Raw genomic sequence first — 72089 nt, forward strand, 5'->3', positions numbered from 1 at the left:
TACAGCAGCATTTGTCTGCGGTTTTGCTGCGTTCCCTCTGCTACACAGTGACAAACGGTATTGTAAAAAATAATTATAACTGGTGTGCGCATGCGCGTACGCGAAAATTATATTGCCGATATTTTGCATTAAAAAAAATAATGAATGGAGATCGCAAATTCGAATATTACATCTGGTTTGTCACTGTCCATGTTGTGGGACTATTTGTGCACTTCTAGTAATTATTTCTTGGCTCCAAAAATGAGCTGAAGGTTTTTCAGGTTCGCCTGCCAATAAAATGAATTGGACCGGCCGCAAACTTGTGGTTAGCAAACATTTGATCGCGTTTGCCCGATCACGTTGGCGAACTGTCCCGGCAGATGTTCGTCTATCACTAGTAACAGTGGTAATTACTGGTGCCTCTATTGGGTCCCCTTTTTTTAATTTTTACTAATCACCTTGTAAAAGTTTACAGAGTATAATGTCAATAATTGTAGATGATACCAAGCTCTGCAAAGTAATCAACACAGAGGAGGATAATATAATATTGCGAAGAGATTTGGTAATGCTGGAGACAAAATTCAATGTGGATAAATGCAAGGTCATACACTTGGTCCAAGGCAGTGCGCATTTGCCTGCATATGTAGTGGCCGGGGATACTTTGTGGTGTAAACATGACCATCGTAATCCTGCCTGTAATGATATCACCTCTGTGTATAGATAAGACAGGATCCAGCATTCACAATAGGTGATTTTAAAGCTTATCTATTCTTATTTTGTCCAATGACTTTCTCACAGGTCACAGAGCATGCCTAGAAAACTCTCCCATTTAAGTCAATAGGGTCCCCTCCTGACCATTGTGTCTATGGTCCATGTGACTGCAGTAAAGCAATTTTCTTAATGCTTTCTATATGCTGTTATGAACATCTCAGGTAAGATGGCTACCCTCATAATTGTGTTCGGGAAATAGAATTTAAAAAAAAACTGCAATCAGAAAATAAGAGGAGATTAGAAGAATTAGAACAGAATAATATGTGTTGCTATCTGGTTTTAAATGGCAGAAAAATATTTCCACACTTCCTTTAAGTTGTCAGTGTCCAGCCCTGCCTCCCTGGATGACTAACTGCTGCTACAATGTGCTTTCACTTTAAGTTAATAGCACTTACAGTTGAAAAGGGCAGATGTAATACAGTATTTGCAGAAAATGTTGCATTATACAATGTTAAACCCCTATCCCCTCTATACTGTATATCTGTCATGAGTGAAGGCTAGTGCTATGATGGATATCTATAGTAAATCCTACTAATTTCAAAGGCACTGCCTTGTATGTGAGATCAGTGGAAGAAGCCCAGCTAATATAAGTCCCTCCCCACTGTGATTACAGGGTGCTGATTGGATGTCATGGCAATTAACAATGGCTTTAAGGTCTGCCATCAGGTCTGGAAAACTATTAAGCCCTGCCAGAGGCATGGCCTACTAGGTTGTTTGTGTCTGTAAACCTGAACAGTATGATATCCTGTAAGACAGAAGTATGTATTACAAACATTTTAGTTATTTCATGGCCAGTCCACCCAGTCACTAGAAGAACATTGTGAAGAAAATTATGAGAAAAAAACTTAAAACTTAAAATGTTTAAAAAAAAAAAAAAAAAAATTCTACTCACAAGCTGTGTTATTTATAATTGTATTTATTATCAGGAAACCTGTATGATGAACACTGTTAAAAAATACCAGAGTCACAATTTTTTGTTTGTCTTGACTCAACTGATTCCAGAAAAATTGGCCCACAAACTGCTCCTTTGGCGGAAAAATAAAAAAGTTTTGGTTCTCAGAAAATGACAACATGAAAACAATTTTTTTTTTTTACTGTGTACCAAGGAAAACACAAAGGTAGTACCACAAAGGTAATGGTATGCAATTCTTTTTGCCTTATACTTTTTTGTACAATTCATAATTTTCTGGCCATTAGAATGTATTTGGTAAATCAAGCTGCCATGTTTGAAATCCTCTTTTGGCTATTTTAAAGGGATTGTTTCATCAATGGCAAAACCCTCTCCAGCACCACTTGAAAACAGTTAATTTTGCTTGGGGAAGCCACAGGCCTACATGCTGTATCCCCTGATCTGTGTTTTGGCTTATACAGGCAGGTCCCAAGTAGGATTCCACCTTTAAGATGCCCATACGTCCTAATTAGTGCTGAGCGAATCAAAGCCATATGAATTGACTGAATTTCAGGAATTTCCTTGCGCTTCACGTTAACAAATCTATTTTTCCTGAAATAGCAGCAAAAAAAGAAAAAAATACTCACCTCATTCATTTGCTCGCAGAGAGGCCATTACAGCTATCTTGATAGAAGAAACCACGCAAAATCTTGCGACGGATGACATGGGAGATCACCACATCACCATGCCTGGCCAGAGTCATCATGTTGCCATGTGAGATTTTGAGCGGTTTGTTCAATTAAGATGGCTGATATGGCCTCTCTGCGAACAAATGGATGTTGAGTATGTTTATTTTTTTAACCCTGATTAACCTCTGAAAGGCATCCATTTTAACTTCAGATGCCGCTTAACAAATAACATTTCTTTCTGAAATTCAGCAAAGCAGTCAAATCAAATTTTTCATAACTTCGCTAGTTTTAATAACACATATATACAGATAGTTGTCCTGTTGAGACAGTCCACTAAAGAAAATGCAAATTGTGAACCATTTTCAGAATCATCAAATTGCGAATCAAACTCAAAATTTGTTCATCTCTAGTTTACATCAAAGAAAGATGTGAAATGTTAGGAACTAAATTGTGCACCCAATATTAACTCCTTAGTGACCACCCATATGCCTTTTTAGTCACTAAGGGGCCTTAGGCTGGGCTGCTGCCTTTTAATGGCGGCTCAGCATGTGTATCCTATGCAGTGGAGAGCGGAGGCTTAGTCAGCTTTCATATGAGAGGTGCACTCCTGCTCTAACTGTAAAGGGTTAAACAGCCCGGATCAGCACTCTTGCCGATCATGGCTGTTTAATCCCTTACATGGCACAGGCAATGGAGCCCCCTGTATGTAAGCAGTTACAGAAGGAACGGTCTCCTTCTGTATCCCTTTGGCACCCCGCAAATGAGATCACTGGGTGCTGATACCAGTGAAGGCAGGCCAAGACCTGGTATAAGTCTCTGGCCTGCCTCTAGAGTTTTTACCAGCTTGCTGGTCAATGTCAGTATAGCACTGACATTAAAAATACAATGCACAATAGTGGGGGAGATTTATCAAACTGGTGTAAATTAGAAGTGGCTTAGTTACCTATAGCAACCAATCAGATTCCAACTTTCATTTTTCACAGCTCCTTTGGAAAATAAAAGGTTGAATCTGATTAGTTGTTACACAAGTTTGATACAGTGTATTGTACACTGCTCAAAAAAATAAAGGGAACACTTAAATAACACAATGTAACTCCAAGTCAATCACACTTCTGTGAAATCAAACTGTCCACTTAGGAAGCAACACTGAGTGACAATCAATTTCACATGCTGTTGTGCAAATGGGATAGACAACAGGTGGAAATTATAGGCAATTAGCAAGACACCCCCAATAAAGGAGTGGTTCTGCAGGTGGTGACCACAGACATTTCTCAGTTCCTATGCTTCCTGGCTGATGTTTTGGTCACTTTTGAATGCTGGCGGTGCTTTCACTCTAGTGGTAGCATGAGACGGAGTCTACAACCCACACAAGTGGCTCAGGTAGTGCAGCTTATCCAGGATGGCACATCAATGCGAGCTGTGGCAAGAAGGTTTGCTGTGTCTGTCAGCGTAGTGTCCAGAGCATGGAGGCGCTACCAGGAGACAGGCCAGTACATCAGGAGACATGGAGGAGGCCGTAGGAGGGCAACAACCCAGCAGCAGGACCGCTACCTCCACCTTTGTGCAAGGAGGAACAGGAGGAGCACTGCCAGAGCCCTGCAAAATGACCTCCAGCAGGCCACAAATGTGCATGTGTCTGCTCAAACGGTCAGAAACAGACTCCATGAGGGTGATATGAGGGCCCGACGTCCACAGGTGGGGGTTGTGCTTACAGCCCAACACCATGCAGGACGTTTGGCATTTGCCAGAGAACACCAAGATTGGCAAATTCGCCACTGGCGCCCTGTGATCTTCACAGATGAAAGCAGGTTCACACTGAGCACATGTGACAGACGTGACAGAGTCTGGAGACGCTCTGGAGAACGTTCTGCTGCCTGCAAGATCCTCCAGCATGACCGGTTTGGCATTGGGTCAGTAATGGTGTGGGGTGGTATTTCTTTGGAGGGCCACACAGCCCTCCATGTGCTCGCCAGTGGTAGCCTGACCGCCATTAGGTACCGAGATGAGATCCTCAGACCCCTTGTGAGACCATATGCTGGTGCGGTTGGCCCTGGGTTCCTCCTAATGCAAGACAATGCTAGACCTCATGTGGCTGGAGTGTGTCAGCAGTTCCTGCAAGACGAAGGCATTGATGCTATGGACTGGCCCGCCCGTTCCACAGACCTGAATCCAATTGAGCACATCTGGGACATCATGTCTCGCTCTATCCACCAACGTCACGTTGCACCACAGACTGTCCAGGAGTTGGCAGATGCTTTAGTCCAGGTCTGGGAGGAGATCCCTCAGGAGAGCGTCCGCCACCTCATCAGGATCATGCACATGCGTTGTAGGGAGGTCATACAGGCACATGGAGGCCACACACACTACTGAGCCTCATTTTGACTTGTTTTAAGGACATTACATCAAAGTTGGATCAGCCTGTAGTGTGTTTTTCCACTTTAATTTTGAGTGTGACTCCAAATCCAGACCTCCATGGGTTGAAAAATTTGATTTCCATTTTTAAATTTTTGTGTGATTTTGTTGTCAGCACATTCAACTATGTAAAGAACAAAGTATTTCTGAAGAATATTTAATTAACTCAGATCTAGGATGTGTTATTTTTGTGTTCCCTTTATTTTTTTGAGCAGTGTATTTTAGAAGCGATCAAAATCACCTGTTCTAATTCCCTTGTGGGAAAAATGTTTTGTACTCCAAAAGGATACAAATGAAAACTATGTTATTCCACAAAAATCAAACCTCACACCACTCCACAGAAAGAAAAAGAAAAATGTTATGGGTCTTGGGATGCACCAATGCAAAAAGATTTTTATATATATTTTTAAATGTCTTTTATTCAGCAAAAGTAGTAAAATGTAAAAGAAACAGTATGTATTTGGTATTGCTATAATGATACTGACCAAGAGAATACATGTATCCTGTTATTTATGCCCAAAAAATTTATGTAGCAAAATTTATAACATAAAAGCTCAGGTGCTCTATTGATGTTTTTTCCCATCTCCCTCTCAGAAAGAGTTAATAAATGTTAATAAGTAAGTCATGTGTACCCCAAAATGGCACCATTAAAACTACAGTTTTTCCAGCAAAAAAAACAAGCCCTCAAACTGCTACATAGATGGAAAAATAAAAAAAGTTATAGCTCTTGGAAAGGCAACAATAAATGAAAAAAAAAAAAAAAAAAAACACTTGGTCAGTAAGGCCCAAACCAGTTATGAAGGGGTTAAATATATACATATTTCAAGACTAATACTATACTATTTATATTGTTTGCATTTTAAATTTTCTTAAAAAGATAGCCGTTAACAGTGGAAGATTAATATTTCAGTAAATGAACCCATGAATGAAATGGGATCCCAATCTGTGTTGTCTATATGCCTGCTTTCAATTGTTTAGGAAGGGCTGGTGCAAGGATTTTTGCCACCCAAGGCTCACATGCTGAAAGGCGAGGGAGCCAAACACGAACCCTGACATCAGCGCTCTGATGCTCTCCCCTGCCATGGTGCCCGCCGCTCACCCTCTGCAACCTGTGGCATCCCCATCTCTATGGGGTACGGACTGCTGGCTGCGCTGCGGAAGTATCTCCGACTCCTCACAAACAGATGAGAGAGCGGGCTGCGGGCAGAAAGGCATGTATAGTGCGACACGAGAAGAAACAGTGACCTCTACTGGAAAAAGCCCATACTGCGCCTAGGAGACAAGGAAGTGTTATGTGTTATTATATTTGTGCTGAATAATGTGTTTTTTATTAATTGTATTAAGTGTGCATTAATTTCACATATGATTTGTCACATATGCACAATTTTTTCAATTTGTGGTATTTTTGTAATTTTTGTATTTGTATTTTTATATTCATAATGATTTTTATTATGTATTATTTACCATGCATTATTTTTTTATTATTTACTATTTATTATTTATTTTCCTACCCTGTAATTTATATATTTCTATATATTTTTTATTTTTTATTATTATCATTTAATTTTTAATTTTTCATCTTTTGTTATATCACATTTCACAATCATAACTAATCCTTTTATTTTATATGTATATATGTATTCACTAATCACTGTTTATTAATTATGTCTTTCTTTTGGGTGGCCGCCCTTCTTTCCCTCTTTCCTTTTTCTTTTCTTTTGTTCTTCATTATTAATAATTAATTTTCATTAGCATGTTTTTAATATTTAGCCCCCACTTTGTCCCATGATCCTAACTGCAGTTTCATGGAATGTGTAGCGCTTTCAACGACTATCAGGACTGACATGCGCAGTGGTTCAAAATGATGGTAGAAGCATAGGCCGTGCGGAGCCAAACGGATCCGTCCTGACTTACAATGCAAGTCAATGGGGACGGATCCGTTTGACGTTGACACAATATGGTGCAATTGCAAACGGATCCGTCCCCCATTGACTTTCAATGTAAAGTCAGGACGGATCCGTCTGACTAACAATTAGACTTAGACTTTTTTTTTTACATAGAATACAGACGGATCTGTTCTGAACGGATACCATTGTTGCATTTATAGGTGCGGATCCGTCTGTGCAGATACCAGACGGATCCGCACCTAACGCAAGTGTGAAAGTAGCCTCAGTCCCATTACTTTTAGTCCCTTAACAAGTGGGAGGCACATATGCCAACTGTTGTAATTCCTAAACCGTTCACCTGATTTGGATGTAAATACCCTCAAATTAAAGCTGACAGTCTGCAGTTAAAGCACATCTTGTTCGTTTCATTTCAAATCCACTGTGGTGGTGTATAGAGCAAAAAAAATATAGAATTGTGTCAATGTCCCAATATTTATGGACCTGGCTGTAAATAAAAATGTCCTGATCTTTCCCCATCATTCTGCACTCAATGCTCCATAATGACAAACTTTATTGAAAAGGAAAATCTAAAATATTGTACTGACCTAAATATTTTAAAGCACCTTTGGTAGCGATTTACAACTTCCAGTCTTCTTGGGTATGATGCCAAGGTTTCCACATCTGAATTTAGTGATTTTCTGCCATTATTCTCTGCAGATCCTCTCAGACTCTGCCAGGTTTCATGGGAACCATCTATGTACAGCCATTTTCAAGGGTCTCCAGAGATGTTCTATTGGGTTCAAGTGAGGGCACAGACTGGGCCAATCAAGGACATTCACATACTTATCTGAAAGCCACTCCTGTTGTCTTGGCTGTGTTCTTAGGGTCTGAGGTCCAGAGCACTCTGAATCAGGTTTTCATTTACATTCAGCTTTCCCTCCACTCTTACCAGTCTCCCTTCCCTAGCCACTGAAAAACAACCCTACAGCACCATGCTTCACCTTAGGGATGGCATTTGGCAGTGTCTGGTTTCCTCCAAATATAACACTTAGACTTGAGGCCAAACAATTATATTTTGGTTTCATCAGACTAAAGAATCTTCTGTCTTACAGTTCTCCTTTAGTTTTTTTTTTATTGAGGAGAGGCTTCTGAACACATGATTAGGTGGAGCTCACCCATTTAATTTGTGTTCATCTCTCTTACGAAGGCCCCTTTCCCCTGATTACTCAGTTTGGTGGGGTAGTCAGCTCTAGGAATACTCCTGGTTGTTCCAAACTTCTTCAATTTATGAATTATGCATGATGTGCTCTTTAGCACTTTCAGTGTAGCAGAAATATTTGTTTCCTTTTTACATGTATGATAGATAGATACAGAAACATGCAGAATTCCTAAAGTAACTGGAGAACTGTTGTAATATTTGTAGTAATATCTAATAAGGCCACATAAAGCCACAAATATAATATTGAATATAATGTATATTCTAATTTAAGGGCATTATCAATTAGTTTGGCACTTTTATTTGACCCACTATAATACTTTCTTACAACAATTCAGTTGTAAGCCAGCATTTTGGTAAAAGAAGGCATTCTAAAATGAGGTTTGTAAATGCTAAAAGAAACAGGTGGTATTTTTAAACTGGAAAGCAAGCACTGCTGAGCTCATTTATATTAGGTAATTACACTTCTCATTACCTCTTTCTGTCTGTGCCAGATTGGTTGTTACTCCACAGGGAGTGTATATAAGAATTGTCTTTTCAAAATTACTTAATATTTGTTTGTAAGGCATAGGCGGGCCATAATAGGCAATAATTAAAGCCTTTAAAGTTTCCATTCTCTTTTCACTAAAAAATCAAACATTATAGGCTTTTCATTTCTATTTTTCTTTCTGTTTTGATATAATAATTCTAGATGGGCAGTATTTCATGGCTTTGCATATACAAGACAAAATTCCCTCTGAAATCACTCCCTATCTATGATATGTAGGGAAAAAATTTAGATAATTAAAAGGCACACAATACCTGTGTAGCCAACACTTACATTGTTTTACTGACACAATTTAGTAGCAAAAAAGCAAACAAACCTTTAGATATCTTTAACAACACATAATAAAACAAAGAGGAATATTTATTAACCCCTTAATGACCAGTTTTGGGCTTCACTTACCAAGCGTTTTCTTACTTTTTCAATTGTCGCCTAAAGCCATTTGGGGCGTGTATTAGTGGCAAAAGAAAAAGATGTTTGCTGTTCAGCAGTGAAGTTATATGTTATAAAGCCTTTTGTGGCGTGTATTAGTGGCAAAAGAAAAATAGATTTGCCTTTCAGCAGTGCAGTTATGTGTTCTAAAGCCTTTTGTGGCATGTATAAGTGGCAAAAGAAAAATCTAATTGCCGTTTAGCGGTGCAGTTATATGTTCTAAAGCCTTTTGTGGCGTGTATAAGTGGCAAAAGAAAAATCTATTTGCCGTTCAGCGGTGCAGTTATATATTCTAAAGCCCTTTTTGTCATGCATTAGTGGCAAAAATAAAATATATTTGCCGTTCAGCCGTGCAGTTATATGTTCTAAAGCCCTTTTTGTCATGCATTAGTGGCAAAAATAAAATATATTTGCCGTTCAGCCGTGCAGTTATATGTTCTAAAGCCTTCTGTGGCATGTATAAGTGGAAAAAAATAAGGGCCGATTTGCCGTTCAGAGGTGCAGTTATATGTTCTAAAGCCCTTTTTTGTGTGTATTAGTGGGAAAAAAGGGCTTATTAGACATTGTGTGGTGAAGTGAGAAAATTACAGACTTTTTTGGGGAGTTTTAATTTCCTTTTTCTTTTTTTATTTGATCTAACAGTATGTCAGACAGAGAAGAGCCAGGCCCTGCACAGGGGAGTGGCAGAGGCCTAAATGTTTCTGGCGCAGGCACAGGTCGCAGCAGATTAAGGGGGCGTGACAGCAGAGGTCGCAGCGAGAGGCCTGAGCTCCCCGTGTTATCTAGCGGTTGTGTCTTGACCAGCAACCCAGCGGTTCTTGAATGGTTGACTCAGTCATCTCTGTTTTAAATACACTCCTGTTTTTCTTGGCATTAGCAATACTGATGGATTACTGACCAAATGCTCACCAAGTGAAGGTGGATGTTCAACAGACAAAATAAACTTTTTGAGGGGTTATTGTTCTGACGGATCATAGGAAGGGCAAAATAATCAGTGACGTCAACACAAACTTACTGCTGGCACTCTGTCGGGGGGCTATACTTGTATAAGCATTTAATAGAACAGGTTCGGTAGACATCTATGTGGAATCAGCTGACGACGGTGTAAAAGGAGTGTGCTTCTTCTTGGCACTAACATCGACCTGTAAGGCTGAGTTCATACTTCAGTTATTTGGTTAGTTTTGGCCCCGTGACTGCCCAAATAAGTGAAGTGTGCAGTTATTCTAAGAGCGACTCCTGTCATCTGCAGGTCATACTGACTTTTAATAAAACTTGTTGTAAGGCTGCAGGGCAACCAATCAACAAGCTTTTAAGCTGTGGGCACTTAGAAGCCTTCACAGCCATCCCTAGTAATGGCATGGATTTGATTGGTTGGTGCATCATGTGACCCAGCCTCTATACAATGTGGATCATGTGCATCACCGCCCATCAGCTCTGAGTAGTGCAGGGACAGAAAGCAGGCAGCTGAAGTAAGGGAGAATGTTAGGAATCTAATCTCACTATTTATTCTGTGGGTTACCTATAGAGATTTTTTTGTGGGTGCAGTATACCAGCTTGGCACCCCTGACACAGAAATATAATAATTAATCTGGCTGTTAATTCTGTGGGTGACCTATAGAATTTTTTTTGTGGGTGCAATGCGCCATCTTTGTTCCCCTGACACAAAACTATAATAGTTAATCTGTCTGTTAGTTTGGTGGGTGACATATACCCATTTTTTGTGTGAGGTACACCTGCACTGCATCTGTGACAGGTAAATTAATATAGTTAATCTGTATGTTAGTTTGGTGGGTGACATGCACACATTATTTGTGTAAGGTAGACCTCCACTGCATTCGTGACAGCAAAATTAATATAGTTAATCCGTCTGTTAGATCGGTGGGTGACATGGCCATGGTCATGGTGCTGCTTGTGTTGGTGGAGCTCCTGTTGCCAGGAGAGGATGCCCCAAATTAAACACCTTTTCAGGTGCACGTAGGCGACAGAACGTTCAGCGTTATTTTGTAGTCCCAAATACTGGTGTACGAATGGTGAGGCCAGAACAAGCAGAGGCGATAGTAGATTGGCTGGCTGACAGTGCCTTCAGTTCCTTCACATTGTCTCCCACCCTGTCCCCTGCTGAAAGTGCAGAGTTGGCATCGGCAGCCGATGAGCATCTGTATTTCACCTCACACCCTTGGGGCTCAGACTGCTTGCCTGATTTGCAAGTCATGTAGCAGTCTCTTATGCTTTTTGATGACTCTGCTGGCAGTGTTTCCGAGGGCTATCCACCTAGCCCTGCCCCAAAAGTGGAAGAGATTGAGTGCACTGATGCCCAACCACTTATGTTTCAGGATGTGAACATGGGAGGACCACCTCAGCACGTCTCTGATGACGAGACACAGGTGCCAACTGTTGCGGCTTTCTGCAGTGTGCAGACTGGCAAGGAGGGCAGGGGTGAGGAGTGGGTGGAAGATGATATGGAGGATGATGAAGTCCTAGCCAGTATGCCTGCTACTGCCCACCGCACCCAGGGACTGAGCACACCAAAGCCAGCTCCAAGGAGTTCCGTGGCATGGCAGTTCTTCAGACAATGTGCTGACGACAAGACCAAAGTGGTTTGCACGCTGTGCAATTGGAGCATGAAGCGAGGCATTGTTCTAAACCTGAGCACCACCTGCATGACCAGGCATCTAAATGCAAAGCACCAGCTGCAATGATGTACACACCTCAAAAGCCACAAAAGATCTCAGGCTCCTCCTGCTCCCTCTTCTGCTGCAGTCTCAGTCTCTTCATCCCCTTCTTCAGTGACAGTGGCACCTGCCACACCGCAAACAGAGGATGTGGCAGCAACACCACCTCCTCCACAACCGTCACCGTCACCAAGCATCTCCAAAATGTCCAATGGAAGCATTTAGCTGTCCATCCCCTAAACACTAAAGAGAAAAAGAGGAAAGTTCCTGGCCTTTAAAATTCTGTCATTCCCTCTGGTAGAGACGGAGACTTTTAAAAACCTTATGGCAGTGGCTGTCCCACAGTATGTGGTTCCCAGACGCCATTAAATTCCCATGCAATCCATCCCTGCCCTGCACAACCAATAGGCAATATTCGTATTCATGATATTTGTCGAATATTTCACGAGATAATCGTGATATATTTGCAAATTCGTTATATTCGTATATTCTCTGAATTTGCATAGTATCCGATTATTTTACAAAAGATTAAACGCGTGCGCATAGATAGTATTTGTTGTTCGTCATACTGCGATAACATATTCGTATGCACCTGTGCAATTTTGGGCGTGGCTTCTTCCGGAAGGCGGATAGAACAAGTTCTTATGTCTGTGGATGCAAATCCATCTTGAACAAAATGGTTGGAGGCAAGTTCAGCAAGGCGGAGGAAGAAGTCCTGATCAAAGTAAGTTATGTATCAACATTAAATCTAGTACATTGCACATGCTTGTAATATTCAAATATATGTTAACCTGTTAAGGACACAGGGCGTACCTGTACGCCCTGATGTCCTGGTCCTTAAGGTGAAAATGAGCCCGGTCCCTAAGGGGTTAACTTAATAACTCTTCTGAATAAATGTTTGCAATTGCAAAAATATTTAAAACATTATTTTGCAATACTTAAATTTTTTTTTCCACATAATTAGCTTAATGCTTGTGCCTACATATAAATTACTAATGGAAACAAACCTAGTTTACTTTAAAAAAAAACATTTTTTTTTTTCAGAAATCATTATTATCTATGAAACCTAAATAATATGTTATGTAATATGGATTTAAACAAAATATAGGTAAACTTTTTCCATATCAATAAATGGTTGGTCTGACATCAGAGCATTATGTCACTGTCATCTGATAGATATTTACATGCTATCCATACATACATGCGGCCTACATTAATGTCCTTATGTATGGATAGCAGACAAATCTATATTAGATGCACATTGCACATCTGATTTTCCGCCTTACACAATATACGCTCACTATATACCCACCGCTATATACCACCAGACCCCCACCTCAAACCCACACCTCCTAAGACCACCTCCCACCCCCAACAATACACACAGACACACACACACAGTCTATAGCAGGCATTTTGAAGCAGCGGACCTACAGCTGTTGTCAAACTACAACTCCCATGATGCACTATTATGGGCTTCGGATAATAGCTTTAGGCTATAATGGAATAAAGGGAGTGTTATGTTTGCAACCACTGGAGGGCCACAGTTTGCAGGGGGACCACACTTTGATGATGCCTAGTCCATAGATTCTGAAAAGTGTTCTGGTGGTCAGAAGTAATGTTGTACATTCAGTATTTGCTGGTTCACCGCGGGAAGGCAAACCAGTTTTACGCCCCATACCGTACCGTCACTTCACTAGACAGGTACACCTCTCCTCAGATGGCCAGTATCCAGTTGCTCATACTCCGCACACATACACTTTCAATACAATCCCTAATATTTGTAAAACATAGGATTACGCGACTTTAACATTAGTAGGCGGGGAGTACGTCTGACTATTCCAAGAAGGTGAACAGCATGTCGTATCCGTACTGCTGCTAGGTCACCTAAGCCCCCAGAATGACGCTTCTTCCCCATTGACAATAATGGTGGCGGTGGCAGAGTTCCGGCAGCAGCAAGGCAGCACCCGGCGAGAGACAGTCTAACTAAAAGCTATGCATATCGTTTTTTAAGTCCGGGGAACCTCTCGCCATGCGCTGCCTTTTTTCTGCCATAAGTTTGCTATAGCCACAAACATTTCTACATCATGTTAATCACCCCAATTTTTTTTTATTATTGTTTGAAAGGTAAATATTAGATTTAATGTTACCGTTATGAGATCAAATTATATGCTTGTTTTTTTTATACTGCAGTGCATGTTGTAGCGGAATATTAGCTGTAAAGTAACCGTTATAACATCTGATCATATGCTTTATTTATTTTTTACATTGCAGAGAATGCTTGAGCGGGATATGACCAGACCCGCTCACATGTGGAAAAAAGAAGAATTGTGCGCAGGATTGTGTATGAATTGTGGCGTGAGCACGATGGCCAGCATAAGCGGCTGGCCATACTCAAAAAATGTTCAGATTTAAAGAGGAGGCATGCGGCCAGAATCAGGGAAATCCGGGACCAAAATTGTCCAGGTATAATGATTACAGATGTTGGTGAAAGATACAAAAGTAATGTCAAGCATATGTACATTTATGTTCACATTTTTATTTTAAAACTTATTCAAATTTGCTGTTATAGGTGTTCCTCTGCCCTCAGTCCAGCGCCGGACTGACACAACGGAGGTGTGGCAGGTGTCTGAGGAAGAGGAGGAGGAGGCGCAGCCCGGGCCCTCAGGTCAACCACCTGCCCCTAGACCCCCGGAGGAGGCCGAGTCCATGGAGGGACCTGAGGGTGGACCCTCAGTCCAATCTGCTTCCCCCACCCAATTCTTTGAGGATGAGGACGAAGATGCGGAGGTAGCGACCATCCCCCATCAGGAGGGTAAATATGTACTAGGGCTGTTTTAAATCATTCACTGTTCACACACACAAACACGTCAGTTTAGTCTTCACAACAGGCATACTTTTTTTGACCAAGCAATAATAATAATTTTAACACTTTAAAATGAATCTTTGTTCACGACACACATATTGGATAACCTAAATTCCCACACTTACATTTATATATAAGTGCATTAACAAAAAAGTACTATCTCCACACTCTTTACAGTCTATGTGAGGTCTGGTTCCCTTCTTGGATTGTTTTGCATTGTGATCATCAATCAACACTGTATTTGAACCGCTTTTTTAACCACACCGTAATAAATTCCACAAGCTGTAGTACGGGTGTGACCTGTCCCACCCAATGTCTCTGTTCACTCTTAAAACACATACCCCATATCCTTTTTAAATGAAAGATTCTATAAACCTATTGTTACAGCAGTAAAGATTCACAGAAATTATCTCAATGAGGCATACAGTCACATTGAGACGTACAGAGCATCCATGATTCTTCTCTTAGTGCAACTACAAAGCAGACAGTAATAAAAATCCAAATTTAACACAAAAAATAAAAAATAAAAATGTATAACAATTATGTAAACTACAAAGGTATCACAAGAACAACATTAATTTAAAACAACAACACAAATGTGACAACCACCAACCAAACCCGTCATACTATGCCACCTTTACGATACATGGCTCGTGCACTACAGAGTATTGAATTCTGGAGATTAATCCACAGTGATCATCGTTGACCATTAAGATTGGGTGGTGTTCCTGAATATAATTGAATTAATTTTAGATCTCAAGGAATCCTTTACAGCTAGTAGTTTATTTTGGAACAATTCATTAGAGTTTATAGTTCTTATGTGTAAAGTGAATGGTTAAGTTGTAGTTTAATTAATGAGTATATAGTGTTGACTTATCAATTTAAAAGTACAAAAATCCCAAGATCCCTCTCATTAATACCAACTGTTCAAAATTTATGTCACAGCAGACATATGATAGGTAAATTAATAAGTATTCCAGCCATAATGGATAGATTATACATTAAACAAACAGAATTTATGTAGACATAACCACTCAAACAGTGCTTTTTACCATTCTGTGTTACTGCTAAAGTCACCATCATTGTAGTGGTTTATACAATATTCTTTGAAAATGTAAATATTTACACAAAATATATATTTTTTTTACAGTATTGAAAGAAATGAAAAAAAAAAAAATATTGGAGCTGCAGCAGGATCACCAACGGGATGTCAAAGAGCTGCGGGAGCACCATGCCCGGAAAAAAATAGTAAGGCCGTGGAGGTGCTTTTAAACCTCTACGACAAACTCAAAGCCTTGCCCTAGGGGGAATTGTTATATTACATAGTTTTTATTATTTTTCTAATCATTCTATTTATAAAGTATTTATCTTAAACTTTAATTGTTTTTCGTGTTTTTATAAAAAAAAAAATTAACTCCCTGATCAACGACCCCTCTCTAGTAGCTATAGCCTGTAATATTATTACGCTCCAGAAATACATCCAGGCCCCTCTTGAATTCCTTTATTGTACTCACCACCACCACCTCCTCAGGCAGAGAGTTCCGTAGTCTCACTACTCTTACCGTAAAGGATCCTCTTCTATGTTTGTGTACAAACCTTCTTTCCTCCAGACGCAGAGGATGTCCCCTCGTCACAGTCACAGTCCCGGGGATAAATAGATGATGGGATAGATCTCTGTACTGACCCCTGATATATTTATACATAGTAATTAGATCTCCCCTCAGTCGTCTTTTTTCTAAAGTGAATAACCCTAATTTTGATAATCTTTCAGGGTACTGTAGTTGCCCCATTCCAGTTATTACTTTAGTTGCCCTCCTCTGGACCCTCTCCAGCTCTGCTATGTCTGCCTTGTTTACAGGAGCCCAGAACTGTACACAGTACTCCATGTGTGGTCTGACTAGCGATTTGTAAAGTGGTAGGACTATGTTCTTATCACGGGCATCTATGCCCCTTTTGATGCAACCCATTATCTTATTGGCCTTGGCAGCAGCTGACTGACACTGGTTTTTGCAGCTTAATTTGCTATTTATTAAAATTCCTAGGTCCTTTTCCATGTCAGTGTTACCGAGTGTTTTACCATTTAGTATGTATGGGTGACTTGCATTATTCCTTCCCATGTGCATAACTTTACCCCAAAAATTATTTTTCCAAAAAAGAAAAATTGAAAAAAACATAACGGTAGAGGGAAAGAACAAACCAGCATGGATCTTCCATTACATACGTAGATTTATTTTAAGCATTGGATACTGTTACATAGCTTCTGCTTTACATCCAGAAACATGTGATTACATATGAGTATATGAATTCTCTAAGTGGTGACATGTCTTAAAGAACGTAATATAGTTGTCAGTCTATATTTCACATTTTAAAGGATTTGTTAACTATAATTTGCATGAGCAAATGATCATTTTATTATTGCCAATAATTAAATTAAACTAGAAAAGTAGGTAGGCATATATACATGTTACAATATGGCTCCACTGACAAAACCATATTTCCACACGGATGAGTATAACGCCAGTCACAGCCAACCATGTAGAGAGGTCAACATGGAAGTCAGCCATCCCTCCCAGGATGACAGACGACACTATGTTTGAACCTAAATCCGTATTTAAACAAAATAAAAATAAATTAAACAAATAAAATTAAGTAGGTTCATCAATCAGTCCTGTACAGTGTCAACTGCCAAAGACCTTTTGTCAAGGGAAGGCCACATGCGCTCCACACCTTGCTAGAGCGTGAACCACAACAGGCCCTCCTCGAACCGCACTTATTTTAAAATAAAAATTTATAAAACAAAATAAAATAAAATAATTTTGTAACGAAGCCGAACAAGTGATATACTTTTTTTTATATTATTTTAAATTGTTAAGATACATATTTATTAATCTAAATATTGACAATAAATAATTAGTAGAGCTCATGCGAGAATACAATACATGCTAACCAAGTTAGGAGAATTCATAATCATATTTATATAATTTAGAAAGTGGAAGAGAGAAAACAAGATCCATCATGGTAGTCTTTGTTTACGCACGCTCAGGACATACATCATCTACAGGTTATACTGTATTTGAATAATAAATTATAATTTGACATTTGTAAATTGGTTTAATACAGGCATACATGAGTAGGTTAGTATACTGCCTGCAAAAAAAAAAAAAAAAAAAGATGTGATTTTGGTGTTTTTGGTTTAGTGTTGGTATATTCGTCCATTGATTTTGGGTCTGATTGTCTGCATGTTTCTGTAAGTTATTAAAAAAAAACAATACATAAAGTCTCCAATAGTTGACTTTTACATATTATCTTATTAACATTAAGTACTGAGGTCTGAAGGTAAGGCCAAAGCAAGTAAATTTAACAAAAATTTTAAGGTGTTAAAAAACAACATCCAGATGAAGGTAGTATCATCTCATTGTTATGTCAACAACTTAGTGTAAGTCTTTGAATTTTATCAACTGAAACGAGCATGTAATGTTGTGTGCAAATGACCTCAGATTTATCAGCATGATCACGACAGGACGCAGCAACAACAGCAGGATTTCAAAATTTTTCGATTCTGGGTCATATGTAGCTTTCCACAATTCAGCTGCACAGGCAACCGCAGCAGTAGCAGCATTAGTTTTAATTGCTAAAGGGACAAAATTCACTAAACAGGATCATAACAGGCAGCAACAGGATTTCATAAGCGGTATAGTATGAGGGTCACCTGTAGTTTGCACCAATTCAGCAGCATAAGCAGCAGCTGCAGCAGCTGTAATTTTAAAAAGGGCCAAATGTAAGTCCAAAGGATCAAAACTGAAATGAGAAGGCTTTCATAAGAGGTCTAGTATGAGGGACATATGTAGCTTTCCCCTCTTCAGCAGCAGCAGCAGCAGTAGCAGCAGTCGTTGTAATGTCCATAGGCCCTAACATAACTCAACAGGATCATAACAGCCATTAGCAGCAGCAGCAGAATGTCATAAGAGGTCTATTTTCAGGCCCACATGTACATTTCCCAAAATCATCAGCAGCAGTATTTGTAATGTTAAAATGGCCCATATGTAACTCAACAAGATAATAACAGGCAGCAGTAGGATTTTATAACAGGTCTAGTATGAGGGCCACATGTAGGTTGCCCCAATTCAGCAGCAGCAGTATTTCTAATGTTAAAATGGGCCATATGTAACTCAACAGGATAATAACAGGCAGCACCAGGATTTTATAACAGGTCTAGTATGAAGGACACATGTGGGTTGCCCCAATTCAGCAGCAGCAGCAGAGGTAGATAAATGGAAAAAGGCCCAAATGTAACTCAACATGATCATAACTGGAATCAAGAGGATTTCATAAGAGGTCTACTATGAGGGCCACATGTAGGTTGCCCCATTCAGCAGCATCAGCAGCAGCAGTATTTGTAATGTTAAAATGGCCCATATGTAACTCAACAGGATAATAACAGGCAGCAGCAGGATTTTTATAACAGGTCTAGTATGAAGGACACATATGGGTTGCCCCAATTCAGCAGCATTAGCAGCAGCAGCAGAGGTAGATGAATGTAAAAAGGCCGGAATGTAACTCAACATGATCATAACTGGCATCAGTAGGATTTCATAAGAGGTGTAGTATGAGGGACATATGTAGCTTGCCCCAGTTCTTTAGCAGCAGCAGCAGTAGCAGTAGTTGTATGTAAAAAGGGCCAAATGTAACTCAACATCATCATAACGGGCAGCAGCAGCAGAATATGCAGCAGGATAATGTTCCCTGAAATTTCCACACCACCAGACGGGGCCAACGCCATAATTTAAATAAAAGAACGCAGAATGCAGCAGGATATAACTTCACCACGGAGTGGTTGACAGGCACAGGGCAGCACCTCAATTGTAACCCAGCAAAGTAAATAGTACACTCTGATTGTAAGCCACCATGTGTGTTGAAGTTACAAAGAAGTGCCGTTAAATATAAGACAAGTAAGTTATGCTAAGGTATATTTTTTGTTTTGACTTTACAAGACAATTATCATTGATAAAAAACTAAGTAAATACAATAATCCAGGCCTCTATAATGGGGATATCGTTAAGGGGAAGAATATAGCAGGCCTTCCCATTAGAGATGGTGTAGGTAGATATATACAAGTGATCCATCATGTGATAAGATATCTAGGTACCGCATCTCTATAATATTATGGAGACATCATATAAAAATCAAGATATCATCAGTGTAGAGAACTGGATTACTGTACGATAATGAGCAAACAGGATATAAATTTTGATGTCAAGTCAACATAAAAGAAGCACAGATACTTAGGTATGGAGGGTTAATTGTAACGGTAGTTCTATGTCACTCCGGCATGCATGGTGGCTTACAATCAGAGTGTAATATTTTCCTTGCAGGATGACAGGTGAGGTGCTACAGAGTGCCTGTCAGACACTTCTGTGGTGATGTTGAAGTCTGCCACGGGCTGTGTGACACTACTCCTCGTTTGTAATAAAGCCTCGCAGCTGAGTGCTTATTCTGCTGCATAATCTGCAATGACAGAACCAGGCTGCGCACTTCAGGCAGCCGTTGAGGACCACAACAGTGGACGGGAACCCTGACAGAGTCATGACCCAGGGGGAGAGGAACTAACTACAGCAGCAGAGCCGGGGACACATGGCACATGGCACCCAACTTCTCAACTGCCTTCTGGGCTCACACGATCAGAGGAGGACGTGGTCATGCCCATGTCATTAGTCCTGAGTGTGTACATTGCCGATCGTGAATGGGAGGGTCGACCGGCGGTACACATGACTCCTCACAGACAAACGGAGGATAACATAGCCGATGCTCAAGCCTGGCAGTCCTACCGCTGTCTGGCTCTGAGGAATAAACACACGGATGAGGAATGCTGCGTTAACGCAGTGGTCGGCGTCACTGTTGATGTGCGTTAAATGTGAATTTGTTAAACACTTTATAATTTATTAAAAATAAAGTTAAATGAGAAAATGTGTTACATTTAAATTACCTAATTTAATATAATAGGAAAAGTTTTTAACCATTACTTAATAAATATCTGTATAGTCTGTACACATCATGATTAACCAAATAACAAACATGTGATGACATATGATTGAAATAAATTTGATTGAATTATATATCATGATTGGAATACTAATAAATAGAATTCTCAATAACACAATGATTTGAAGATATTAAAAATAGAATAGATAAAAACAGACTTTACATGATTGGAAATACTAATAATTATTAAAAATGTTAAAATATGTCATACATACATGATGTGAAATTTCTAAACACATTCATACAACCAGTATATATTAATAATTTACAATATAAATACACATGATTTATTACTAAAAATAAATAAACAAAAGTAATCAAATAAATAAATAAATAAATAAATAAATAAAAAATCCAGATGGAGAACAAACAGAAAATAATCAAACTAGACTGATTGTGAAAAATTCATGATTGAATGCATATTTCATACTTATACATTACTATGAAAATAAATTTGTGAAAACCATGATTGTAAAATAAATAAATCTATCTAGATAATTTTACTGTACATGATTGTAATATGAAAAAAACATAATATAGATAAATAAAATTAATTCATATATACAAGATAAAAAGTTTAAATTTCATAGATAATAAATAAATAATTAAAAATGTAAAAACGTGGCAGTTAACAGTTAAAAAACAACAGAGTTTTGGAGGAAGAGCTAAGGAGAGGGATGGACAAGGGACCCTTCAGTGCCCTGAACCGACAGCGGGGGCCAGAAAGTCACTGCCGATCCAGGACTCATTCATTTTAATAAATGTGAGTCTGTCCATGGAGTCTGTGGACAGACGGGTCCGCTCATCCGTGACCACCCCACCTGCCCCCCTGAATGCCCACTCTGACAGTACACTGGAGGGGGGGCAAGGGAGTACCTCCAGTGCATACTGAGCGAGCTCACGGCAGGTGTCCAGCCTGGCAACCCAGTACTCCATGGGGTCATCGGTGCTCATGCTTTCGGAAGCACCGAGCGACCCCATGTAGTCATCCACCATGCGGGCCTGCCGCTGGTGGTGACTGATGTTAATGCTGCTGCTGCTGGTACTGGGTCGCACAGACTGGTAGAACAGCCTCATCTCACCCAGAAGGTCACCTGCTCGGCGGGGAAAAGATGGAGCTGGAGGCCGAGGGTTTGCCTCCTCCAGCTGGTGGATCAGACAGGCCCGCAATTTTGCAATACGGGCCTGCCTCCGGCTGGCTGGGATGAACTGCTCCTTGCAATGTGGGTCTAAAAGGGTGGCCAACCAAAAGTCATCCCTCTCCTTAATTTTAATAATCCGGGGGTCCCTTCTGAGGCATCGCAGCATATGGGCAGCCATGGGGAAGAGCACAGCCCGCTGTGACTCTTCATGACTGCCTGGGACCATGACCTCTTGCTCGTCCTGCTGCTGATGCTGCTGATCACGGTCAGAGATGCCCCACCCCCGGACTAACGGTGCCCCCATCACTGGCTCTCCCTCCTGACCAGGCCCAGACTCCTGGACGTCCACTAAGTCATCATCCTCCTCATCCTCCTCGTCCTGGGCCTGGTGGAGCATGCTTGACTCTTCATGTTCCACCAAGGCACTCTCCCCAGCCTCGAGCAGGCGATCTAGTGTCCTGTCCAGCAGGAACACTAGGGGGAGCACGTCATTGAGGCCAACATGCTCCCCGCTGACCATATTGGTTGCCTGCTCGAATGGGGCCAACACATGGCAGACCTGCTGTATCTGTCCCCACTCCACATTAGTGATGTAGGGGAGTGGGTGTGATGGCCATGGAGTGCAGTTTGGACAGGGATGCGGCGGCGGTTGGGGAGCGTCGGAAGTGGCTGGCAATCCTACGTACCCTTAGCACAATATCACTCAACCTTGGGTATGTACGGAAGAATTTCTGTACCACAAGGTTGAGGACATGTGCCAAGCAGGGCACATGTGTGAGACTACCAGCCTGAAGGGCGGCGAGTAGGTTGCTGCCGTTGTCACAGACAACCATACCTGGAGCCTTCGGGGTATCAGTCACTTCTGGACCTGAGCCTGTAGTGCGGCCAGAACAGGTCCAGTGTGTCTCTGTTCCCCCAAGCTCACGAGCTGGAGCACGGCCTGGCAGCGGACGTGCCCCACACTTGCGTAGCTACGGGGACGCTTGCATGGGGGCTCAGCAGCCGTTGAGACAGTGGCTTGCGGGAGAGGAGCATTTCCGGGGCGGCACCACAAACTCAGATGCCGCCGATCCCTCCCCGGCGCCTCGGAGGGAAACCCAATGGGCTGTGAAACTTATGTATCGCCCCTGCCCATGCTTGCTGGTCCAAGCATCCATTGTGAGATGCACCCTGTCGGTGATAGCGTGATCCAGCGACAGACATACATTCTGCACACGGTAAGAAAGTAGCAGGCACACTCATAGATGGGATTAGATAAAATAGTTTTATTTTAAATACTTAATTAAAATGATGTATGAGGTTATTCCTAGACGTGAGATGAGTAAGTGAAGACTCTGGGCACTGATTGTGTGTGCCGGATAAAAAGATATGTGGTAAATGGCTGGTACCAGGCTTTAATAAAAGTATTGGTGAAAAAATTGGTGAATCAAGTTCATATAGATAAATGGTTAAAGTAAAAATAATAATAAAAATTGAAAAAAAGGTGGTAAAAGTTGATGGATGGCTGTATAGGCCGTGCAAATATTAGTGCTGCCAAACAATATATATTTTAGTCCTTGTTGACTGTGTGAGTCAAACTAGCAGTTCAGCACCTCTGCCATTCAATTGAGCAGTTGAGCCGCCTTATTGTACTCTGTTTTCAATTCTGCACAAGGTGCTGGTGTAGGGCAGGGACGCCAGTCCTGGCAAAGTAATGGCGGCTGGGGACACGCCATCTTGGTTGGGCCTGCTCCAACATCTGCCTAAATGGGTTGCTGTCCACCAGATTGTAAGGAAGCAGATGTTGGGCAATATCCCTTGCCAGGAGCCCATTGAGTGAACACACGCTTTGGTCCTCGGAGGCGTAGGGCGCAGTGCGTTCAAAAGCATCAGCAACTGATTACTGGCGCCGAACGGCAGAAGAGGAGGAGATAGAGGAGGGTGCACTGGTTGAAGAGGTATGGCTGCTGGTACCAGTACCTCTACTAGAGGGAGCTGGGGAGTGGGAATCAGTGGTTGCAATTGATATGGAGAGCTGCTGTACAGTAGCAGGAGCTGCTGTCCCCTGCACACTGCTGGTTGCACTGCTGCTACTACCACCCTTAATCTGCTCCCACTCCCGCCAGTGGTTCAGTCGCATGTGCTGGGTGAGGGCTGTGGAACCCAGCCGAGCCACTGACCTCCCTCTCCTCACCCTGGCATGGCAGAGGTTACAAATGGCAACTGTAACATCATATGCTGCCAGGGTGAAGTAAGCCCAAACGGGCGACTTCTGCCCCAACCTCCTGTCTGATTGGGTGGTGCTGGCTTGCGCCTGTTGGGGCTCGGTGCGCACAGGTGGAGCTTGCTGCTGCTGCATGCTACTGCCAACAGTAGAGCCCCCTGCCAATGGGCTCCCTGGAGACCTGCCACACCGTTTGCCTCGGGTGCCTACCTTCTTCAGTGCTGCTATCACCTGACAAAGTAAGTGGCACCCATTCGGCGTGACCCTCCTCCTCATCTGCAATGTCAGACCCGGTGCCACCAAACAGTGGTGGACTGAGGGGAACAGCTAACATGGAGCCCATGACCGGGCTCCGCTTTCCCCTCGCTGACGCCTGGGTCTGAGTAGGTGCGGGGGTTGTGTGGCTCAAACCACCCGTACCTGTTGGAAGGGATTTCAAAGGGGTATGTATTGGTGCTACCCCCTCCTCCTCCTCGTTATCCCTTATCCCTTCCAACAAGTCCTGACCATCTTGAGGGCTAAACTCTAATTCCGCCTTCTGAATAGCCTCCCCCAGAATGACTAGCTCAGTGTCCTCGTTTTCGAACATGAGCGTGGACAATTCTGTGAGAGTGGGGGTTGCTTCAACAGGAGGTGTAGATCTGCTGCTACTGCTGTGAACTGGGGCTGAGGACTCCGTGGCACTCGAGTCAGCCACCAGAGCCATCACTGACTCGGCGTCCTGCGACCTTATGGCCCTTGGACGGCTGCTTGAACTAAAAAAGTCATGGATAAGGTGGACACCCCTGCCACCTGCGCCCACCTGTCCGTGACTGAGGTCCAGCATCGGAATCGACTACTCTATTGGTCCGACCGCAGCTGCCTGCACGGCCCGGTCCACTCATTGTTTATTCACTTATAATAATAAAATAAAATAAAATTATAAAGGTGATTTGGGGAAAACTTTATTGGGGTGGGGACGTGTATGTGAAAAAATATGTACCGTATTTTTCGCCCTATAAGACGCACCTGCCCATAAGACGCACCTGGTTTTTGAGGAGGAAAATAAGAGTCAGGAGGCCGGGCGGGCTAGCGCTCATAGCTCACTACGCTCACTGCGCCTGCGCCACCTGCCTTATTCATAAAGTGGGCGGCGCAGGCGCAGTGAGCGTAGTGAGCTACGCTACGAGCACCTGCCCGGCCTCCTGACTGACAAGAAGATAGTTGTAAGTAGTACAGCGCTAGATTTAAGATGATTTGAATACTTTAACAATACCCACAAGTTAGATATGATTACCGTATACTACAGAGAGCGGGGCCCGGTGTAGTAGAATACAGTGACAGCACCGGGCCCCGCTGCCATTACAGAAACAGATGCCGGCCCCCAGCCCCTCCTCCCTCTCAGCATATTCACCGGACGGTCGCAGCATTCGCCCCATAAGACGCACTGCTATTTTCCCCCCAAAATATGGTATTTGACTTGTAATGTAAAAAAAAAATAAAAAATTAAAGCAATAAACATAAAATAAATAAACCCCCTACCTTAAAACCCAAAGTAATTCAAAGCAAATAAAACAAACTTTTTTTTAGTTTTTTGGACACTAAACTAAACTAAGATAAACACAAAAACACGCAATCAAACACAAAGACAAGACAAATAAACCTAAATTAAACACTAAAACCAAACCTTTTTTTTTTTCGTTTTTGAGCCCTAATACTAACTGTATCTTTCACTTAACTAATCTAACCTATCTAATAGACCCTAACAGCTAAATCAGAGTTTTAATTAGATTTTCTTCCACAATCAAAATGTACAGCACAGAACACAACCACCAAACAGCTCCTATCTCTGCAAAAACCAACCCCACAAAATGGCTGCCGGGGAGTGCCTCGATTTATATAGTGAGAGGTAGACTACTTTCTAAATGGTTGCTAAGGATGTTGCTAAGCTGTGACAATGCCTTCCCATTGGCTATTAAAGCAAGACTAGGGAGGTTTTAGCAATCACCTCACATGGAATGGGAAAAAAAAAAGAGAATATTCGTTTTGCGAATATATCGCCATATTCGACTATTCGCCCAAGCAGACTCAAATACCCTAACGCCCTTACGCAAATAGAAGAACCGTTTTAAAATAGGCTACATGGAATAGTATTTCAAGGGTCAGTACACGATAGGATATGTGTGGTAATATTTAAGTACCGATTTTTTGCATAATATACATTATATGAGAAATACTCGCAAACAGTAGTTTAGGCGCCAAAACCATTACACGAAAATATTTTTCCGAATGTGCTAGTAGCGAATTTTCGCATACAATGCAATATATTGACATAGTGTTAAAATGAAATGAGTACTGAATGGTTTTTGAAATGTCATGTGAATTCTCGGCACGTTTGCTTAACTTTGCTTCTGCTTAACTAACTTTGCTTCTGCGAAAAATCGTCTTTCGAATATGCGCGTAGATCGGATCGCACAAAAGCTTTAAGCATTAAGCATAGCAATGCTTGACTTTGCTGAATTGCCGAATATTTAGAATATAGCGTTATATTCATAAATTACGAATATAGCACTATATTTGACAAATACTGATTGGGATTGCCATTATGAAATTATATTTAAGCGCATACTTAAAGGGAATCTGTCACTAGCAATTTACCAATTTTTTTTTTCATGAATCCATGTTTAACAGAGTACCTTTTTTCCATCTGTCTTGTTCTTTTGATTGTGAGTCTTGTCATTTCTTCAAAAAATCGATTCTTATGATATGTAAATGACGCTGTAAGGAGCCCAGAGGGGCGTTATTCTTTCTCCACGGTGCCCAGGAACGCCCCTCTGAAGTGCCGTGCCCGGCTAAATTTGAAAACTAATAACGCCTCCAAGTTCATCTAAATCGCCTCCCAGAAGCGCGGCTAAGTGCTCCACACCCCCCCTCCTCAGCGCCGCGCTCTGCGGCAAACACCCCGATCCTCCTCTCGCCGGCATCCCAAATCCCGCGCAGGCGCAGTGCCGTCAGTCATCTTATCATAGCGCAGGCAATCGCCGGCACTGCGCCTTCGCGGGATTTGGGATGCCAGCGAGAGGAGGATCGGGGTGTTTGCCGCAGAGCGCGGCGCTGAGGAGGGGGGGTGTTGAGCACTTAGCGTTTAAAAAAACACACATTTTTGGCAATATCCGACATCTGGTGACTTTAAAGCATTTGTCAGTGTGCAATTTAAGCTAGAAATACAGCAATAATTTTTTGGGTTTTAAAAAAGACCCTTTTTGGGCAAAATACTAAATTTTACAGCCCTTGCTGCATCTGTAAGTGTGAAATTCATGCGTTATATACTGCTGTCATATTCTGTTATTCAAAAAACACCCAGTTTGGGCAAAATACTTAATTTGCGGCCTTGTCTGCATCTGTCAGTGTGAGATACACGCTTTAGATACTGCTGTGCTATTTTGGTATTAAAAAAACACCCTTTTGGGGCAAAATACTTAATTTGCGGCCTTGTCTGCATCTGTACGTGTGAAATTAAAGCGTTATATACAGCTGTCATATTCTGTTATTAGAAAAACACCCTTTTTGGGCAAAATACTTGCAGCCTTTGTTGCATCTGTGATTGTTAAAAACAAGCTTAAAATACTTTTTCTGGGTTTTAAAAAAACACCCATTTTTGGCCATACCCTCCATCTGGGGCCTCTGCCACATTGTGCATTTTAAGCTAGAAATACAGCTATAATTTTGTGGGTTTTAAAAAACACCCTTTTTTGGGCAAAATGCTAAATTATACAGCACTTGCTGCATCTGTACGTGTGAAATTCAAGTGTTATATACTGCTGTCATATTCTGTTATTAAAAAAACACCCTTTTTGGGCAAAATTTTTGGCCTTTGCTGCATCTGTCATTGTGAGATACACGCGTTAGATACTGTTGTTCTATTCTGTTATTTAAAAAAAAATCATTTTAGGCAAGATCCTAAATTTGAGAAATATGAGGAGAGCGTCAAATAAGGGACGTGGCCCCGGTCGTGGTGCTGCTGGTGGAGCTCCTGTTGCAGGGAGAGGACGTGGTCGATCTGTGCCAGCTACATGCATAAGTGAAACACCTTCCTCAGGTACGAGTAGGCGACAGAACCTTCAGCGGTATTTGGTCGGCCCTAATGCGGCTCTACGAATGGTGAGGCCTGAACAAGTAAAGGTGATAGTAGATTGGGTTGCTGACAGTGCCTCCAGTTCCTTTACATTGTTTCCCAACCAGTCTCCTACTGAAAGATCATAGTTGGCACCTGCAGCCGATGTCCATTAGTCTTTCTCCTTACCCCCTTGCAAATCAGCCAAGCAGTCTGAGCCCCAAGTCATGCAGCAGTCTCTTCTGCTTTTTGATGACTCTGCTAGCAGGGTTTCCCAGGGCCATCCACTTAGCCCTGCCCCAGAAGTGGAAGAAATTGAGTGCACTGATGCCCAACCACTTATGTTTCAAGATGAGTCCATGGGAGGACCACCGCACGTCTCGGCTGATGACGAAACACAGGCGCCAACTGCTGCGGCTTTTGAAAGTGTGCAGACCGACAAGGAGGGCAGGGGTGAATACTGGGTGGAAGATGATGTGGAGGACGATGAGGTCCTTGACCCCACATGGAATCAAGGTCATGAAGAGGCGGTGGTCGCACAGAGCCACCAGCACAGCAGACGAGGGATCAGGGTGCAAAAGCAATACGGCTGTCCTCTAGACAGTACGCCTCCAACTGCCCACCGCAGCAAGAGACCCAGCACACCAAAGCCAGCTCCAAGGAGTTCCCTGGCGTGGCAGTTCTTCAGACAATGCGCTGAGTGGTTTACATGCTGTGCAATCAGAGCCTGAAGCGAGGCATAAACGTTCTCAACCTGAGCACAACCTACATGACCAGGCATTTAAGTGCAAAGCACGAGCTGCAGTGGAGTAGACACCTCAAAAACCAAGAAAGGTCTCTGGCTCCTCCTGCTTCCTCTTCAGTTGCGGCCTCTTCATCTACCTCTGGAGTGACAGTGCCACTTGGCACCCCGCAAACAGAGGATCTGCCAGCAACACCAACACCTGGGTCACCAAGCATCTCCACAATGTCCCACGGAAGCGTTCAGCTCTCCATCTTCCAAACACTGGAGAGGAAGAGGAAGGCCCCCCTACCACCCGCGATCCCTGGTCCTGAATGCCAGCATTTCAAAATCACTGGCCTTTGAAATGCTGTCATTCCGTCTGGTGGAGACAGAGAGTTTTAAAAGCCTTATGGCGGTGGCTGTCCCACAGTACGTCATGCCCAGCCGCCACTATTTTTCCAGGCGTGCCATCCCTTCCCTGCACAACCAAGTGGGGGATAAAATCAGGTGTGCACTGCGCAACATTATCTGTGGCAAGGTCTGCCTAACTACGGATACGTGGACTAGTTACAAGGACAACGTATCGTCCTTAATTGCAGCACTGAAGCGTGATCGTAAGATGCACGAGTAAAAGCGCATGCTGGTAGACGCGCTGCTGGTGGCATTCCCACCTGACAGCGAGGGCACAGTGGAAGCACAAGGCGAAGGCAGTGGAGGAGGAAGAGGTTGCCAACGCAGCTGGGGCACCACCAGCACCTCAGAAGGCAGGGTTAGCATGGCTGAAATGTGGAAAAGCTTTGTCAGCACACCACAACAACCAGCACAACCAGCTGATATGGAACGTCTTGGCAGGAGGCAGCATTTCAGCAACATGGTGGAGCAGTATGTGTGCACACTCCTACACATACTGAATGACGGTCTGCCCCCTTCAACTATTGGGTCTCCAAATTGGGCACATGGCCTGAGCTTGCCCTTTACGCCTTGGAGGTGCTGGCCTGCCCTGTAGCCAGTGTATTGTCTGAACGTGTGTTTAGCACGGCAGGGGGCGTTATCACAGACAAGCGCAGCCGCCTGTCCACAGCCAATGTGGACAAGCTCAAGTTTATTAAAATGAACCAGGCATTGATCCCATAGGACTTGTCCGTACCATGTGCAGAATAGACATGTATACCGGCCTTAACCAGCCATTGTTATACTACAGCACAATTGCTCATTGTTGTATTTTGGATATTTCACACTCTTTTGGAGTGTACCCTTTTGGAGTGTACCCTAATTAAAAATAAAAATAAAAACTTAAAACCAAAAACCAGTGTTGGCTACCTCGTCCTCCTCCACTGCCGTTTCTACCTACACCGCTATGTCCACCGCCTCCTCAAACTCCTACTCCATATGGACCTCCACCTCATAAATCAAGTTTATTTTTTTTTTAATTGTACGTATTTTATTTTACGTCATTTCACTAATTTGTCTGTAACATTTTCTGATGAAAATCACCATTTTTTGGGTGTGATATACCACTGCTATACCTAGTAGACATGTAAAAAAAATTCATTAATTTGTCTGTTACATATTCGGGTGAAATTCACAAATTTTTGGGTGTGATATACCACTGCTTTACATAGTAGACAGGTAACATTTCATTAATTTGTCTGTTACATATTCGGGTGAAATTCACAAATTTTTGGGTGTGATATACCCCTGCTCTACCTAGTAGACAGGTAACTTTTCACTAATTTGTCTGTTACATATTCAGGTGTAATTGACGGATGTTTGGGTGTGATATACCACTGCTATGAATAGTAGACAGGTAAAAAAAAAAATCATTCATTTGTCATTTACATTTTCGGGTGTAATTCACCAACTTTTGGCTGTGATATACCACTGCTATACCTAGTGTGATATACCCCGGCTGTGCCTAGTAGACAGGTAAAAACATTTCACTAATTTGTCTGTTACATATTAGGGTAGGTGACAGGGACCGAAATGTTTTAAAATCATCTGTTCCATTGGTGGGTGACATTAACCCATTTCTGGCGATGAAAAACTCCTGCTCTGCATAGGTGACAGGGAATTAAATTTGTAAAATTTGTCTTCAATTGGCCCTTTTTTTTCGATCCATCTGCTTTAATAACTTGTACCACATTTCAGATCGATCACATGCAGCCATTGACCTCCCTTAGATGTGGTATCCCTTTCTCACGCTCCCTCTTCGGCATGGAACCCTGATTCGCCGATAACCGTGAAAAGAACATCGAAAGTTGATAGAGAAGATATCCAAATGGATCGTGGACGTCACGGGGACGTGCGATCAGGCAGAAGTTATCTAGTGTCAACAAAGCGGCAGCAGGGTCTCTCCTGTCTAACGTTTCCAAATCCAAAATACCCCAGTGACATTCCCTATAATTTTTTATTAATCATTCCAATAACAGGGCATCTTAAGAGCCCTGTATTGTTATTTATCGTCACTGCCTCCCCGAGTCGGGAGTGGTTTATTGCCGCGAGCCCCTTCAATTCTTCCGTTTTAATAGCCTCTCCAATATTTCCGCTCGTTCACTTTTAAATTTTATCTATTGATCTCCCTTGGATGTGGTCTCTCTTTCTCACGCTCCCTCTCCGGCGTGGAACCCTGATTCGCCGCTAACCGTCATCAACATGGTAGGTGCAGAAAAGAACATTGAAAGTTGATAGAGCAGATATCCAATTGGATCGTAAACATCACAGGGACGTGTGACATGGTGGGGCAGTATGTGTGCACATGCCTACACGAACTGACTGATGGGTCTGCCCCCTGCAACTTCTGGGTCTCCAAATTGGCACATGGCCTGAGCTTGCCCTTTATGCCTTGGAGGTGCTGGCCTGCCCTGCAGCCAGTGTATTGTGTGAACGTGTGTTTAGCACGAGTGGAGGAGGTTGTCACAGGTCATATTTCTCAATGTTTTGGGGTGTACCCTGATTAAAAAAAATAAAAATTAAATTAAAACCAAAAAGCAGTGTAGGCTACCTCTTCCTCCTCCACCGCCGCTTCCACCTACATCGCCACATCCACTGTCTCCTCAACCTCCTACTCCATATGGACCTTGTCCTCCTAGATCAAGATTATTATTTTTTATGTTTACGTATTTTATGTTATTTAAAGTCATTTCCCTATCCACATTTGTTTGCAGAGAAATTGCCATGCTCTTAACCACAGTTTGCTGCCATTTGCAGCCCACTAGCCCTTTCCATGACATTTTTAGAGCCATTTTAGTGCTCAAGAGTTCGGGTCCCCATTGACTTCAAAGGGGTTCGGGGTCAAGTTCGGGTCCCGAACTCGAACTTTTTTGCGAAGTTCGGCCGAACCCGTCGAACCCGAACATCCAGGTGTCCGCTCAACTCTACCACCGAGGATTGCAGGACGTTTCTCATTGCCTACTGTTGCCTGCTCCTTCTACTCCGCTTCCTCCTCTACCACCTCCTCATCCGGTCAGCGCAACACCTGCACCACCAACTTTAGCACAGCCAGGGGGAAACGACAGCAGGCTGTTTTTAAACTTATCTGTTTGGGTGAAAAACCCCACACTGCGCTGGAGCTGTGGACGGACATGGAACAATAGTGGGACAGCAACACTTCACCACCAACGAGTGGGCCTCCATGCGGGACATGTGTGCCGTGTTGCGCTGTTTCGAATACTCCACCAACATGGCCAGTGCCGATGACGCCGGCCTCAGCGTTACTATCCCACTTCTATTTATCCTTGAAAAAATGCTTTGGGTGATGATGGAAGAGGATGTGGCACAGGAGGAATAGGAGGAGGAAGAGGGATCATTTCCATGGTTATCAGGCCAGTCATTCACAAGTGGCTCGGAAGGTGGGTTCCTACACCAACAGAGGCTAGGTACACAACTGTCCAGCCAGGACACAGTTCTGGAGGAAGAGGAGGAGGACGATGATGAGGAGGAAGCGTATTCACAGCAGAATGGGACCTAAAGCAGCTCATGGGCATCACTGTAGCGTGGTTGGGGAAATACAGATGACCTCCCACAGAGGACAGCTTATTATTGCCTCTGGGCAGCCTGGCACACATAGGCGACTACATGCTGCAGTTCCTGCGCAATGACCGCCGAGTTACCCACATCTAACCAGGGCTGATTACTGGGTGGCCACCCTGCTGGATCCCTGCTACAAGGTGCCATCCTTAATTCCGTCACTGGAGCATGATCGGAAGATGCGCGAGTACAAGTGCACGCTGGTAGATGCACTGCTCATGGCATTACCATGGCATTCCCAGCGGGGGCTCAGTGGAAGCACAAGGCGAAGGCAGAGGAGGAGGAAGAACTCGCCAATGCAGCTGGAGAACCGCCAGCACCTCAGAAGGGAGGGTTAGCATGGTCAAAATGTGGAGAAGCTTTGTTAGCATGCCACAACAACCAGCACCACCAGCTGATACGGAACGTCTTAGCAGAAGGCAGCATTTCAGCAACATGGTGGAAAAGTACAAAGGCTCCATTGAGAGAGCTGAAACGTTGCTGCTAGATTGGTTAATAAACCATCCACTTATTTTTCATCACAATTCTGGAGTGCTGCTGTCTTTTTTATACATATTTATAAGGGACTTAGGTCACAAGTCCTTGGAAGTATTTGCACCCGCCATTAATGTGTGCTGCTTTTTTTTCTTTATATATATATATATATATAATCAAATAGAAAGCAGGACTGCACTCCAAAATGTGATGAAAAAATCAAAGCTGTTTATTCACCCATGTTATGGCAAAGTTTGCGACGTTTCAGCTCTTGCGAGCCTTTCTCAAGCATGGAGACAGTGAAAGTGAGCACATTTAAAGCATTACAAAAAGTGTTCCACCCATCAGGGTGTGGTTACAATCATCTTAAATTACAGACATGTGATACAATTATAAAGTGCATGTTTAGCATAGTGACTAGTGTTATACGTTCTATCATACCAGGATACCATCCCTCTTATATAGAACAAAATATATGTAGAACTTGTGTTCCAATTAGAATCATAAAACAGTGCAGACATACTGAATGGGGATCCCAGGAGTGAAATTCGGAAAGCCATGGAGCCCACATATACCATCATGCTCCCTATGCGTCTCGATCTCCTCAATGCGCATGCCCAGAGTAACAACATCATGTGAATCACAATGTCAAAATAGTGCGCATGCGCTCTATAGGGTAACATCTACCAGCGCCATTTTGGTTCAGGGAAGAATGCCCTAGATGTCCGCTCTATGTTCGTCACGTGAATAATAACCATACAGAGTATATACTCAAAGTCGTGACCATAGAACGGAACACATAGAAAATGTGCAGCAGACCGCAGCAGGGATCTCCTACAGGTGCCAGCATCAGGACCGGGATCCCCACCTCTCGGGAGGGACACCAGACCTTGGGGCTGTGTACGTCGGAGGGGGACATCTCCATGAGCCCCACCGACCTACCTAACCCACTTGCTGGAAAAAGCGGTCATAGAGGGATTGTCCCTCAACATATACAGAAAACAGCATCGCACTGTAGCTTAATAATGTCTCTGGAGTAGCGCATATACAATAGGACACTGTAGTTGGTATTGGGCTGCATCGCTTCCAACAAATTAAAGTCCAGGGATCCGCATCCAGCATCGTGAGGGTTAAAAATTCTAAAAGGCAAGAAAAAATATATCTAAGTTTCCAACTTTATACTCTATTACGTTTGCAGTTGTATATAGTACTTTCACAATTCTCCGACACTATTACAAGTACGGGGAAAGTGTAACACATAAATGCATGGAAAAAGGGGGCAAGCAACAGATCACTAGGCACCTATCTGAACTCTACATTTAATCCTCTGGGGTGCAGGCTATCTAAATCATAAATCCACCGCAATTCCCTTTTCTTGAGAATAGCTAGACGGTCTCCACCTCTCCTAGGAAGTTCGACATGGTCCAGTATCCAGCATCTTAGATCCCGCTCAGTGTGCCCAAGGGATCCAAAATGCCTGGAGACCGGAAGATCAGCACGTTTTTTTCTTATTGAATTCCTGTGATTGTTCAGTCTTAGTTTTAATTCTGTGGACGTTTCCCCAATATATATATTAGGTTACACGGGCATGCTAGCACATATATTACATAAGAAGATGAACAATTTAAATGGAACTTGATGGGATATTCTTTATGTGTAGAGGGATGTATGAAGGATCTAGCTTTGCATATATAGCGACAGTTGACGCAATTGAGACACGGATAGCAGCCATGTCCCGATTTAGACAATGTTCGCTGTACGCTAATTTTCTTAGGGCCTACATCCGCTCTAACCAAGTGGTCCTTGATGTTTTTACTTTTTCGATATGATAAAAGGGGAGGAGACATCAGTTCAGGTACATCTTTGATTGACCTGCCGAGGATGCTCCAATTGTCCTTGAGGATACGTCCCATCTCCACACTACACTCAGAGTATGTGGACATGAAAGGTATCCTCCGGATTTTCTGTGAGGCCGATGAAGTTTTTTTGGGGCTATTGAGTAAAATCTCATTTTTTTGATCATCCAGCAATCGGTGGGGGTAACCCCGTTCCCTAAATCTACCTGTCATCATATCCAATGTAGATACTAACTCAGTCTGTTGTGATATAATGCGTTTAGCACGTAAGAATTGTGAGTGCGGTAAGTGTTTGATTAAACTACGAGGATGACTACTTTCGTATCGTAGGATAGTGTTCCTGTCAGTTGGCTTGATGTATAGGCCTGTATTAATCAAACCATCAACCAATCTGACATTGGTGTCAAGAAAGGATAATTCTGTCTTGGAATAAGACACAGTATATTGGAGGTCAGGATCGATACTATTCAGATATGTATGGAACTCAACCAATTGTGTTTCTGTACCTGACCACAGGAGGAAGACGTCATCTATGTACCGCCACCACCCAATGACATATTGGAAGTGGTGGGATACATAGATGAAGTCCTCCTCCATGTGCCGCATGTAGATATTTGCGTATGTTGGGGCCACATTGGACCCCATCGCAACGCCACGTTTTTGACTGAAAAAGGTGTCCTGGAAAAGAAAATAATTATTTTCCAGAATAAGCCTCAGCAGGATATTAATAAAATATTTTGAATGTTGTGTGATGGACGACCCATCCAGATATTTGTTGACAGCAGAAATGCCCTTCTCGTGTCCTATTGACGTGTACAAAGATACAACGTCAAAGGACACGAGAGTAGCAGTCTGTACATCTGCAGCATCAACAGATCTCAATTGTTGCAAAAAATGCCCAGTGTCCTGAATATATGACTTTCCAGCCGTCGAAAATTCTCGCAGGATCCTATCAAGAAACATAGCGATTCTACTAAACACAGAATCAGTACCAGAAACGATGGGGCGACCGGGGGGGTCCACAAGGGTTTTGTGGACTTTGGGCAATATATATAAAACTGGAGTAACGGGAGAAGTAACCGTTAAATACTCCCTTAGCCCTCCATCAATGATGCCCCCAGCCACCGCATCGGACAAAATATTTTTGATGGTATTCATAATCTGAAATTTAGGATCATTCTGCAGTACACCATACACATCTACATCACACAGTTGCCGTTCAATTTCTTTTACATAATTACATGCATCAAGAACAACCACTCCACCCCCTTTATCAGCGGGTTTAATGGTTAACTGGGGGTTGTTCCTGAGTTCAGATAGTGCCTCTATTTCAGCAGTTGTCAGATTGGGTTTATTTAATCTCGCTGCATCACCAAAACGGGATTTTAGCTCTCTGACATCCCTTTTAACTGCGGAAATGTAGGCCTCTATAGCAGGTTCATCCACATAGGGGAGAAAGGTACTTTTATTCATTAGAACCAATTTCTTGAGCGAAAATTCACTCGAGTGTGTTAGTGTATCAACAGTATGACCCTTAAAAAACACCTTCAACTTAATTGACCGAAAAAAATCATTTAGATCCATTTCTAGATCGAACCAATTCACCTTGGAGTTTGGGCAAAATGTAAGCCCTTTGGAGAGGACACTGTGTTGGGCTGCAGTCAATTCAACTGAAGATAGATTGAACACTATTGTCTCTTTCTCTGGGGCAATACTTTCGTCGATTGTTGTCTGGTCCGGTTGTATCGCTGCTTTCCCTTTTCGTTTATACCTGCGGCCTCCTCGCCTGGTTCTTGATCCTTTCCTTTTGTGTCTAGACTGTCCCCTAAAAAAGATTTCTCCTCATCTGGGGGTAATTGCATAAATCTCCTACTTTTTTTATTGTTGCGGTTGGAGCCCATAGATGGTATATCAGATTGCCATGTATATATGTCGCCTCGTTTATAATCATCTGCGTCACGCACCCATTTACTCCTTTTGCCCTCCTCCAATTCCATCTGTAATTTATTGAGTTGGTCTTTAATTTCCTCTTTATATTGCGCCAGTTCATCCACGGATGATTGCACCTGCAAGGCCCTTTCAACATCCAACAGTTCGTCCGTAAGTGAAGCAACCTCTAATTGTAAAAACTCAATGTTGAGTAAAATATAATCCAATGAGTATCTATTTGATAATGCTTCAAACCGTTTGCAAAACAAATCATTACTGGGAAAGAGGTTAGGGCGTAAATTTGAGCGCATGCCTCTAGGAATCTTTTTCTCTTTAAAGTACTGTCCCAGTGTAGCCATGTGTAGTCTCATGGAAATAAGGCGTTTAGAGATGGTTAAATACTTGCGTTTAAGTTCCTTGGCCGTAGGTGCCTGCAGAAAAGAAGCATCACCCTCGATTCCACGCATGATGCGGTCGACCTCCTCCACAGTAAAAGTGCCGCCATAAGGTGTTTCCGTATTAGACATGTTGTATATTTTAAGGTGTGCTCACTCACGGTGCAGAGTATATGAAAAAAGAAAGTCCAACGGGAGCACCAACCTGACAAGCGGGTGCAATGTCCAAAAGGGGGCAACGGCAATCCCCAATAGTATAATCAAATAGAAAGCAGGACTGCACTCCAAAATGTGATGAAAAAATCAAAGCTGTTTATTCACCCATGTTATGGCAAAGTTTGCGACGTTTCAGCTCTTGCGAGCCTTTCTCAAGCATGGAGACAGTGAAAGTGAGCACATTTAAAGCATTACAAAAAGTGTTCCACCCATCAGGGTGTGGTTACAATCATCTTAAATTACAGACATGTGATACAATTATAAAGTGCATGTTTAGCATAGTGACTAGTGTTATACGTTCTATCATACCAGGATACCATCCCTCTTATATAGAACAAAATATATGTAGAACTTGTGTTCCAATTAGAATCATAAAACAGTGCAGACATACTGAATGGGGATCCCAGGAGTGAAATTCGGAAAGCCATGGAGCCCACATATACCATCATGCTCCCTATGCGTCTCGATCTCCTCAATGCGCATGCCCAGAGTAACAACATCAAGTGAATCACAATGTCAAAATAGTGCGCATGCGCTCTATAGGGTAACATCTACCAGCGCCATTTTGGTTCAGGGAAGAATGCCCTAGATGTCCGCTCTATGTTCGTCACGTGAATAATAACCATACAGAGTATATACTCAAAGTCGTGACCATAGAACGGAACACATAGAAAATGTGCAGCAGACCGCAGCAGGGATCTCCTACAGGTGCCAGCATCAGGATCGGGATCCCCACCTCTCGGGAGGGACACCAGACCTTGGGGCCGTGTACGTCGGAGGGGGACATCTCCATGAGCCCCACCGACCTACCTAACCCACTTGCTGGAAAAAGCGGTCATAGAGGGATTGTCCCTCAACATATACAGAAAACAGCATCGCACTGTAGGTTAATAATGTCTCTGGAGTAGCGCATATACAATAGGACACTGTAGTTGGTACTGGGCTGCATCGCTTCCAACAAATTAAAGTCCAGGGATCCGCATCCAGCATCGTGAGGGTTAAAAATTCTAAAAGGCAAGAAAAAATATATCTAAGTTTCCAACTTTATACTCTATTACGTTTGCAGTTGTATATAGTACTTTCACAATTCTCCGACACTATTACAAGTACGGGGAAAGTGTAACACATAAATGCATGGAAAAAGGGGGCAAGCAACAGATCACTAGGCACCTATCTGAACTCTACATTTAATCCTCTGGGGTGCAGGTTATCTAAATCATAAATCCACCGCAATTCCCTTTTCTTGAGAATAGCTAGACGGTCTCTACCTCTCCTAGGAAGTTCGACATGGTCCAGTATCCAGCATCTTAGATCCCGCTCAGTGTGCCCAAGGGATCCAAAATGCCTGGAGACCGGAAGATCAGCACGTTTTTTTCTTATTGAATTCCTGTGATTGTTCAGTCTTAGTTTTAATTCTGTGGACGTTTCCCCAATATATATATTAGGTTACACGGGCATGCTAGCACATATATTACATAAGAAGATGAACAATTTAAATGGAACTTGATGGGATATTCTTTATGTGTAGAGGGATGTATGAAGGATCTAGCTTTGCATATATAGCGACAGTTGACGCAATTGAGACACGGATAGCAGCCATGTCCCGATTTAGACAATGTTCGCTGTACGCTAATTTTCTTAGGGCCTACATCCGCTCTAACCAAGTGGTCCTTGATGTTTTTACTTTTTCGATATGATAAAAGGGGAGGAGACTTCAGTTCAGGTACAAGTTCTACATATATTTTGTTCTATATAAGAGGGATGGTATCCTGGTATGATAGAACTTATAACACTAGTCACTATGCTAAACATGCACTTTATAATTGTATCACATGTCTGTAATTTAAGATGATTGTAACCACACCCTGATGGATGGAACACTTTTTGTAATGCTTTAAATGTGCTCACTTTCACTGTCTCCATGCTTGAGAAAGGCTCGCAAGAGCTGAAACGTCGCAAACTTTGCCATAACATGGGTGAATAAACAGCTTTGATTTTTTCATCACATTTTGGAGTGCAGTCCTGCTTTCTATTTGATTATACTATTGGGGATTGCCGTTGCCCCCTTTTGGACATTGCACCCGCTTGTCAGGTTGGTGCTCCCGTTGGACTTTCTTTTTTCATATACTCGGCACCGTGAGTGAGCACACCTTAAAGTATACAACATGTCTAATACGGAAACACCTTATGGCGGCACTTTTACTGTGGAGGAGGTCGACCGCATCATGCGTGGAATCGAGGGTGATGCTTCTTTTCTGCAGGCACCTACGGCCAAGGAACTTAAACGCAAGTATTTAACCATCTCTAAACGCCTTATTTCCATGAGACTACACATGGCTACACTGGGACAGTACTTTAAAGAGAAAAAGATTCCTAGAGGCATGCGCTCAAATTTACGCCCTAACCTCTTTCCCAGTAATGATTTGTTTTGCAAACGGTTTGAAGCATTATCAAATAGATACTCATTGGATTATATTTTACTCAACATTGAGTTTTTACAATTAGAGGTTGCTTCACTTACGGACGAACTGTTGGATGTTGAAAGGGCCTTGCAGGTGCAATCATCCGTGGATGAACTGGCGCAATATAAAGAGGAAATTAAAGACCAACTCAATAAATTACAGATGGAATTGGAGGAGGGCAAAAGGAGTAAATGGGTGCGTGACGCAGATGATTATAAACGAGGCGACATATATACATGGCAATCTGATATACCATCTATGGGCTCCAACCGCAACAATAAAAAAAGTAGGAGATTTATGCAATTACCCCCAGATGAGGAGAAATCTTTTTTAGGGGACAGTCTAGACACAAAAGGAAAGGATCAAGAACCAGGCGAGGAGGCCGCAGGTATAAACGAAAAGGGAAAGCAGCGATACAACCGGACCAGACAACAATCGACGAAAGTATTGCCCCAGAGAAAGAGACAATAGTGTTCAATCTATCTTCAGTTGAATTGACTGCAGCCCAACACAGTGTCCTCTCCAAAGGGCTTACATTTTGCCCAAACTCCAAGGTGAATTGGTTCGATCTAGAAATGGATCTAAATGATTTTTTTCGGTCAATTAAGTTGAAGGTGTTTTTTAAGGGTCATACTGTTGATACACTAACACACTCGAGTGAATTTTCGCTCAAGAAATTGGGTCTAATGAATAAAAGTACCTTTCTCCCCTATGTGGATGAACCTGCTATAGATGCCTACATTTCCGCAGTTAAAAGGGATGTCAGAGAGCTAAAATCCCGTTTTGGTGATGCAGCGAGATTAAATAAACCCAATCTGACAACTGCTGAAATAGAGGCACTATCTGAACTCAGGAACAACCCCCAGTTAACCATTAAACCCGCTGATAAAGGGGGTGGAGTGGTTGTTCTTGATACATGTAATTATGTAAAAGAAATTGAACGCCAACTGTGTGATGTAGATGTGTATGGTGTACTGCAGAATGATCCTAAATTTCAGATTATGAATACCATCAAAAATATTTTGTCCGATGCGGTGGCCGGGGGCATCATTGATGAAGGGCTAAGGGAGTATTTAACGGTTACTTCTCCCGTTACTCCAGTTTTATATATATTGCCCAAAGTCCACAAAACCCTTGTGGACCCCCCCGGTCGCCCCATCGTTTCTGGTACTGATTCTGTGTTTAGTAGAATCGCTATGTTTCTTGATAGGATCCTGCGAGAATTTTCGACGGCTGGAAAGTCATATATTCAGGACACTGGGCATTTTTTGCAACAATTGAGATCTGTTGATGCTGCAGATGTACAGACTGCTACTCTCGTGTCCTTTGACGTTGTATCTTTGTACACGTCAATAGGACACGAGAAGGGCATTTCTGCTGTCAACAAATATCTGGATGGGTCGTCCATCACACAACATTCAAAATATTTTATTAATATCCTGCTGAGGCTTATTCTGGAAAATAATTATTTTCTTTTCCAGGACACCTTTTTCAGTCAAAAACGTGGCGTTGCGATGGGGTCCAATGTGGCCCCAACATACGCAAATATCTACATGCGGCACATGGAGGAGGACTTCATCTATGTATCCCACCACTTCCAATATGTCATTGGGTGGTGGCGGTACATAGATGACGTCTTCCTCCTGTGGTCAGGTACAGAAACACAATTGGTTGAGTTCCATACATATCTGAATAGTATCGATCCTGACCTCCAATATACTGTGTCTTATTCCAAGACAGAATTATCCTTTCTTGACACCAATGTCAGATTGGTTGATGGTTTGATTAATACAGGCCTATACATCAAGCCAACTGACAGGAACACTATCCTACGATACGAAAGTAGTCATCCTCGTAGTTTAATCAAACACTTACAGCATTCACAATTCTTACGTGCTAAACGCATTATATCACAACAGACTGAGTTAGTATCTACATTGGATATGATGACAGGTAGATTTAGGGAACGGGGTTACCCCCACCGATTGCTGGATGATCAAAAAAATGAGATTTTACTCAATAGCCCCAAAAAAACTTCATCGGCCTCACAGAAAATCCGGAGGATACCTTTCATGTCCACATACTCTGAGTGTAGTGTGGAGATGGGACGTATCCTCAAGGACAATTGGAGCATCCTCGGCAGGTCAATCAAAGATGTACCTGAACTGATGTCTCCTCCCCTTTTATCATATCGAAAAAGTAAAAACATCAAGGACCACTTGGTTAGAGCGGATGTAGGCCCTAAGAAAATTAGCGTACAGCGAACATTGTCTAAATCGGGACATGGCTGCTATCCATGTCTCAATTGCGTCAACTGTCGCTATATATGCAAAGCTAGATCCTTCATACATCCCTCTACACATAAAGAATATCCCATCAAGTTCCATTTAAATTGTTCATCTTCTTATGTAATATATGTGCTAGCATGCCCGTGTAACCTAATATATATTGGGGAAACGTCCACAGAATTAAAACTAAGACTGAACAATCACAGGAATTCAATAAGAAAAAAACGTGCTGATCTTCCGGTCTCCAGGCATTTTGGATCCCTTGGGCACACTGAGCGGGATCTAAGATGCTGGATACTGGACCATGTCGAACTTCCTAGGAGAGGTGGAGACCGTCTAGCTATTCTCAAGAAAAGGGAATTGCGGTGGATTTATGATTTAGATAGCCTGCACCCCAGAGGATTAAATGTAGAGTTCAGATAGGTGCCTAGTGATCTGTTGCTTGCCCCCTTTTTCCATGCATTTATGTGTTACACTTTCCCCGTACTTGTAATAGTGTCGGAGAATTGTGAAAGTACTATATACAACTGCAAACGTAATAGAGTATAAAGTTGGAAACTTATATATATTTTTTCTTGCCTTTTAGAATTTTTAACCCTCACGATGCTGGATGCGGATCCCTGGACTTTAATTTGTTGGAAGCGATGCAGCCCAGTACCAACTACAGTGTCCTATTGTATATGCGCTACTCCAGAGACATTATTAAGCTACAGTGCGATGCTGTTTTCTGTATATGTTGAGGGACAATCCCTCTATGACCGCTTTTTCCAGCAAGTGGGTTAGGTAGGTCGGTGGGGCTCATGGAGATGTCCCCCTCCGACGTACACGGCCCCAAGGTCTGGTGTCCCTCCCGAGAGGTGGGGATCCCGGTCCTGATGCTGGCACCTGTAGGAGATCCCTGCTGCGGTCTGCTGCACATTTTCTATGTGTTCCGTTCTATGGTCACGACTTTAAGTATATACTCTGTATGGTTATTATTCACGTGACGAACATAGAGCGGACATCTAGGGCATTCTTCCCTGAACCAAAATGGCGCTGGTAGATGTCACCCTATAGAGCGCATGCGCACTATTTTGACATTGTGATTCACATGATGTTGTTACTCTGGGCATGCGCATTGAGGAGATCGAGACGCATAGGGAGCATGATGGTATATGTGGGCTCCATGGCTTTCCGAATTTCACTCCTGGGATCCCCATTCAGTATGTCTGCACTGTTTTATGATTCTAATTGGAACACAAGTTCTACATATATTTTGTTCTATATAAGAGGGATGGTATCCCGGTATGATAGAACGTATAACACTAGTCACTATGCTAAACATGCACTTTATAATTGTATCACATGTCTGTAATTTAAGATGATTGTAACCACACCCTGATGGGTGGAACACTTTTTGTAATGCTTTAAATGTGCTCACTTTCACTGTCTCCATGCTTGAGAAAGGCTCGCAAGAGCTGAAACGTCGCAAACTTTGCCATAACATGGGTGAATAAACAGCTTTGATTTTTTCATCACATTTTGGAGTGCAGTCCTGCTTTCTATTTGATTATACTATCGGGGATTGCCGTTGCCCCCTTTTGGACATTGCACCCGCTTGTCAGGTTGGTGCTCCCGTTGGACTTTCTTTTTTTATATATATATATATATATATATATAGATATATCTACAGTTGCAAGAAAAAGTATGTGAACCCTTTGGAATGATATGGATTTCTGCACAAATTGGTCATAAAATTTGATCAGATCCTCATCTAAGTCACATTAATAGACAATCACAGTCTGCTTAAACTAATAACACACAAAGAATTAAATGTTACCATGTTTTTATTGAACACACCATGTAAACATTCACAGTGCAGGTGGAAAAGTATGTGAACCCCTAGACTAATGACATCTCCAAGAGTTAATTGGAGTGAGGTGTCAGCCAACTGGAGTCCAATCAATGAGATGAGATTGGAGGTGTTGGTTACAGCTATCATGCCCTATAAAAAACACACACCAGTTTTGGGTTTGTTTTTCACAAGAAACATTGCCTAATGCAAATGATGCCTCGCACAAAAGAGCTCTCAGAAGACCTACGATTAAAAATTGTTGACTTGCATAAAGCTGGAAAGGGTTATAAAAGTATCTCCAAAAGCCTTGCTGTTCATCAGTATATATATGACAAAAAGCGGGCAGCACTCCAATTCGTAAAATAGTCAACTCAAACTTTATTCCCCCATGTAGTAAGGCTTACCATGTGCCTTACCACATGGGTGAATAAAGTTTGAGTTTACTATTTTATGAATTGGAGTGCTGCTCGCTTTTTGTCTTCTGTATACTGGGTAAGCTTATTCCCATTGGGCGTTGCACCCTTTTTTTTTCCATTTTTTTTTTCTCAGTCGGTACTGCCATTTTTCTGTCGGTGCTGCCATTATCCTTTTATTTTTTGTAATTATACATTTATTTTGGGCCATTTACAATTACAAAAAAATATATATATATATAAATACATAAATGTATAAATGAGGAACAATCATCTCCCATGCCTAACGTATGCAAAACTGCAGCCAAAGACAAAAAGGAGAATGTGAGGACTGATAGTAAGCTGCTTTCGGTGGGAAATTCTATCATAAGAGGTGTGAAGTTTGAGGAAAATGGTTTTGTGAGATATCTCCCTGGTGCTACCGCTAGCAGGAATAGACAACGTATCCTTAATATTGTTAGGTAAGCAAAGCAGGAAAGGGAGGTTGATATTATTGTCCATCTTGGGACAAATGATCTGGCTTGCAATGAGGTTTCAAAGGTGAAGGAAGCTTTTCACACACTTGGAAATGATATACGGGAGGTTGCATCAACTGTTTCATTCTCTGCAGTTTTGCCTGTGCATAACCTTCAGCATGACAGGAAGATGCACAATAAGGAATTCAATGTATGGCTTGGTGAATGGTGTCTGAACCAAGGGTTTGGCTTTGTGTCTCATGTTAGCTCTCATTGGAATGGAAAAGAACTGTACAAGAAAGACGGTTTGCATCTTTCTCTCAAGGGAACGAATGTCCTCAGTGAACTGTTCAAAGTATTTGCTAAGGAAAATTTAAACTAGGAAAGGGGGCAAAAGAGTGATAATCCAGCAGTCCGACTGCCCCCCGGAACAATGCCAGAAGATGCAGGTAGCACATAGGTTAAGAAATTACAAGCTCAGAGTCTTGTCTACAAATGCTCGCGGTGGCGAAACCAACCTCGCCACTGGGTTTCGGAGGGGCCTGGCTACCAGCCTCTTGCCTCAGGATTATGGCCCATACTAACTTTAAAGGAGCAGACAGACCGGCCGCACAGCTTAAATCTGTCTTTGCAATTGTATTTTGTTATGTGAGGGTACCCAGATAGCTAATTTTATTGTATTTGTGTATTCTGAGTGCCATTCACCTAATGATATGCACTCAGACTTGAGCTATCTCGGAATATGTTAAATGTCTGTTTGCTGTGGGGGTGTGACATTGTGTGTTTGGGTGGTGATTCCTGTCCTGTTGTATCCACATGTGTATTGGCGATTTCCCTTTGTCCTGAGAGATAATTGGATTACTCCTCGGGTGTCTCCAGGGCAGAGAGGAGGAAACCATGATGCATTGTGGGGATGTATTGTGTCTGTCTATCCTGCAGTGCTGCATATCTGTCCTGTGTCACAGTCTTCATTCTGGTCCGCTAGGGGCGTGTCCACCAGATGGGGACCTGCATAAATACGGGCGGGAAGCCCTTAATAAAGTGTTCCTGTTTTACCCTTTATCATGTTGAGGCTGAGGTTTGGGTAACTGATCGACGCTGGGGATTGCTATACGCTGGGAGATTTGCTATACTCCCCTGGCTATAACTACTAGCTCTTTTAAGAGCTGTTCCTGCTCTCTGGTTTTAGGAGAGGTTCACCCACTGGAGCCTGGAGCCTTGTCGTAGGTCCAGGGTGGGTAGGAGACGGTGAGACCTCAACCAAGCTTCGGCGGTTCGTGGGGTCTGCAGTGCGTACGGTGTCAAGTGGAGTGCTTGGAGTCCTCGGAAAGCACTAGGAGCAGCTATCAACGGAGGTACCCAGTCGGGGTGCAAGGAGTATCCGTTACATTTGGTGGCAAGCAGTGGGATGGCGTCCTAGTGTGAGGAGAAGCAGCTCAGAGACACCGTTCGTGGATTTACTAAATTGAGGGCAACGCTAGTATCCATACAGCGCCCCTGGCTACAGCAGGATGGAATCGGCTAGTCTTAGGACAGCATTCTATGACGAGGAGGAGGAGGCAGCCGCAGACTACAAGGATGCAGACAGAAAGGAAGTCTGGTATGATGCCCTGGAAAATGCCCAGCGGCGGCAAGGTGAGAGCCTCCCCAGTTATGAGCAGCGGCTACAGAAGCGTGTGGCAATGCGGATGGGTCTCAGGGGAGAACAGCCCCTGGATGACTGGGTAACAGAGCTCCAGAACCTGGTATGTAAGGAGCTTTGGCTAGAGGACGCTTACCAGGCCCTAAGGTGGCATGTCATTCAACATTCCCCCTAGATGGCTGAGCACGACAGACCCGAGGGTGAGGAGTTTGATGGACCGGGGTTACTATGGGATGCCTTGGAGGAGGACATTGTTCTTGGCAGCACGGAGGAGTCTAGGTTTTGGGATATCTACGACTACCGGATGGGCATGCATGTTTATGCTGACGGAAGGGAGGTGAGCAAAGACATGACCCACCTGGTAACAAGGGAGTGGGAGCTGTAGCAGACCTACCAACACCTGCTCAGCTCCATTAATCCCCAACCTACTCGACAAGCAGAGCCAGATCTGCCCCACTACAACTGGTAAGACTTGCCGGCGATACCCCTTGCTTCCCTACCAACTCCCAAAGTAGGGAACTTCATAGACTGGTTCTGGGAAGACCTCCCAATGGCAGGTGGAGATGGGACCGAGGTCTCTCCACCGGCCCTACAGAGATGCTGGACTGCCGGTTCAGATCCCCCACCAACCCTGCAGGAATGCCAGGAGGAGGAGGTAAGCGATTCCTCCTCTCCACAGCCGATCTGCAACAAGGTCCTGGGGATAGGATTCCCTGACCACATCCCAGTAGATGAGCTGGCATCTGGGCAGAGCACAGTCAGCCTCTGCCCTCCCCTATCCTCTCCTCCAGAGCCGGACATCCCACAGGCTACCCCAGCGGAAGAGCTGGCATCTGGGCAGAGCGCAGTCAGCCTCTGCCCTCCCCTATCCTCTTCTCCCGAGCCGGACATCCCACAGGCTACCCCAGAGGAAGAACTGGCATCTGGGCAGAGCGCAGTTGGCCTCTACCCTCCTCTATCCTCTACTCCAGAGCCGGACTTCCCACAGGCTACCCCAGCGGAAGAGCTGGCATCGGGGCAGAGCGCAGTCGGCCTCTGCCCTCCTCTATCCTCTTCTCCAGAGCCGAACTTCCCACAGGCTACACCAGCGGAAGAGCTGGCATCTGGGCAGAGCGCAGTCGGCCTCTGCCCTCCCCTATCCTCTTCTCCAGAGCCGGACTTCCCACAGGCTACCCCAGCGGAAAAGCTGGCATCGGGGCAGAGTGCAGTCGGCCTCTGCCCACCAAGTACCTACAGCTCCAAGCTAGAGAGCAACAAGGAAGCAAGGAGTAGCAGATGCCCCCTAAACAGCTGGGGACATACAGAACAGAGCCAGGCCCCAAAATTCAACAGGTCCAGTATTGGGTTGTGGGTGGACTGCCAGACTAACTCAGATACCGACCGGCATGAGGTCAGGTATCTGGTTAGTCTTCCCTGGGAGGGAGAGATATGTGGCAAAACCAACCTCGCCACTGGGTTTCGGAGGGGCCTGGCTACCAGCCTCTTGCCTCAGGATTATGGCCCATACTAACTTTAAAGGAGCAGACAGACCGGCCGCACAGCTTAAATCTGTCTTTGCAATTGTATTTTGTTATGTCAGGGTATCCAGATAGCTAATTTTATTGTATTTGTGTATTCTGAGTGCCATTCACCTAATGATATGCACTCAGACTTGAGCTATCTGGGAAAATGCTAAATGTCTGTTTGCTGTGGGGCTGTGACATTGTGTGTTTGGGTGGTGATTCCTGTCCTGTTGTATCCACATGTGTATTGGCGATTTCCCTTTGTCCTGAGAGATAATTGGATTACTCCTCGGGTGTCTCCAGGGCAGAGAGGAGGAAACCATGATGCATTGTGGGGATGTATTGTGTCTGTCTATCCAGCAGTGCTGCATATCTGTCCTGTGTCACAGTCTTCATTCTGGTCCCCTAGGGGCGTGTCCACCAGATGGGGACCTGCATAAATACGGGCGGGTAGCCCTCAATAAAGTGTTCCTGTTTTACCCTTTATCATGTTGAGGCTGATGTTTGGGTAACTGATCGACGCTGGGGATTGCTATACGCTGGGAGATTTGCTATACTCCCCTGGCTATAACTACTAGCTCTTTTAAGAGCTATTCCTGCTCTCTGGTTTTAGGAGAGGTTCACCCACTGGAGCCTGGAGCCTTGTCGTAGGTCCAGGGTGGGTAGGAGACGGTGAGACCTCAACCAAGCTTCGGCGGTTCGTGGGGTCTGCAGTGCGTACGGTGTCAAGTGGAGTGCTTGGAGTCCTCGGAAAGCACTAGGAGCATCTATCAACGGAGGTACCCAGTCGGGGTGCAAGGAGTATCCGTTACACTCGCCGTTTAGGGAATAAGATCAATGAACTTGAGTTTATAATGGCATTTGAGAATATAGATTTAGTAGCTGTTACTGAGACATGGTTCAATGGGAGTAATGACTGGGATATAACAATACCAATTTTCTCTATATAGGAAAGACAGAGAAGTCTAGAAAGGGGGAGGGTGGCCCTGTATGTGAAAGATAGCATAAAATCTAATTTAATACAAGTTAGCAAGACCAATTAAGAGTCAGCTTGGGTTACCTTGCAGCTTGATAATCATGAGGTAACTTATGTAGGTGTGATATATAGACCACCTAGCCAAGTCAAAGAATTAGATGATTTTACTAGTTGAGGAAATAGCAAAAATGACATTGAAAGGGGAAGTTATCATTATGGGAGACTTTAATCTTCCTGATGTAAACTGGAAAACCAAAATAGCTAGTTCTGCCAGGAGTACAGATATTCTAAATTCCCTACTGGGATTATCTCTACAGCAGCCAACCCATTTTAGATTTAGTATTCACAAATAAGAATTTGGAATCTGATTTTACTGTAGGGGAAAGATTGGGATCTAGTAATCACCAGTCAGTGTGGTTTACTATAAGTACAGTAACTGAGTCACACCACACAAAAACAAAAGTTTTAGATTTTAGAAAAACTGACTTTTCTAAAATTTGATTAGTGGTATACGAGTCCCTATCAGATTGGAACAGTTTCAATGGAGTCAAGGAGAAATGGGACTACTTAAAGGGATTCTGTCATCAGATTTAACCCCTCTAACCTAAACATATGCTCATGTCCAGACTAATAAGAAAATTCCTAAGCTGGCATTATTAAACCTCACTGTGGCTCTATTTGCCTAAAAAACTGGTTTTTATAACCTGTCAATCACTTACTTAAGGTGCCCAAGGAGAGGTACGTTAAAACAGGGTGCCCTCGCCATCCGGTGCCCAGCGCCGCCTTCCCTGTCTTCAGCGCCGCCTTCCCTGTCTTCAGCGCCGTCTTCTACAGCTCAGCGCCGCCTCCGCAATCCTCCCCTCCCTCTGGCAGATCCCGCGCCTGCGCACTAGGCTCAAGCTGATGCGCCCGTGCGCACTCCTGGCAGCGACTTCGCTGTAGAAGGCGGGGCTGAAGACAGGGAAGGTGGCGCTGGGCACCGGACGGCGAGGGGTGCGGCTGGGCACCCTGTATTAACGGACCTCCCCTTGGGCACCTTAAGTAAGTGATTGATAGGTTATAAAAACCTGTTTTTTGGGCAAATAGAGCCACAGTAAGGTTTAATAAGGCCAGCTTAGGATTCTTCGTATTAGTCTGGACATGAGCATATGTTTAGTTTAGAGGGGTTAAATCTGATGACAGAATCCTTTAAAAGTGGCACTATTGAAGGCAACAGATAATTGCATTAGGCTTGTCAGTAAAAGAAAAAAAGGAAGAAACCACTGTGGTAATCAGAAGAAGTGGCCAAAATCATTAAAAACAAAAAGATCGAATTTAGTAATTATAAAAAATAAAAAAAAACGAGGATGACAGGACAATTTATAAAATTAGGCAGAGAGAGGCCAAACAAGTTATAAGAGCTTCTAAAGCACAGGCAGAAGAGAAATTAGCCCAGTCAGTGAAAAAAGGCGATAAGACATTCTTCAGATATATAAATGAAAAAAGGAAACTAAAACAAGGAATTACCAAATTAAAAATAAAAGAAGGAAGGTATATGGAAGAAGATAAAGAACTAGCTGACTGCCTCAATGAATACTTCTGTTCAGTTTTTACAAAGGACAATAAAGGAAAAGGACCTCAGTTAGGAAGGAAGACTAATGAATCTTTTGATGCATGTGTCTTTACAGAGGAAGAGGTTCTAAGTCAGCTGTCTAAAATGTATACAAATAAGTCACAGGGGCCTGATGGGATACACCTAAAGCTATTAAAAGAGCTTAGCGGTGAACTAGCAAAACCATTTAACAGATTTATTTAACCAATCACTGGTAACAGGAGTCGTCCCAGAAGATTGGAAATTAGCAAATGTGCCCATTCACAATAAAGGTAGTAGGGAGGAATCGGGCAACTATAGGCCAGTATGCCTGACATCAATAGTGGGGAAATTAATGGAAACCATACTTAAGGAGAGGATTGTGGAACATCTAAAATCCTATGGATTAAAAGATGAAAAACAGCATGGGTTTACTTCAGGGAGATCATGTCAAACTAATCTTATTGATTTTTTTGATTGGGTGACTAAAAGAATAGATGGCGGAGGTGCAGTAGACATCGCTTGTCTAGACTTTAGTAAGGCTTTTGATATTGTCCAACATAGAAGGCTTATCAATAAATTGCAGTCTTTGTGCTTGGACTCCCATATTGTTGAATGTATTAGGCAGTGGCTGAGGGACAGACAACAGAGGGTTGTAGTCAATGGAGTATATTCAGACCAATGTCTTGTTACCAGTGGGGTACCTCAGGGATCTGTTTTGGGACCCATATTGTTTAATATCTTTATCAGCGAAATTGCAGAAGGCCTCAACGGTAAGGTGTGTCTTTTTGCTGATGACACAAAGATTTGTAACAGGGTTAATATTCCTGGAGGGATGCACCAAATGGAAAAGGATTTAGGAAAACTAGAGAAATGGTCAAAAATCTGGCAACTAAAATTTAATGTTGATAAGTGGAAGATAATGCCCCTGGGGCGTAAAAATCCAAGAGCAGCATATAAAATCTGTGATACAGTCATAACCTCAGTATCTGAGGAAAGGGATTTAGGGGTAATTATTTCAGAAGACTTAAAGGTAGGCTGACAATGTCATAGAGCAGCAGGAAATGCTAGCAGAATGCTTGGGTGTATAGGGAGAGGCATTACCAGTAGAAAAAGGGAGGCGCTCATGCCGCTCTACAGAGCACTAGTGAGTAGAGTTGAGCGAACACCTGGATGTTCGGGTTCGACGAGTTCGGCCGAACTTTCGAAAAATGTTCGGGTTCGGGATCCGAACTCGACCCGAACTTCATCCCGAACCCGAACCCCATAGAAGTCAATGGGGACCCGAACTTTTGGGCACTAAAAAGGCTGTAAAACACACCCGGAAAGGGCTAGAGGGCTGCAAAAGGCAGCAAAATGTAGTTAAATCCCCTGCAAACAAATGTAGATAGGGAAATGATGAGTTAACATAAAATAAATAAAAATTAAACAATATTAATTGGAGTGAGGTCCCATAGCACAGAATCAGGCTTCAAGTCACCCACCAATGGAGAAGGTCACTTACTATTATTTTGACCACAGCACCCAGACAAAGGAGAGAGGTCACACAGCAGAGAACCAGGCATCATATCACCCACCACAGGAGTAGGCCACCATTTAGTTACTTTGACCCCTACACCCAGACGGAGGAGAGAGGTTACACAGCAGAGAATCAGGCATTTAGATCACCCACCACAGGAGTAGGCCACCATTGAATCAGACCCCGGCAAACATGTCAGATGGCACAAGCATAAGCTTTATATCAATCAGCACAGGAGAAGGCGACTTTGACAGACTTTGACCCCTACACCCGGACGGAGGAGAGAGGTTTCAAAGCAGAGAATCAGGCATTTAGATCACCCACCACAGGAGTAGGCCCCAATTTAATGGGACCCCGGCAACCATGTCAGATGGCACAACCATCAGCTTCATATCAATCAGCACAGGAGAAGGCGACTTTGAAAGACTTTGACCCCTACACCCAGACGGAGGAGAGAGGTTTAATAGCAGAGAATCAGGCATTTAGATCACCCACCACAGGAGTAGGCCCCCATTGAATCAGACCCTGGCAACCATGTCAGATGGCACAACCATCAGCTTTATATCAATCAGCACAGGAGAAGGCGACTTTGAAAGACTTTGACCCCTACACCCAGATGGAGGAGAGAGGTTTCACAGCAGAGAATCAGGCATCATATCAACCACCACAGGAGAAGCCACCATTTAGTTACTTTGACCCCTGCACCCAGGAAGAGGAGAGAGGCACCACAGCACATATTCTGGCATCATATCAGCCACCACAGGAGAAGCCACCATTGAGTTACTTTGACCCCCGCACCCAGGAAGAGGAGAGAGGCACCACAGCACATATTCTGGCATCATATCAGCCACCACAGGAGAAGCCACCATTGAGTTACTTTGACCCCCGCACCCAGGAAGAGGAGAGAGGCACCACAGCACATATTCTGGCATCATATCAGCCACCACAGGAGAAGCCACCATTTAGTTACTTTGACCCCTTCACCCAAACAGAGGAGAGAGGTTCCACATCAGAGAATCAGGCATCATATCAACCACCACAGGAGTAGGCCACAATTTAGTTTATTTGACCCCTGCACCCAGGAAGAGGAGAGAGGCCCCACTGCACATATTCTGGCATCATATCACACACCACAGGAGAAGGCCTCTTTCAGTGATTTAGGCCTTTGGACCCAGACAGAGGAGAGGGGTCAGAGATTAGCTTCATATCCCCCAGCACAGCAGAAGACCGCTTTATTTGACTTAGGCCTCAGCACCCAGACAGAAGACAGAGGTAGCATGGCAGAGGTTATGGCTTCATGTCACCCGTTAGTTTAACCGGCCACTTTCATCTGGTTAGGCCCCGGCGCCCAGACAGAGAAGAGTTTCATTCAACTGTGGGTTTCATAAAATTTGTATCAAATAAAGAAGTGGCCCGTAGCACAACAAGACATGTTTTAGGCAGTTAATAAGGACTACTCTGCACAAGGGAGGGACAGGTCCTGTGGGATCCATGCCTGGTTCATCTTTATGAAGGTCAGCTTGTCCACGTTGGCTGTGGACAGGCGGCTGCGCTTGTCAGTAATGACGCCCCCTGCCGTGCTGAATACGCGTTCAGATAAAACGCTGGCCGCCGGGCAGGAAAGCACCTCCAAGGCATAACATGCTAACTCTGGCCACGTGGACAATTTCGAAACCCAGTAGTTGAATGGGGCCGAACCATCCGTCAGGATGTGGAGGGGTGTGCAGACATACTGTTCAACCATGTTAGTGAAATGCTGCCTCCTGCTAACACGTTCCGTATCAGGTGTCGGTGCAGATAGCTGTGGCGTGGAGACAAAACTTTTCCAAATTTCTGCCATGCTAACCCTGCCCTCAGATGAGCTGGCCGTGACACAGCTGCGTTGGCGACCTCTTGCCACTCCTCTGCCTTCACCTTCCACCTGTTCCCCTGTGACATGTGGGAATGCTCTCAAGAGCGCCTCTATCAGCGTGCGCTTGTACTCGCGCATCTTACGGTCGCGCTCCAGTTCAGGAATAAAAGTGGGCACATTGTCTTTATACCGGGGATCCAGCAGGGTGGCCACCCAGTAGTCTGCACACGTTAAAACGTGGGCAACTCTGCTGTCGTTGCGCAGGCATTGGAGCATATATTCGCTCATGTGGGCCAGGCTACCCATGGGTAAGGACAAGCTGTCCTCTGTGGGAGGCGTATCGTCATCGTCCACCGTATCCCCCCAGCCACGCACCAGTGATGGGCCTGGGCTGCCACCCCGCTGTGAACTTGCGTCATCCTCGTCCCCCTCCACCTCCTCCTCCTCCTCGTCCTCCAGTACAGTGCCTTGGCTGGCGACTTGTGAACCTGTCCTCTGCTGCTTAAACAAACCTCCCTCTGAGCCACTTCGAACAGACTGGCCCGAAAGTGTTAGAAACGAGCCCTCATCCTCCTCCTCCTCCTCCACCTGGGCCACCTCCTCTAACATCATTGCCCTAAGTGTTTTCTCAAGGAGACATAGAAGTGGTATTGTAACGCTGATAACAGTGTCATCGCCACTGGCCATGTTGGTGGAGTACTCGAAACAGCGCAGCAGGGCACACAGGTCTCGCATGGAGGCCCAATCATTGGTGGTGAAGTGGTGCTGTTCGGCAGTACGACTGACGCGAGCGTGCTGCAGCTGAAACTCCACTATGGCCTGCTGCTGCTCGCACAGTCTCTCCAGCATGTGCAAGGTGGAGTTCCACCAGGTGGGCACGTCGCATATGAGGCGGTGAGCGGGAAGGCCGAAGTTCCGCTGTAGCGCAGACAGGCGAGCAGCGGCAGGATGTGAACGGCGGAAGCGCGCACAGACGGCCCGCACTTTATGCAGCAGCTCTGACATGTTGGGGTAGTGGTGAATGAACCTCTGCACCACCAAGTTCAGCACATGCGCCAGGCAAGGGATGTGCGTCAAACCGGCTAGTCCCAGAGCTGCCACGAGATTTCGCCCATTATCGCATACCACCAGGCCTGGCTTGAGGCCCACCGGCAGAAACCACTCGTCGGTCTGTTGTTCAATACCCCGCCACAACTCCTGTGCGGTGGGGGCCTGTCCCCCAAACATATGAGTTTCAGAATGGCCTGCTGACGTTTACCCCGGGCTGTGCTGAAGTTGGTGGTGAAGGTGTGTGGCTGACCGGATGAGCTGGTGGAAGCAGTGGAGGAGGAAGCCGAGTAGGAGGAGGAGGCTACAGGAGGCAGAGAATGATGCCCTGCGATCCTAGGGGGCGGAAGGACGTGCGCCAAGGAACTGTCCGCCGGGGGCCCAGCCGCCACTACATTCATCCAGTGTGCAGTTAGTGAGATATAGCGTCCCTGGCCGTGCTTACTGGTCCACGTATCTGTGGTTAGGTGGACCTTGCCACAAATGGCGTTGCGCAGTGCACACTTGATTTTATCGGACACTTGCATGTGCAGGGAAGGCACGGCTGTCTTGGAGAAGTAGTGGCGGCTGGGAACCACATACTGCGGGACAGCCATGGCCATCAGCTGTTTGAAGCTGTCTGTGTCCACCAGCCGGAATGACAGCATTTCAAAGGCCAGCAGTTTAGAAATGCTGGCGTTCAGGCCAAGGGCTCGAGGGTGACTCGGGGGGAATTTGCGCTTCCTCTCTAAGGTTTGAGATATTGAGAGCTGAACGCTGCTGTGTGATATAGTGGAGACGCTAGTTGACGGTGGCGGTGGTGGTGGTGTCGGTGGCACATCCTCTGTTTGCTGCTCGGCAGGTGGCAACATTCCTCTCGAGGCGGAAGCCGAGGCAGCAGCGGTAGAGGGAGCAGGGGGAGCCTCAGCGAGTGCCTGGTTTTTAAGGTGTGTACCCCACTGCAGTTCATGCTTTGCATGTAGATGCCTGGTCATGCAGGTTGTGCTGAGGTTCAGAACGTTAATGCCTCGCCTCAGGCTCTGATGGCAGAGCGTGCAAGTCACTCGGGTCTTGTCGGTAGGACATTGTTTAAAGAAGTGCCATGCCAGGGAACTCTTTGAAGCTGCCTTTGTGGGGCTGGGTCCCTGTTGGCGATGTCCAGTAGCAGGCGAACTCTGGGGGCGGCGGCTCGTCTGCTTTGGCCCCCTGCTCCCTCTTTGGCTTCGCTGTTGTCTCGGTCTCACCACTACCTCTTCCTCTGAACTGTGAAAGTCATCGCCACGACCTTCAGTCCATGTGGGGTCTAAGACCTCATCGTCCTCTGCATCGTCTTCCACCCAGTCTCCCTCCCTGACCTCCTCCTGTTCAGTCTGCACACTGCAAAAAGACGCGGCAGTGGGCACCTGTGTTTCGTCATCATCAGAGAGTCGGTGACTCTGCTGTGGTGGTATTCCCATGTCCTCTTCATCTGGAGACATAAGTGGTTGTGCGTCAGTGCATGGTATGTCTTCCTCCACTGGGGAAGGGCTAGGTGGACGCCCCTGGGAAACCCTGGAAGCAGAGTCTTCAAACAGAAGAAGAGACTGCTGCATAACTTGTGGCTCAGACCGTTTCCCTGATATGCTTGGGGGTGATGTGACAGACTGATGGGCTTGGTTTTCAGGTGCCACCTGTGCGCTTTCCGCAGAAGACTGGGTGGAAGACCATGTGGTGAACGTGCTGGAAGCACTGTCGGCCACCCAATCGATTAATGCCTGTACCTGCTCAGGCCTTACCATCCTAAGAGCGTCATTGGGCCCCACGAGATATTGCGGTACATTCTGCCGGCTAGTTGAGGGAGTTCGTTCCCTACTGTGTGCGCCTGGGGCCGAACGGCCACGTCCTCTACCAGCAACAGAGGCTTCACGGACACCACCACGACCGCGTCCTCGTCCCTTAATAGTATTTTTCTTCATTGTTGCGATTCAACTCGCACCACAATGAAATATATTATTTTTTATAAGCAAAATCCCCTCACTGGAATACTTTCAGTCTTTTGACTGTATGGATTACAGATGGAATGACTGTTATATGTGAGTACCGCTTTCTTTGACAGATTCTAGTATGGGTACATATATGTTTTCCCAACCCCAGCACATTAGTTTGCTAATTCCAGATGTATGAAACGCAGGCCTAACTGTATCTAGTATATTGAACGCCAGATAAACTAACTTGGCCTTTTTTAAATAAATAAAAAATTCCCTCACTGGAATACTTTCAGTCTTTTGACTGTATGGATTACAGATGGAATGACTGTTATATGTGAGTACCGCTTTCTTTGACAGATTCTAGTATGGGTACATATATGTTTTCCCAACCCCAGCACATTAGTTTGCTAATTCCAGATGTATGAAACGCAGGCCTAACTGTATCTAGTATATTGAACGCCAGATAAACTAACTTGGCCTTTTTTAAATAAAAAAAATTCCCTCACTGGAATACTTTCAGTCTTTTGACTGTATGGATTACAGATGGAATGACTGTTATATGTGAGTACCGCTTTCTTTGACAGATTCTAGTATGGGTACATATATGTTTTCCCAACCCCAGCACATTAGTTTGCTAATTCCAGATGTATGAAACGCAGGCCTAACTGTATCTAGTATATTGAACGCCAGATAAACTAACTTGGCCTTTTTTAAATAAATAAAAAATTCCCTCACTGGAATACTTTCAGTCTTTTGACTGTATGGATTACAGATGGAATGACTGTTATATGTGAGTACCGCTTTCTTTGACAGATTCTAGTATGGGTACATATATGTTTTCCCAACCCCAGCACATTAGTTTGCTAATTCCAGATGTATGAAACGCAGGCCTAACTGTATCTAGTATATTGAACGCCAGATAAACTAACTTGGCCTTTTTTAAATAAAAAAAATTCCCTCACTGGAATACTTTCAGTCTTTTGACTGTATGGATTACAGATGGAATGACTGTTATATGTGAGTACCGCTTTCTTTGACAGATTCTAGTATGGGTACATATATGTTTTCCCAACCCCAGAACATTAGTTTGCTAATTCCAGATGTATGAAACGCAGGCCTAACTGTATCTAGTATATTGAACGCCAGATAAACTAACTTGGCCTTTTTTAAATAAAAAAAAAATTCCCTCACTGGAATACTTTATGGCTTTTCACTGTATGGATTACAGGTGGACTGGTATTAGTAGGGGTGACACAAGCACACCCAAGTCCCTGATGTAGGATTTCTATGGCACAGACCACTATTACAAGTGATTAATGGACGTTGGGAGAGATTGTGCTGCAGCACTAGTCCCAAGATGGCCGCCGCCTATCAGCCCAGTAACATGTGCCACAAAATGGTCTGCACAACCTTTAAAAAAAATAGCCTTGGACTGTGCTGCTAAATCGCTATTGGTCTGAATCCCAGGTGTAGATGTCTGACTTGTTTGGAGCTTTGGAATGCACACTGTGGCAGCTTCTGCTGCAGCACTACAAGTCGCAAAATGGCGGCCGGCGGTCAGCCCAGGTACATGTGGATGGAAAAATCACTCTGGCCACTCTAAAAATAGCCAATCCCTAGCAAAAAAGCAGCTCAGCTGCAGTTGTTCAGATGAATCACAGGTGGAGGAGAGAAATTTGCTTCCAGTTATTCAATTATCCCTGCCTATTCTCGCCCTAGCATCAGCTGCGTCTATCCCTGTTCTATTCACATCGGGAGTGAGCACGTCCCGACGTGCGCACAAGCTTATAAAGAGGCTGAGTCACATGCTGCACTTGGCCAATCACAGCCTTGCCAATAGTAGGCATGGCTGCGATGGCATCTTAGGGCAAGTAGTATGATGCATGTTGATTGGCTGCTTTGCAGCCTTTCAAAATGCGCCAAAATACATGCCGAACGACGAACCCGAACTTTTACGAAAAAGTTCGGGTTCGGGTCCGTGTCACGAACACCCCAAAATTCGGTACGGACCCGAACTATGCTCGAACTGTTCGCTCAACACTACTAGTGAGTCCTCATTTGGAGTATTGTGCTCAGTACTGGAGACCATATCTCCAGAAGGATATTGATACTTTGGAGAGAGTTCAGAGAAGAGCTACTAAACTAGTACATGGATTTCAGGATAAAACTTACCAGGAAAGATTAAAGGACCTTAACAAGTATAACTTGGAAGAAAGACAAGACAGAGGGTATATGATAGAAACTTTTAAATACATAAAGGGAATCAACAAGGTAAAAGAGGAGATAATATTTAAAAGAAGAAAAACTGCTACTAGAGGACATAGTTTTAAATTAGAGGGGCAAAGGTTTAAAAGTAATATCAGGAAGTATTACTTTTCTGAGAGAGTAGTGGATGCATGGAATATCCTTCCGGCAGAAGTGGTAGCTGCAAATACAGTGAAGGAGTTTAAGCATGCATGGGATAGGCATAAGGCCATCCTTCATATAAGATAGGGCCATGGGCTATTCATAGTATTCAGTTTCTATATTTCTAATTTCTATTTCTGAAATGTTTCTGCCAGGATTCAAACTCCCAACCTTGTACAGCAGAAGCAAGGATGTTAACCACTACACAATAGAGCTACATATTAACCTACACAGAAATATAAAATACGGATGTAGCAGGGTTAACACACATGCTTTATGAGACATGTTATCTAAACTAAATGTGTTAAGCCATTGCTTTTCAATGGCTTTTGCTTCAAGATAACGAAATTAGTTAAGAAATTTGAGTTAAGAGTGTGTGAGTTACCCCTGCTACATCTGTAAGTCTTCTGCTGAACAGAAATACTCACTACATCAGAAACTTCTATGGAGGTTTTTCTGACACATTTTAGCATTCAGCTTTATAGCTGAGTGGATAAGGTCCTTGCCTCTAATGTACAATTTTGGGAGTTCACATCCTGGCAGAAACTTTTCAGAAATTAGATTTAAATACACTGGGTTGTCCCCAAGCACTGACTCCATATATGGACATAGATATATATGGAGTCAGAGCAGGGACTCCTAAGCTGAACTAGAGCCCAACACCCTCCCCTCTTCAGAGCAGGAAGTGCCTGGAGTTCTCCCATTGACTTCCATTGTGCTTGGGTGCTTGGTAGAACACCCGAGCATCGCTAAGTGTTCTACTCAAGCACTCTGGTGCTCGATCAACACTAATCTAGTCTGATGCTTCAGGCCTGATTCATCTTGATGCAGTGTCCCACTATGTGCTATATGTGGGCACTTTAAACTGTTGCTAAATGTCATTTCAAATGTATTGTGGTATCATGCTATAATTCCCTTTAACAGGCAGGCAATGTCAATTACCTTTATTTGCCTCTGGGTGGTGATGGCACCACTTATATATTTAGCTGGTGTGGGGGGGGTCAAGTCAGTGTGTGTGTTGAGGATGAGAATGAAGAGAGGAGGAAGTTAATGGAGGAGGTGGAAATTAGTTTTTCCACCAAAATAAGTCACAAAATATTTTACCACATATAACTGTAGCGCTGAACACTGCATGAAATATGTTTTTCCACTGAAATAATTCACAAAAGATTTTACCGCCTATACGTGCAGCACTGTATGCTGCATGAAATATGTTTTTCCACCAAAAATAATTCACAAAAGATTTTACTGCATACAAGTGCAGCGCTTAACGCTGAATACAATTTTTTCTCCATCAAAATACTTCAATAAATATTTTACCACATATAACGGAGCACAGAGATTGAAAGGGTCTTCGGATTCCCCCTGCACTATACGGACGTCTCAGAAATGAACCGCTGCTCCCGACAGCAGCTCCTGGAAAGGTCATGGAGCGTCCCGGTCATCCTGCATCTATTCACTCCACTGAAGGATTATTTTGAAAGTGTGTAGAAGCCACACAGGGCCCCCACACTGCAGATTTATCATGGAGACATCATGGAGATTTAACCGCATATACCCGCAGCGTTGACAGTTGAATACATTTAGTTTTTCGACCAAAATACTTCAATAAAGATTTTACCACATATCACCGCCACACTGACTGACTGCTACCGCCGCTACTTCCGTGAACCCCTGCACCACTACTTCCCGGGTAGGTAGGCTGCTGCGAAGCAGGTGCTCTATCCCGGGCACATTTGGCTCCCGACCAACCACTGCTGCCAACCTGCTGAATCCCAGCCATGCTTTCAACACATATAACCGCCAACGTGAACTGAGAATGTATTTTATTGTTTGTACTGAAATAGGCCAATAAAAGCTTTCAACACATACAACCGCCGCCGACATGAATTGAGAATGTATTTTCCTTTTTATACTGAAATAGGCCACTAAACACTTTCAACATATATAACTGCCGCCGATGTGAACTGAGAATGTATTTTTCTGTTTGTACTGAAATAGGCCACTAAATGCTTTCAACATACCGTATTTTTTGCACCATAAGACATACTTTTTCCTCCAAAAGTGGGGGGAAAATGGCATTGCGTCTTATGGGGCGAATGCTGCCATTTTTAGTATGATAACAACACTGATACATCGCTGGCTGCGATGCTGCACAGCGCGGCAATGTATCAGCAGGAAGGGAGGAGGAGCTGGAGGCCGGCAGCTGCTGTTGGACTTGCGGCGGGGCCCGGTGCAGTCACTGTTCTTTTACACTGGGCCTCGCCGCTCACAGCAATCTTCATATCTAAACTGTAATCATCCTAAAAGGGAACCTGTTATCCGGATTTTGGGTATAGAGCGGAGGACATGGGTTGCTAGATGGCCGCTAGCACATCCGCAATATCCAGTCCCCATAGCTCTGTGTGCTTTTATTGTGTACAAAAAACTATTTGATACATATGCAAATTAACATAAAAGAGTCATATCTTACTTGTGTGACCAGAGAAGAGTCATATTTTCAAGCTCTGACTCATCTTAGGTTAATTTGCATATGTATCAAATCGGTTTTTATACACAATAAAAGCACACAGAGCTATGGGGACTGGATATTACAGATGTGCTAGCGGTGATCTAGCAACCCATGTCCTCAGCTCTATACACAAAATCCAGGTGACAGGTTCCCTTTAACCTCTTGGTAACGTTAGGTTAAGTAGCGCTAACCCATGTATTAGTACTTACTATCAAACTCCCGTAGCATGCAGGGCGATTGGCAGCGTAACGCCACTCACTCATGTCATGAGCCTGTTCCTCCCACTTTATTAATGAAGCAGGCGCGTGACGTGAGTGAGTGACGTTGCGCTGCCGGCCGCCCTGCATGCTACGGGAGTTTTATAGTAAGTACTAGTACACGGGAGAGCGCTACTTTAACTAACGTTTCCAGGAGGTTAAGGATAACTACAGTTTAGATATGAAGACTGCTGTGAGCGGGCCCTGTGTATTGGGGGACACTGTTATGGGGGGAATCTGTGGATGACACATATATAGCAGTGTCATCCACAGATCCCCCCATAACAGTGCCATCCACAGATCCCCCTCCCCATAACAGTGCCATCCACAGATACCCCTCCCCATAACAGTGCCATCCACAGATACCCCTCCCATAACAGTGCCATCCACAGATACCCCTCCCCATAACAGTGTCATCCACATATCCCCATAACAGTGCAATCCACAGATCCCCCATAACAGTGCCATCCGCAGATCCCCCATAACAGTGCCATAAACAGATCCCCCATGACAGTGTCATCCACAGATCCCCTTAACAGTGCCATCCAAAGATCCCCTTGATAACAGTGTCATCCACAGATCCCCCATAATAGTGTCATCCACAGACCACCATTAGTTCAAAGCCCACCAAAAGCACACCTTTTGGTTCAAAATATTTTTTTTCTTATTTTCCTCCTCAAAAACCTAGGTGCGTCTTATGGGCAGATGCGTCTTATAGGGTGAAAAATATGGTATATAACTGCCTCCGACTTGAACTGAGCAAGTATTTTTCTGTTTGTACTGAAATAGGCCACTAAACGTTTTCAAAACATATAACCTCCGCCGACGTGAACTGAGAATGTTTTTTTCTGTTTGTACTGAAATAGGCCACTAAACGCTTTCAACATATATAACCGCCGCTGACGTGAACTGAGAATGTATTTTTCTTTTTGTACTGAAAAAAAAATTAACACATATAAAAGCCGCACTGACTAACTGCTACCGCCGTTACTTCCGTGAACCCCTGCACTACTACTTCTCGGGTAGATAGGCTGCTGCAAAGCAGGTGCTCTACCCCGGGCACATTTTGCTCCCGACCTCCCACTTCTGCCACCCTGCTGACTGCCAGCCATACTTTCAAAACATATAACCGCTGACGTGAACTGAGAATATATTTTTCTTTTTGTAATGAAATAGGCCAGTAAATGCTTTCAGCAGAAATTAATGCACCAGTGAAGTGCGTATATATTTTTCTTTTTGTACTGAAATAGGCCACTGAACGCTTTTGTCACAAATTAGTGCACCAGTGAAATGCGTATATATTTTTCTTGTTGGACTGAAATACGCCCCTATACTCTTTTACCAGAAATAACTGCAACAGTGCAGTGTATATATATTTGTCTTTTCTTTACTGAAATACGCCCCTATACGCTTTCAACAGAAATAACCGCAGAAGTGAACTGAGCATATAATTTTTCTTGTTGGATTGAAATTGGCCACTATACGCTTTCACCAGAATTAACTGCAGAAATGCACTGAGAATATATTTGTCTTATTTTACTGAAATACGCCCCTATACGCTTTTAACTGAAATAACTGCAACAGTGCAGTGCGTATATATTTTTCATTTTTTTTATGAAATACGCCCCTATACGCTTTCACCAGAAATAAATGCAGAAGTGACATGAGAATATATAGTTCTTGTTGGAATGAAATGGGCCACTATAAGCTTTAACCAGAAAACAATTAAATAGTGAAGTGAGTATACAGTCAACACAATTCTAACATTTTTGGCTCTATACACCACCACAATGGATTTGAAATAAAACAAACAAGATGTGCTTTAACTGCTGACTGTCAGCTTTAATTTGAGGGTATTTACATCCAAATCAGATGAACAGTGTAGGAATTACAACAGTTTTCATAAGTCCCTCCCACTTGTTAAGGGGCCAAAAGTAATCAGAGATAATAATAATCATAAATGAAACTTTCACTTTTTAATACTTGGTTGCAAATCCCTTGCAGTCAATTGCAGCCTGAAGTCTGGAACGCATAGACGTCACCAGATGCTGGGTTTCATCCCTGGTGATGCTCTGCCAGGCCTCTATTGCAACTGTCTTCAGTTCCTGCTTGTTCTTGGGGCATTTTCCCTTCAGTTTTGTCTTCAGCAAGTGAAATACATGCCCAATCGGATTCAGGTCAGGTGATTGACTTGGCCATTGCATAACATTCCACTTCTTTCCCTTAAAAAACTCTTTGGTTGCTTTGGCAGTATGCTTTGGGTCATTGTCCATCTGCACTGTGAAGTGCCATCCAATGAGTTCTGAAGCATTTGGCTGAATATGAGCATATAATATTGCCCGAAACACTTCAGAATTCATCCTGCTGCTTTTGTCAGCAGTCATATCATCAATAAAAACAAAAGAATCAGTTCCATTGGCAGCCATACATGCCCACGCCATGACACTATCACCACCATGCTTCACTGATGAGGTGGTATGCTTAGGATCATGAGCAGTTCCTTTCCTTCTCCATACTCTTCTCTTCCCATTACTCTGGTACAAGCTGCTCTTGGTCTCATCTGTCCATAGGATGTTGTTCCAGACCTGTGAAGGCTTTTTTAGATGTCGTTTGGCAAACTCTAATCTGGCCTTCCTGTTTTTGAGGCTCACCAATGGTTTACATCTTGTGGCGAACCATCTGTATTCACTCTGGTGAAGTCTTCTCTTGATTGTTGACTTTTACACACATACACCTACCTCCTGGAGAGTGTTCTTGATCTGGCCAACTGTTGTGAAGGGTGTTTTCATCCACCACAGTTGTTTTCCATGGTCTTCCGGGTCTTTTGGTGTTGCTGAGCTCACAGGTGTGTTCCTTCTTTTTAGGAATGTTCCAAACAGTTGTTTTGGCCATACCTAATGTTTTTGCTTTCTCTCTGATGTTTTTTTTTTTTCTTTTTCAGCCTAATGATGGATCGCTTCACTGATAGTGACAGCTCTTTGGATCTCATCTTGAGAGTTGTCAGCAACAGATTCCAAATGCAAATAGCACACTTGAAATGAACTCTGGACCTTTTATCTTCTCATTGTAATTGGGATAATGAGGGAATAACACACACCTGGCCATTGAACAGCTAAGAAGCCTATTTTCACATTACTTTTGGTCCCTTAACAAGTGGGAGGCACATATGCAAACTGTTGTAACTGCTGGGTCTCAGCCCCTATTATTATTGGTACTGCCACACGCGGGATCCAGCACACAGACTGGCGAGGAACTGGAACCAGTCTGTATCGTGGGAACAGGTCCACTGACCGGTTACTCCTGACGAGCTAAGTAATATTCCTTCCACCCCCACCTGTGATTACGGCTAATGTTATACTGCCACACTATGGGAGTTGTGTGAAGGAGAAATGATACATATCAGCTGTTGTTATTAACCATTGCTGAGCACAGTTTGTTTGAAATCTGGTGACCTGCCCCAACCAGAGGGTAGGCCACTGTTACTGCTGCTGACATCAATTTCTGTGGGCCCCTGACAAACTGTAACACAACAGAGAAACGCGTCGGGCCACTTTATGTTTACTGATTCTTTCAGCAGGAATCATTGTATATGTGTTGGGTGATCACCGTGCGACACCCAAACACACTATTTCTCTCAGGACACTGATCCTTACAGGTCTAGTGTTGTATTCACAGTCGCTTCCAGGGACCTAGGAGCGTATCTGTGGGTGGTGTACCTCATCTGCTTCTAGGGAATCCCTCTTCCCCCCTTTGCCTCCCCTTCAGGACGAAGCTGGGCAGTCAGAGCACTGCTTAGGGATACATTAGTTTTTTTTTTGGAGGTTGCGGTGTTTAGGAAAAGGGCCCTTTTACTAGGGTAATAATAGGGGCTAAGACCCAGCATCCCCCTTCCCCTCCCCCCTCCCTAGAAGTTTTGTATATTCACTACGAGTAGGGTGGATGCCTACCCCTCTCTTTTCTCTGCACCTTATTTAAGGGCAATTATTTTATTATAAATATTATTAAAAGTTAATTATTAAAGGTGACCATTATTCCATTTAATTGTTCTACGTAATCACCAGGTACCTTATACCCGAACGGCTCATTATTTGCTTAGTTTAGTCCACATAAGACTTGTAGCCCAATAACAAAAAGATTGAATGACAGAGCTATCTAATGACTATTTGGATCCCCAAATAATCGTTCCCTGCACTTGTAAATCACTTTCCTATCAATGTCTCTAGCGCCTTCTAACATCTCTCCTTGCACTAAGATGCTGTGAAATAATTCCTCCCTATCCTTTTCCTGCACTTATAAATCGTTTTTATGTCTTTTTTTTTACACAATAGCTTTTCCAGTAGCTGTCCCAAGTGCCTCCACACGTATGTCCCTGCACTTGGAACGCTGGAAAATGTCTGACTGTAAGATGGCCGACGAATTTATAGGACTGTGACATACCAGGCCTGGCTGGCTTCTGATTTGCTGCATGCAGGCATGTCAATCTGGGTTATCCTGCCTTCCCAGAGTTCCTTGCCCCATGTCCAAAGTCCTCACATGTGTAGCCGCCATTTTAAGAAAAATGCGATTCGTTACCACGAAGTGCAAGGAAATTTGCATTCGTTGCGAATCAAGTTTTTCCTGAAATTCTAAATGAATTCCACTTTGTCAACTTCGATTCGCTTATCTCTAATAATTTTTATGATATTTGTGTAGTGCAGGTCATTACGGATACGGTGATATCAAATATGTGGAATATTTTTTATTTTTGCAGCTGTATTTTAATTGGAAAATGTATGGAATGGAAAAAAAGTGTATTTTTTTCTATTGTTTTTTTTATTTAATACAGTTTTCCCTTTTTTTTAACAAGTTAATAGCCCCACAAGGGGACTATAACAGGCAATCTTTTGAATGCTCCTAAAATACAATGCACTATCCCTATACTTCATTGCATTCTAGTGTCAGTGCAATACTGACATTGACCAGCAGGCTGCACAAGACAGGTACAGCCTGCTGGGGAATAGTGATGGACGAACATCGTCCGGGACAATTCACGAATGCCCGTTCGCGATCAAATGTTCTCGAACCGCGCATTCACGGCGGGCCCAATTCACTTTAATGGCAGGCGAACCTGAAAAACCTTCAGGTCATATTTGCAGCCAACAAACACTTACTAGAAGTATACAAATAGTCCCACAACATGGACAGTGATATACCAGAGGGGGATCATTGGCAAAATTTCCACAAAAAAAACCTATGTATTTTAATCAGGGGCCATTTTTATGCTTCTTAAAGGGAAACTCTCAAAAATGTGTCCTGCTGGAGCCTAGAAATTTTTTATTTCCTATCAGTTTGATGCATGCAAATGTGCAGCACTCCACATTTTGTATCCTGCAGAGTCCATTAAAAAAAATTCATACGTTAACGTACATTTTTTTCTACCATGGAACTGTATGGTGAACGTATGCCACTGTACAGCATCAGTTTGAGGCATCTGTTAACACATACATTTTTGGTATGCATTGGGATGTGAACCCAGCCCTAGTGTCAGAATAAGCACCAGTACACAGAGGAGTAGCGTGGCGGAGAGGGGAGGCCGCCATGTGCTGACAGAGTGCTACCTGGTCCTGGTGGTCAGGGATGAGGACTGTGTTTCCCAAGGATCATTTTCTACTGGGAAATACAGGGCACAGTATAATACACTAGAATCTATATAATATAAAGATATTAGCCCTACCCCGAATAATAATACAATTAGCTGGTCATTTATCATATAGAAATAAGTCTATGTTAGGCGTTTTTCTGACACAGATTGTGGCACAAATGTCCTTAGCACCGCAATCTGCATATTTTTCCCGCTCATGCCAGGTCTAAAAAACAATGGCATGGGCAGGGAAAGGGATACAGTTATGGCCATCCAGTTATTGGACACTACCACCATACATTGACCGGATAACACCTCTGTACATTGACTGGATAACACCACCATACCATGACCGGATAAAAGGGTATAAGATGGCACAGTACAGGGAATGAGTAGGGGCACTGCACAGGGTGTGAAAAGAGGGCACAATACAGGGTAATCTTTCCCTCCCTAAAAACCTGGAGGCCTTGCCGGTGGTCTATCATTCCTTTGCGGATGTGTTCGATAAAAAAGAGGCTGAGACACTACCTCCCCATCGCCCCTATGACTGCCCAATTGATTTACTACCTGGGACTTCTCCTCCTCGGGGTCGTGTTTATCCTCTGTCTCCTGCTGAATCGCAGGCAACGGCAGATTACATTAAGGAGAACCTTGAGAGGGGTTTCATCAGGAAGTCTTCCTCACCTACAGGGGCAGGATTCTTTTTTGTGAAAAAGAAAGATGGGTCTCTTCGCCCCTGCATAGACTACCGTGGTCTGAATAAGATCACCATCAAGAATAAATACCCTTTACCATTAATTTCTGAATTATTTGATAGACTCCGTGGGGCTCGGATCTTCTCTAAGCTGGACTTGCGGGGGGCATATAATTTAATACGGATCCGTGAGGGTGACGAATGGAAGACAGCTTTTAATACCAGGGATGGCCACTATGAATACCTCGTGATGCCCTTCGGGCTCAGTAATGCCCCTGCTGTCTTCCAGGAGTTTGTCAATGACATTTTTCGAGATCTCCTCTATTCTTGTGGTGTTGTCTATTTGGATGATATTATTTTTTCCAGTGACATCAGAACTCATCGCAGGCATGTGCAGGTGGTCTTACAACGCTTACGAGAGAATCGTCTGTACGCTAAATTGGAAAAGTGTGTCTTTGAAAAGTCGTCCCTGCCCTTCCTGGGGTACATCATCTCAGATCATGGTCTCAAAATGGATCCTGGAAAGGTGGCAGCAGTGCTCGACTGGCCCCGTCCCTCCGGCCTGAAGGCAATACAAAGGTTCTTGGGTTTTGCCAATTATTATCGTCAATTCATCCGTAATTTTTCTACCCTGACAGCTCCTATTTCTGGTCTGACCAAGAAGGGTGCCAATCCCAAACAATGGTCCCCTGAAGCAGAGACGGCATTTTCCTCCCTCAAGCAAGCCTTTTCTTCAGCTCCAGTCCTTAGACGCCCAGAACCCAACAAACAGTTCTTCTTGGAGGTGGACGCATCCTCCGTGGGAGCCGGGACGGTCCTGTCACAGAAGAATGCCTCAGGTCGTATGTCTCCTTGTGGTTTTTTTTCTAAGTCATTTTCCACTGCCGAAAAAAACTATTCTATTGGGGACAGGGAACTCCTAGCAATTAAGTTGGCTCTAGAGGAATGGAGATATCTTCTAGAAGGTTCTAGCCTACCGGTCATAATTTACACTGATCATAAGAACCTCACCTATTTGCAGACAGCTCAACGACTTAATCCTCGTCAGGCCCGTTGGTCTCTCTTCTTTGCCCGATTTTAATTTTCAATTGCATTTTCGGTCCGCTGACAAAAATATCAAAGCGGACGCTCTCTCGAGGTCCTTTGAAACCACAGATTCAGAAGACGAACCCCAGTTCATCATTGAACCAACTAAAGTAGTCCCAGTGGCTCCAGTTAACCTGTCCAAGGTTCCCCCAGGTAAGATCTTTGTTCCGGAATCTAAACGAAGGAAGGTTTTATGGTGGGGGCATTCATCCAAGATTGCTGGCCATCCAGGTCAACGGGGGACCTTGAATCTCATCTCCAGACATTACTGGTGGCCATCCATAACCGCGGATATTGTAGACTTTGTGGCTTCCTGTACCTTGTGTGCTCAGAATAAGTCTCCCAGACTGAAACCTGCAGGTTTATTATTGCCTCTTCCGGTGCCTGAGGTCCCCTGGCAGCGTATTGGTATGGACTTCATTACTGATTTACCTGTCTCAGAGGGCTGTACAGTCATTTGGGTTGTCGTTGACCGTTTTTCTAAGATGTCGCACTTTATTCCGCTTCCAGGTCTGCCATCTGCTCCTCGTCTGGCTGAGCTATTCATTTTACATATCTTCCGCCTTCATGGATTTCCCCTCCATATCGTCTCGGATAGAGGAGTACAATTCACCTCCCGGTTTTGGAGATCTTTATGTAAGTCTCTGAATGTCTCTTTGGACTTTTCTTCTGCCTATCATCCACAGTCTAACGGCCAGGTGGAACGCATGAACCAAATATTGGTCAGTTTCCTGCGACATTTCACCAATGCCCATCAGGATGACTGGGTGAAGCTTCTTCCCTGGGCGGAATTTGCTCATAACAATAGAGTCAACCAAGCCACAGGTAAATCTCCATTTTTTGTGGTCTATGGACGACATCCAAGTGTTCCTCTTCCCGTGCGGCCTTCTTCTGGAGTTCCTGCGGCAGATTCCTGTGTGGAGCAGCTGTCTCAGGTCTGGTCTGACACTAAAGTATCGCTTCGGAGAGCAGCGGACCAGATGAAAAGGTCTGCGGATAAGAGGCGCAGACCTCCTCCTCAGTTTGCCATTGGAGACAAGGTATGGCTTTCTTCTAAGAATATCCGTCTCAGACTTCCCTCCTACAAACTGGCTCCGCGATTCTTGGGACCTTTTTCTGTGATCAAGAAAATTAATCCTGTTGCCTACAAGCTCAAACTACCTGCTACCTTGCGGATTCCCAACTCATTTCATGTTTCGTTACTTAAGCCAGCTGTCTTTAACAGGTTTTGCAAAGGCACTTCACAGAACCCTCCTCCTGTCACTATGGATGATGAGTTTGAAGTTAAGGACATTCTAGACAGGAGGATTGTCAGAGGTAAGACCTTCTATTTGGTGGACTGGAAGGGCTACGGGCCTGAAGAAAGGTCAGCCGTGTGGAGGAGGGGGCGTAAGAGGGGGGGTACTGTCAGTATGGGATCTGCATCTCCACTGCAGGGTGGCAGACCGCTGTCTACACATTGCAGCACTATGGGTCCCAGTACTGGCTTACCTTATAGGAGACGCAGGTGCCCGCCAGCATACCGCCGCATCCATCCTCTTTGCCAGGTGTCATCTGATGTGCTATAGCATGCGCGCGCGCACCTCTCCCTTTCTTATAGGAGTAGGCAGCTGGTTCCTGATTACCATCCCCACCCGGAGGCGGGACTATTTGTATTTAAGGCAGCTTCACTCATCATGAAGTGCCCAAGCGTGGTTGTTGTACCTCTTGACTCCCGCTGAAGCATTCCTCTGTGTCTGTTTATTGGATTTCCTGGATTCTGACCTCTGCTTCGTTTGACCACGCATCTGCCTGCTGTCTGTTTATTGGATCACCTGGATTATAGACCTCTGCACTGCCTGACTACTCATCTGCCCATCTCCTCCTGTAAGTCTGCCTGGATCCAGATCTTGCACTGCCTATGAGACTGCTTATATCTGCACTGCCTGACTACTCATCTGCCCATCTCCTCCTGTAAGTCTGCCTGGATCCAGACCCTCCGCTGCATATGAGACTGCTTATATCTGCATGCTATATTGCTCTGAACTTTGTGTTGCCTGTATCTGTCAAGTGACTTTTGAATACTGTCTGCCAGTAAAGACCATCTGTTCCTTTATTCTGCCTTTGTTGGACTCTGTTCACACTACTGCAGGTAGCTGCATTCAAGGTAACCAGTGCAGACACCAGGGTCCTGTCTCTGAGAGTCAGCAGTCAGCAATATTGGACTAATTCCCAGTCAGCTGACACAGAGGATCCACTTCCTCTGGTCGTAACAATATGTAACTGTCGGCCAGTATAGGCCCCAAATATTAGGCAATAGGCATTCAACTGACAGCAAAGAACTTTGGATACTGTGACTAAAGGTATATTAGACGGGCACAGAATACATATGTAACGGTCGGCCAGTACAGGCCCAAAAATTAGGCAATAGGCATTTACCTGACAGCAAAGAATTTTGGATTCTGTGGCTGGAGGTACATTAGATGGATAAATATGCAACTGTCGGCCACTATAGACCCCATAAATTAGGCATTCACCTGACATAAAAGGCCTTTTATGCCACTGTATAAACATAA

At 43.9% G+C, this 72089-nt stretch overlaps 1 long non-coding RNA gene across 1 annotated transcript; it reads left to right on the forward strand.

Moving 5' to 3' along the window:
* The first annotated feature begins 12335 nt into the window (after positions 1-12335).
* Positions 12336-42667, forward strand: LOC120991757. Its single transcript, XR_005776800.1, has 3 exons — positions 12336-12347; positions 22969-22984; positions 42145-42667. It is a non-coding gene; the product is annotated as an uncharacterized LOC120991757 (long non-coding RNA).
* Positions 42668-72089: the final 29422 nt, after the last annotated feature.

This window comes from Bufo bufo, chromosome 2 (genome assembly GCF_905171765.1).
Source record: "Bufo bufo chromosome 2, aBufBuf1.1, whole genome shotgun sequence".
NCBI classification, from domain to species: domain Eukaryota; kingdom Metazoa; phylum Chordata; class Amphibia; order Anura; family Bufonidae; genus Bufo; species Bufo bufo.